This window comes from Hydra vulgaris, chromosome 04 (assembly GCF_038396675.1).
Source record: "Hydra vulgaris chromosome 04, alternate assembly HydraT2T_AEP".
Taxonomy (NCBI): Eukaryota; Metazoa; Cnidaria; class Hydrozoa; order Anthoathecata; family Hydridae; genus Hydra; species Hydra vulgaris.
In genome coordinates, this window is record NC_088923.1 from 8135325 (window position 1) to 8207413 (window position 72089).

Below are 72089 nucleotides of genomic sequence, written 5' to 3' on the forward strand. Positions count from 1 at the left end.
TACAATTAAAAAAAAAAAAGGATAAGAGCTTGGAATGCTTACCGTTTATGAATCAAATATTCATAGTATCTGTTTATGCAAGTTTATATTACAAAGTTATATGCTGCTTAATATTTTTGAAAACCTTTCTATAATATAAACCACAATTATCAAACAAAGCATTCATAGCACTACTTTCAGGTAGCAAAAACTTTGTTAAAATAATCTGAATTCAGAATAACATACCGAGGGGCGCGCTGTGAAACTCATTTCTTTTAAATAAGAGTAATGCTACAAGTTCAATTTAAACTTTTAAAAGCATAGTAAAAAACAGTTGATTATAACTTAATAAAACTTGATTATGACTTATCTTGAACTTTAAAATAAGTCATAATCAAGATTATCCACTTGTTCACGACCGTTATCCTTTTTATGTATCTTGTGTATATTTTTTGTTATCTTGAGTATTGTATCTAGATTTTTTTTTCTTTCCTCTGAATGAAAACCGGTCCTTTTACCGCTGCTCGAGTCTTTCATCTCGTTGTTAGTATGCTTTTACAAAATATGGAAGATAACATCAAATTTATTAAAGTGAGTCTTGTCAACTGAAGCTTAAAATGCACTGGCAAATTCTATACATGACCATTATATTCATCTTTACATGGTTCTATACATGACCATTATATTCATCTTTACATGGTTCTATACATGACCATTATATTCATCTTACAGGCTTCTTACATGACCATTATATTCATCTTTGGAAATTCTTCTTTATCAAAGAATCTGATCAACAATTTGATCCGAAATGAAAGGTTTGCACCACACAGCAAAAATATCGCTACTTAACACTATTAGAGATAAGATCCCCTATTCTTATATTAGATAGAAAGATTCATTATCTCTTTATAAAATCGGATCCTTAAAGATCAAACATTTTCTTTGCCAAACATAAGAAATATCAAAGGAAAGACTTTCTAAAAGGTGTACTGAACTTTATAGCATCTTTAAGAAAAAAAAATTCATTATTTAACCTTTTTTTTTTTTGCGTGTTAAAAGATTTTTACTTGGGCTAGCGTGCACGTTTGTCGCGCAGTATTAAACGTTCGCGTGTGCGTTGATTTAATGATAATATATTTTGGTTCATAAAACCTATATTTTTAAATATAAATAGTTGTTACAATGGTTTAAAGTCTCTAAAATGCGTTAAACGCGTACATGCAGTTTTTTTTGCAAATAATGTATTATTTGAAATCCTTAACCTCAAAAACCCTTATGTAAAAAAAACCCTCAAAAACCCTTAATGTAAAATATTTATTTAACTTTCGATTATCTAATAGTTTTTTTTGTTTTTTTTCGTTTTAAACTTAATCCACTTCACTGTGCATTGATGCAAAAAATCTTTTATTTAAAAAATCGGCTAGTTTCCTGCTTGAAATTTAATCTAGAATTGAGGGAATTCTATTCTGGTCTATATCAGCAAAACTAATATATGGTTAATATAAGTTAAACTAATATAAGTTTTGCCGATAGAAAAAAAAAACAAGAGATGCCAAGACTATTCGCTATTTTTCTGATTTCGCTATTTTTATAATATTACTTTATATTTCATTATATTAATAATAATTTTTATGAAATTAAGTATTCGGCCAAATATTGTAAACTATTCGGCCGAAAACCGAATACGAAATTGAAACGAAAAAAACGCATAAAAAAAGGTTATACCGTAAAACCGTTTAAGTTCGGTCACTTAAGCTTTGAACATTTATTTATCACGCATAAATAAAACATTTTCAATTTATTTTCCTGAAACACACAAAAACTATATTGATACAGAAAATTATATTGATAATTGATATTGAAAAATAAAAACTAGTACTCAATATTTAATTTAAAATAAAAACATCTACTTTGGCCCAACTTTCAATACCATCTCGTAAGTTCGGCCGCTATATAAATACCACTGATCTCAAAATATTACTGGATAGCTGGTTCTATTGTTTTTCCGAAAAAAGTTGAAGCTAAAATTGGTCTCCCAAGATGGCGGCGATTTTAGTTCCTAGCGCGCTAGGAACTAAAATCACCGCTATAGCGGTGAAACCGATATACATTTTAAATGGGCTATATCAAATTACAAAAAAAAATAATTAAATAAGCTTATAAATTTGTTAGAAATAAAAGAAAACAAATGAATTTTATAAATATTAGAGAAAAAAAGAAATTATTTTGTATAATTGTATAATTGTTTAATTGAATTTATTATTAAATGGCATTTACAAATTTAGTTAAGTCTAAGTATAAGTATAAGTATTGGGAACTAAAAACTATAAGTCTTATAGTTTTTAGTTCCCAATGCTGTATGCTAGAAGGTTAATAACATAACAGTATGATAGAGGGCAATCATTTCTACCCTCTATATTCTCTACTACTATATTCTCTATTTTTTGTAGCAAGATGCCATTTTGTACAAATTCTACATGAATTGTTAACTGAGTGCTGTGAGTATACAAAAACTTAGGGGTTCCTTCTAGAATTATATTATACTTGAATTCTATTATTGCATAAACTATTTGAATAAAATATTATTAGGTGTCACTTATACTGGCAAAAAAAAAACCAGGTCTGAATTATAGTTATTTATAACAAACTTTTAAAACAAATAAAAAGTAAATAATAGTTTCTTATAGTTTGAAGGATAATCACTCAATACAATTGAAGAAACAAATGTATATAAAAATACATTTGTTTGAAAAAAATTTATTTATATCTTTATATAGAAATGTTCAAAACATTTCCTCCTCTTTGAAATATCTCCTTAACTTTAGTTAAATATCCTGCTTACCTGTTGTTAAGTATTATGGTTATATATTACAGCTTGCTGACTTTTTTATATTAATGAACTGTAAATAGCTGTTAAATAATTTTATAAATATGTTGTTGATTTTATTTGCATAATAGATTGATTATATGACATTAAATTCAAGAAAATGATTTGCTAAAGAATATCATTAGTCTTAAAGAGATTACTGCTACACAAATGATCTTGTATAATCGAAAAACTGATTTCATTGGATATTTGGCAGCAATTAAATCTGCTCAAGGTATTTCTTGACTGGGTTGAAAAAGAAGGTTCACCATTAAATTATTTATTATCATATAAGCTCAGTCAAAACCATCTAGAGCTCTTTTTTGGTGCTGTGAGATCTGCAGAAATGTTTTACAGCAATATCAATTGCCAACAATTCACATATAAATAACTTTTTATGCAAAGTATCGTTCAATTTTCAAATGAAAACTGCAGCATCAGAGATAAAACTCATGTATATGTTTTAGACGATTCTTTTGGTGATTTTAGTACTAAAATATCTTTTACTGAAATTGAATTAATAAGAAAATATGATTTGTTGGAGAGAGAACCAACAGTGAGTGATCATGATAATGCAGATATTCCAAACGGCAACAATCTATTTGAATATAAAAAAACTTTGATCCCATATATTGCTGAATACGTAGATAAAATGACTTCAAAAAAAAATATCCTCATTAAATGTCAGAATGTACTAGTACTCCCTTTTCATTTAAAACAAAATAGCTTTTTAAAATTTAAAGACATAGGAGGTTTGATTAAACAAACCATAAGTGTTATATGCAAAGAAACAGAAAGGTGTTTCCAAATTAATTGGTTGTTTTAATAGATTGCCTCTTTCCAAATGAAATTGGAACTCAAAATGCATTAGCAAGTGCTGCTTTGAGATCAGTCGATTTCTTAAAAATAATAATTGATCTAGCTCCTCATGTTTGACTCAACTATAAGTGATAACAATATATTATCCTTGTTTTAGCTCATTTGGCGGTTTGGCTGCCAAATTAACTAGAATAAAAAAAAATATATATATATATATATAAACAATATAAGACACAAATAACTATATAAAAAAATTCTAGAAGGAACCCCTGAGTTGTGTGTACTCACAGAGCTCAGCTAATAGTTCATGCAGCATTTGTAAATTTGTGATATCTATTTAAAAAACTAATTTCATAATAGTTTATTTTATTTAGCTGCCTACCATGCAGTTATGTTATTAACCTTCTAGCACACAGCATTGGGTAGTTAAGAACTAAAAGGTGCATAAATTGTATTATAAACAGTATTAAACAAATAATTTATAGTAAAACTAAAATTAAAAGAAAGTAGTTAAATGAAAAATAAACAAAATATGAATAAAATTATTTCAGTTTTTCAAACTTAAAATAATTATTCGAAAGTTGTTTGGAAAATGTTAATTTGTATAACTACTAGTTCCTTATTTGTTCTTTACTAATGTTAAATAAACTAATTCTTAATTAAAAAAAATAAAAATTTTTATCTTATTTAATAACATTTATTTATCTTTAAAAAAGCAAGATATTATACAAACTTATTGTTTAGAATATGTTTTGTTAAACAATAGAGAAATTTATGTAAATATGTAATATTGCCTTTTTTTTTTTAATTATTGTTATGTAAAACCAAAAATTATATTTGAGGCATGTACATTTCATAATATTTATATATGAAAATGACATATAAGTTCGTAACAAAAATTTCTTCATTTGTAATCAACCGAAACCGTCGCCATCTTGGGAGGCCAAAACTGGCTTCAAAAAATTTGCCGCATACACTATCCAGTTATATTTTGAGATCAGTGATAAATACTAATAACTTATCACAAACTTAACGTCACAAATAATGAAAACTAATTTTTAAATGTTGTTTTATTGTAAAATTATGATATGAATTCAGGTAAAAATACCAGTAACTAACTAGGGCGTCACCCTGGGCTCAAAAAAAAAGTCTTTTGGGGGCACCAAAGAAAACAAGAAGGAGCACGTAAAAAAAGGTCTTTTTAAATATAATTAGTAGTATTGTTAATTTTTATTGTAACTAATCAACTATTCTATTACTTTGGCTATTATCACATTTGCTACGCCACTGGTTAATAAAATTAAAAATATATTTTTCAATTAATTTAAATAGGTTTTTTCAATTAACAAAAAAACACTACTTTGCTTTAAATGAGCTTTGTATGTTTATTAACAATTTTTGCACGATCGTTGACCATAGTAGAACAGCAAGATCCACCCAACCATTAACAAATTAATTTGGTGATTCTTAATAATACTAAGATTAAATTTGATCATTTATTTTAATAATTTGCTTATTTTAGATTTTAATAATATGCATTTTTTCAAATTGTTGTTTTGCTAAAGAATTGTTTCAGCAGGTTGCATATAAACATTTTTTTTTTTTTTTTATAGATTCATATTTACGAACTAATTACAAATATTATTTGAGAAAATAAAAGTTTGTAAAATTTGAGTTTTTAAAATTTGAGTTTGCTTTTTTTATATTTTTTCTTAAATAACCGAAGTTACATGGTGACCAAACTTAGGCGTATTTACGGTATATAATAATAATTATTATCTTTTTTTATTATCACAAATAATTAACATATTTGATACTTACAATCTGTAGGTGGTAAGTTATGATAAAAACATTTTCACCGTTTGATAATAGCAAATAGTTTTCCTCATAAATTATACATAATTTATGAGAAATAAATTATACATAAATTATACATACTTCCAAAAATAGCTTTTCACCATGCAAAATTTCTAACTATTTGTCACCGGTAAATAGCAAGATATTTTAGCAAGTTCTGTTAGGATAATGTTTTGCTCTCGCTGACTACCGCCTATAAGGGTTAGCTGTCTAATTTAAGCCTACAGTTTAAATATAAACACCAAGTTTATTTGCAATCAGACTTTTCTTTTTCAAATCTTCATATGTGTGTATATTTTCTGTAAAGATTGGTTAGATTGTTTCATTTACATTTCTTTTTCTTAAGACGATGACTGGTGCTACTAGACACTGATGATGGTTCGGTGTTAAGCAGCCTTTCAGTGTGAAGGATTAGTTATTCACTGAGAAGGATTAACCTTTCGCTAAAAAATATTGTGGCGTGTGTCATACATCTCAATCTTTCCTAAAGCATTTAACTCTTTTTTGTTTTACTCGTTGTGTTTTAACTAATCCCAGGAATTTGGAATTTTAATTAATTTAGGAACGTGTATAAATAAAAAAGACAATCGTTTAATTGTCATTCCCATTAAAGTTAAACCATGCTTTAAGTTCAGGCTGATAATATCATTTTTTATAAGTTTGGAGTTCTTTGTGCTGTATCTACTTAAAGGATCTTCTGAAATATTTAATGTATGTGTGTATTCACACATGCACAAGCACATACAAACGCACACACACATATATATGCATACACATACACACATAAAATACCTATATACACACATACAATAATGTAAATACGCATACACACATACACATACACACACACAGATATATATATATATATATATATATATATATATATATATATATATATATATATATATATATATATATATATATATATATATATATACATACACACATATACATATATGTATACATACACATATATACATACACACATATACATATATGTATACATACACATATATAAATATACACATGAACACACACATATACAAACATACTTACATATATGTAAAATTAAGGAGATACGATTTCATTTGTCGTTTAAAAGAGAAATTATACATTACTATTTTTAAAAAAAATTGATGTAACAGTCAACAAATAATGCGTGATATGACATGATCTATTCACAAATGAAACGAAAATGCGCACGATGTTGTTGACTAACGAACTTCAACGAAGCAGGTTAGAACCCTCAAAACAACTAAGTGTTGCCGAACATTTGGCAGTCGAATATTCAAGGTTTCGAGCAAGGGCCAAGCCAAATATTCGGTATTCGGATTTCGACAAAAATCACCATTCTTTAATAAAAACTGATAAAAGAATGAAACGAGGCATGCATGCCTCATTTTATTCTTTGATCGGTTTTTTCAAACTTTTTAAATAAGTTGAGTCAAAATTCTTATAACTCTAGTAAGCGAGTTTTTTTGATTCTTTTTTGCCAGACTTTCTTGTAATTACAGTACCATTTAAATTAATTTAAATATCCGTCTAATCTCGTTTTTGTCGATTGTTAAATATGGCTGCACTTCGATATTCTTGTAAGAAGTTAGTCCTTCCACTTTCAAGTAGGCTATTGTCAAGCGGAGAATTGGGCTCCGGTGCCGGAAAGGTAAACTATTTTCTTATGAAAAAATAAATATAGTGCAACTACTAAAAATTTTAAACATAAAATTTTGATTCCTGCAATTTACAGCTTTTTAATTTTCTGTCAACTTTCGTGCAATTTAACTCTTTTCCTTATTTGCAGCTCACTCCTAACTTAAGTAGTGGTTGCTTGCAGCCTTGTGGAAGTGAATTAGTTTTCACAAATTGCAAAACACATTGCAAAATAAATTTTGCAAGTAGTTTTCTCTGATAAAATAGGCGGAAGATAAAAAATAAATAAAGATAGATAAAGAAGACGGAATCTAGATTCAGCATTATTTTTTAATTTGAGCATATTGTAAAACAAATTAAAAATTTAGACACTTAAAAAGCTGAAAGCTTATTCAATAGTTGAGAGCAAAAGAATAAACATTGTCATAACATAACTTTCATACATAATTTAATTATATCCTTGAATATTTTGCTGTAGATTTTGCTGCATTAAAGTGTGAGCTTCTTTACTGTTTTAAACAACACTTTAAATGAAATTTAATTTGTAGTAATCAAGTTTGGCTGATAATATAATTAATTCAGTTCTATTTTAGTAATTTTTAATTGATTAAATGAGATTTCTTTACTATTATATATATATAACATAATTTCCAGAAATCCAGAAATACTTATATATCATTTATACATATTTATATATCATTTTATATCATGTATATATCCAGAAATATATTATATATATAAAATAATTTCCAGAAGTCCAGAAATATTTGATTATATCAAACTATAGAAATATTTCTATTATTTTCAAAGTTTAGTTGTTTTATATGTTCAACATTGCAGTTTAAGTGAAAATATGCAATCTCTATTTTTGACAAATACTTTATTATATTATATTGTTATATAAAACAGATAACCTTTTTTTTTGTTACACATTTAACCACCAATATATATATATATATATATATATATATATATATATATATATATATATATATATATATATATATATATATATATATACACATATATATATATATATACATACATACATACATACATACATACATACATACAATTTTTGAAATCAGAAACAATTTAGTATTTTTTTGTTTTGTTTTGTAGGGTGGTGGCCAAGGAGGAAGTATCAGGTATTTTTATTTCTTTAAATAGTTGTAAAAATTGTTAATTTAAAATCTAATGATCGCGAGTAAAGTACAAGTACCCAAGCCCTTTGTTAATGTATTAAAGCTCTTGTCTATGGCTTTTTATGTTATGATATTTTTAGTGTCTTTTCTTAAGCAGCTATTGTTTTCATCAACATAGTAGAAGTCCTTAACTCAAAATATGTCTAATTGCCATTGTAATGAAATTCAACCTGTTGCTATATAACTACTGATATATAGCAATAATGAATATATATTTTTTTTATATAATTATGTATTTTTTAATGATAAAAGAGTTTTAAAGATTTATATATTTTTCCTTTATTATGTATCACTTTCTACGAGTATTTGTATGTTTAGACAAAGTATTAAATGGTTTGAAAAAGAGTCACTTTTAATTACTTTTGACTTTTGTCCAACATTTCCGTGTTGACAGAAAGTTAAAACCATTAATTTAATTACAAATTATTCGTTTTTTAAAAAAACCGCAAAATGCAAATTTATTTGACCAGATTGTTTTTAAAAACATTCTTAATGTTTTTAAAAACATTATGAATGTTTTTAATAATATAAACAATGTTTTTATTTTTTTTAACAAAATATTTTTATTTTTTTTAATAAAATGTTTTTACTCTTATTTTTTTACTCTAAATCATGCATGGAGTATTGCTACATTGACTATCTTACAGCCTGACTTGCAACAAAGTGCCGCTACATCAACTGACAAATAGCCTGACTCGCAACGGAGTGCTGCTACATCCACTATCTTATAGCCTAACTCGCAACAGAGTGCTGCTACATCAACTGACAAATAGCCTGAGTCGCAACAGAGTGTTGCTACATCAACTATCTTATAGCCTAACTCGCAATGGAGTGCTGCTACATCGACTGAGGGTTTGGTTGGGGCAGGCAGTCTATTAAGTAATTTAAAAAAAAAAATTCTGGTCTTGCATTTTACTTTTTACTTTTTGTCAACAAAATACGGAAAAACCTTCTGACAACCAGTTAGGGGTTATATATATATATATATATATATATATATATATATATATATATATATATATATATATATATATATATAGCGTGTATTTATATCGAGGCCTTGCTGAAGCATCTACACATATCTCTGCGGTTTTATTTTGGATTGATAAAACTGTAACTGATTATAATTCTTAATGGTTACCACCAAGCCTACCAGCAAAGTTAACTACAAAGTGTTTTTTTAATTATAAATCAAAACTAAAGGCAGCTATTTTATGAACAATCCTTGCATCAGCTCATGAATACTCTATTGAATCTTATAATACTAAAGTCCAGATGGTGTTGTTAAGTGTTCTTTTTTAAAAGAATATCCTTAGAAATTAAATTTCTATACAGTTATAGAAAAACCATTGCATGATATGATTGAAATTGAAAAAACTTGTTATTGTTAATTAGAAAAAAACAATCAATTTTAACTTTAAAAAGACCAAGGATATTACTACCAAGTAAAAACTCAACTTCTTGTTACTGAATATTAATGCTGCAATTTTTTGTATGGACAGTAAAAGACTTTTTAATTTATAGATTTTTTGTGAAGAAACTTAACATATCAAATCAATCTTTATCTTTAAAAGATTAATTTTCATTAATTAAACTTAGTGAACATGAACACATTGAAAGTAATGTTTTATCATTTCAGGATATAATTTGTTATTGTCACATCAGTTCAAAATATGGCAATATGATTGTAAGATGTACCAATATACATTGTAAAATTAAAAGTCGCTTAAAGTAAATTGGGACATAAAAACGTAAAAAAAAAAAAAAAAGTAAAAAAATGCATGTTGAGAAAAAAAAACTTCATTAACTGTTAAAAAAAAATGTTGAGAGAGAGAGAAGAAAAAGTTATTTAATATACATTAAAAAAAAAAGGTTTAAATTAGATATTTTGTTCAGTTAATCTTGTAAACATTTGTATAGTTTAATGGCATATTATTTTTAAATTATTGTTCAAATTACTTGCTAATTAAATGCTACTAAAGTTAACCAAAACACATACTGAATGAACAATTTTATCTAATGTTGTATGAGATTCTCCATCTTTAGTAAATAAAAAATAAGTAATAGTGTAAGTCATAGAGAACAAGACTCTTTGTCATGTTTTACAATCCCAGGAAGTTTAAAAAATCTAATTTTCTGGGTTGTTTTTTTTTTAGTTAGTTTAGTTATATAATTTATAACACCTATTATATATTATAATTACAATTTTATAAAGTTTTATGTGCAATAAAGCGCTACCCTAAAAATTTATTTTAAAATCCTACTAGTATTTTTTTTTTATTATATCGGCTTTGTTTACTTTTTTATCCTCTCATAATGACGATGTTTCTTGAGTCATGTGACCCACAGGAATACTGTATATATGATAACATTATAAATACTGTGGCTTAACCAACTAACATTATAAATATTGTGGCTTAACCACCAAGTCTCTGGTTTTGGTTTCATTTTGTATTTTTACAACTGTACCTTTGAATTTTCCTGTATCCAATGCTGTTGTGTCACTTAAAATTTTTTTAATATTCAAAATGTTATTGGATTTTCCATTTTGGCAATTAATAATTGTTGAATTAATTTTATTCTCATTTTGAAATATTGCAACTTGTTATTCAGTCCTCTTGAATTTGTTTTTATCAAAATGTAGGCAGAGATATTCTTTCTGTGCTATTGAGATGTTTTTTTTTTTTTTTTCTTTCTAGTTGATCTTCTTATTCTTGTTTTACCTTGATATTTCAATGCCTTTTTTATTTACTTTTTTACATGATTTTACTGACTTATTTGTATTCAAAGACTCAGTTATTACAAGAATAGATAATATAGCCTCTCTTTTTTTTCCCCCATGGGTGTCTTTTAAATCATAGATAAAATATATATTTATTAGACATATTTTTTTACTTGTTAGTTATTAGACTTTGCTTCTTTGAATCGAACCATCGTACACTAAATTGTTAATGTTAGATATTAATTTTGTTCTGGAAATTTATTGTATTGCAATAATTAAAAATTTATTTTGTGCATCTATCAGCACTATTGCAGCTGATTATGCATACATCAGCACTATTGCATCGTGTTGTTATGGAGTGTATCCATTACAAATTTTTTGGGTTCATTTTTAAATATCTGAAAATAAGTTGCAAAAAAAGTAATGAGTTTAGAAATAAAAATGTGTCTTGAATTCTATTTTTTTAAAGTTCTCAAAATCTTGATTTAAATATAAAGTTTATAAAAAATTTTCAAATGACTGAATTTAATTTTTTAGATATACATAATTTTATAATTTTAAATGCTGAGAAAAATCATTTTTTTATGCTTTCAAGAGATGTTAGGAAAATCATTTCAAAAATAAGAATTCACATGATATGATATGTGGTAGTGGTGTAGTGGTAGAGCGCTCGCTTCATAAGTGAGATGTTTCGAGTTCGATCCCCACCACATCCCTGGTAGTACCGCGCCTAACTTGTTTGTCAAGGTTCGTGTTTCTGAGATATAGAGTTGAGAGAGGGTTATAACCACAATTAAGTAGCCTCCTCGTCTGTAGTGGTCTTTACGGCCTTGAGGAGGTGAATCAACAACAAACAAATATGAACATTTTAAATGTGTATTTAGAGATGCTGGTGGTTCTTTTGGTAAAATGGAGGCTGCACATGAAGAACAGTATTTTAGAAAAATGGTGAGTTTTTTTTCTTGTTTTTACATGTCAAAATCAAACATGTTTTTAAACAGTCTTCTTCGTTTAAAATTCAATTCCAGCACACACTTTAAAAATATTAAATTAGCTTAAACTTAAATTGAAACTTTTTATAAAAGTCTCTTTAACTTAGGTTTTCAATGAAATGATATAAATGAAAATTTATTTTTGTTTAATACAGCTTCTTCTGTTTGTGTTTTAAAAAAATTTCCTAAAGATTTTTATTTGTTTATACAAAACTTAAGGCTTCTATAAATACTCTTTTTAAACTTTTTTAGGATATTGCTTATTCAGTTTGCTTTAAATTCTTATAAAATCCTTAATTTGGACATGATTATAGATCAAAAGAGCTAGAACTGTTAAAGTCTATAAGTTTCCTAAAAAACATGTTTTTTTCACTCAAAATTATGTTCTCCACTTATTAAGTAAACAAAAAAATTTTATGCTGATAGTAGTAGCTCTTTCTTTTCTTTTTCCATGGGGAATGTTCTATTGTCTAAATGTTTTTGCAATATTTAAAATACTTCCGGCACCGAGCAAAGTCTTCACTTAAAAATCTAAGGATTTGAGATCTAAGAACTTCTCATCTAAGAAGCATCTAAGAACTTGAAATTTCACATGTCTATAGGTTAAAGCTTAAGTTAGGATTCCATACTATACCATAATTATAACATATGGCATACCATAATTATAATATATGACTATATCATAATTATACTATATAACATAAAATCTTGGTAGGCATATCACATTAAAATTTTTAAAAGGTTATTTGCAGTCCATGGTAAGATTTTTGGTAATTTCCCTTAAAACAATTTATCTTGTAGATATTTTACAGAAATATCTCAATTGTTTAAACCAATAACCAACAACAACATTTTCTTAATTGTACCTTAATTACAATTAGCCCAAAAAAGCGCTGACTGGATGGTCATTTTTAGGCTGACATGTGCGATTAAAAAAATTCATTTGTTTGCTATTTAAATTAAAATTTAAAAAAATGCTTTTATTCAAATTAAAAACGGCAAAACAAGCATTTCATTTAAAATTTTAGCTAAAATAATAACAAATATTTTAGATAAAATAATAAACAAAACACAAAAAAAACGTTTTATTTAAATATTAAACAAAATAATTTTAAAAAAGACCATGTGAAACGAATGTTCTATTTAAATTCCAGATAAAATAATTAAAATAAAAATGCCAAAAAAATTTAAAATGTTTTATATATTTAGTAAACAAATTAGAATAAAAGCGGAAAGACAAATGTTTTATTTTAATTCTAAATAAAGTAACTAAAATTAAATCATCAAAACAAACATTTTAAGTTTCAAGTTAAAATAACTAAAATAAAGACAGCAAAAAAAAAAAAACAATCTATTTAAATTCTAATAAAATAATAGCATTAAAAACGGGAAAACAAACGTTTTACTTAAATTATATTTATACTTATCTAAATAAAATAATTCATTCATAAAAGTGTTTTCATGATTTTTTCACAAAAGTAGTTTCATAGACAAAAGTTTCATAGACAAAAAAGATTTGTTCCAATTTTAAAAAAATGCCCTATTTATTTATTTTTTGGTAAGGGATTATCCATAAATAAAGCTAATTTTAACAAATAGACAAATCAGAAGTTTTCTTTCGCTGAGTCTTTGTTTAAAGCAAAAACTAAAATAACCCATAAAAATCACTGATTTTTTGGGTTATTTTAGTTATAACTTTTGCGCACGCAAGAGTAATAACTAAAATAACCCAAATGATCTACAACTTCTATCTTTTAAATAAGTTTAGCATTATGTAATTTATGGACAATCCCTAAATTGTATGCACTTGCCAAAATTTTTGCGGGTTTGTGGGCAAGCGAAAAAGCTCTGGCTAAACAGAAAAGACTGATATATATATATATATATATATATATATATATATATATATATATATATATATATATATATATATATATATATATATTAGGGTGTTTCAAATAAAGGTCATGTCTGAAAATGAAAAGAACCCTAGCTTATCATCTGCCTAGACCATGATTTAGTACTTAAAAAATTTTTTTTTTAATTTTTGAAAATCCTAAGGGGGTAAAAGGGGCAATATTTGAAGTGTTTAGTAACATTTCAAGAACAGTTAGTAGGAAATAATAAAATTATAAATTTATAATTTTTTTGTTTTTTTATTTGTTTGTAGACTTAATCTAAATAAAATGGGTTTAATTCTTGGAAAAAAGTGTATATTTATAAAAATTGTTTCAAAAAACCCTAAAATCCATAAATATTTAGCAAAGCTTGTAAAAATACAAAAGATGTCCAGTATAAGAGCACAATTCTCAAGCAAAGATTTATTATTAATAATTGTTTACATATATTTCACCAATAATGTGGTAGACTAAAAGGAAGGGGACAGGTAGAACTAAGTGCACTGAGCCGAATGTTAAAAAGCAACATGTATCTGAGAGGCTTAAGTGAAATAAGAAATCTGAATGTGTATCATTCAAAAGCATACAACAGAAAGATTTTTTATATGCAGAAAAGAAAGTATAAATGGTTACAAAGCAAAAAATATGAGCAGCAGGGTTTAAAAATTGGATGGTGGTGGGATTCGAACCACGGCCATTCTGTGTTTGAAGTACATGCCTTATCCAAATAAACTAAATGCGCGTATACTGATAAACAAATATAATTATATAATTAAAAAAGTGATAGTAATAACTTAAATAGAAAGGAAAGCCTATGAGGTAAATACAAACATATGCTCACATGAACAAACAGATGTATAAGTGTATATAAACATATACCCATGCATTACATAGACATATTCATATAGAGACAATATATACTTGTTTGTTACATTTTATGAACAGATAGCAATTTATATTTTGGCTTTTCTCTTTAAAAATTACAAAAAAAAATCAGTCTTTTAGTTTCAACTCACAACTGTTTTTTTGTTTGTTTTTTTGCTTTGCCTTATCCAATATTGTTGCTGAAAATAACAACCACCCTAAAGATACAAAAAAATACAAAAAAAAGATACACAAATTGTTTAAATAAATAATTTTTTCTGTTTAAATTTATTTTAATTTTTTTTTTTGTTAGTTTTGCTTTTTTTGTTTTTGAAATTTAGTTTTTTCCGCTAAGTATTGTAATGCTTAATATAATAAAACTTGCAAACTTCTTCTCAAACTAGAAAAAAAGTTCAAATCAATAGTAATAATTTTTTTAAATTAGATTACAGCAATCCCAGTTAATTTATCCTTTCTATTCTTCCTTAAAAAAAATTGATCATAAGAAACTAGACTTTATTTGTATTTGTACTAGTGGCTTTTTCCTAATCTAATTTTTTCCTGTCTTTTAAGTATTTGTAAAGAGAAAGGTGTCCTTCCCTTTTCTTCTGAATATGTTGTTGTTGTTTTTTTGTTTTTTTTTAATTTTATTTTTGTTACTTTACCTCCCCAAGGCCGATAAGGCCACTACAGATGAGCAGGCTACTTGTGGTTATAACCCTCTATCAACCTTATAATTCCGAAACACGACCCTTTGGAACCTCTCGCTTTTAAAGCAAGCGCTCTACCACAATACCATTACCGCTTATAAAGCGAGTGCTCTACCACGACACCGTCAATAGCTGATTCTTCAATATTCGTCAATAGCTGATTTTATAGTTTAGTTGTATTCTTTCTTTTTATTTTTGATTTAGAAGGAAAGAAAGCGCTTGTATTTATATTCACATTAATATTCACATATTTGTTTAAGTGCTAAAATAAGTTATACATTTATATAAAAAGTAAGTTGTATGTTCATTGTGAATTATTAAGTTTGATTAATTGGTTATCTATTAAATTATCGTTTATGATGTAAAAAGTAATATCTTAACCACGCAATACTAATTGAAGTGAATTAAATGTAATTACTCAAGACCTTAGGTAGATTCGGGTAATATGAGAATACCATAAAATTTCTAAGATGTGAACAGTATTTTTATAATCGACTTGATGTGGTGATAATAAAAAGCAGTATAATTAGCGTAGTAATTATGCAGTAATTAGTGGCACATAAACGCTATTCGATTTTTTGCTTTGTTAAAGTATTATCATTACACGTATAAGAATCTGTGGCGCGAAATTTTGATGTTGAAAAAAAGAAATTTTTCATAAAGAAAAATATATTAGCTAGAAATCTGTTTCATTTTTGTTCGGAAAAGCAATGCATAGAAATTCAAATTTATTTAAAAATACTATTTTCGTGTAATATGAGGATGCTTAAATTACCGAGTGTTTTTCATTGAAATCTGCTAGTTTAAAATCCTAAAATTGCAGTGGTTTTATTTGCTTTTTGAATAAATGCAAAACATAGTAAAAAAATTTAATATTTATATAAATATTCAAATTTATATAAATTTTAATATTTACAATATTAAATATCTTGTTGTAATTTAAATTCAAAAAATTTGTGTTTTTATTGTTTAAAGGTTCAAGTTAATACAATTGAAAAAATAACAAATAATTTTTTTGGTGCATAAAATAACAGTATTATAATAAAAAGTGGCTTTAAAATGTTTCTTTCAAGTACTCATTATCCAAATATCTAAATGAGTTATGAATAGTAGGTACCAGCAACTTCGGTATAATGTTTCTTTAAGCTGGAATAGATAGATTACAAGAAAATAAGAGTTCAATAAAAAAAAATCTAAGGTTAACTTAATAGTTATCTAATTAGAAAAATCAGCATAAACAAACCGCTTTAAAGACTTGAAGAATTATAAAGAAATGTGCCATTTAAAATAAGTAAACAAAACTAAAACTTTCCAGCAGTTTATTTATTTTTTCTGCAGTTAAAGTTTTCTAGCTAAAAAGATTTTTTTTTTTTTTTTTTTTCTTTCTAACTTGAAAACAAAATTATCTAGAAAAAAAATCTGACAACCAACATGGTCATCTTGGAGGTAGTCATTTTGTTCTAACCAGTCACAAAATTTGATTGCAAGCGATTATTTTGATTTTTTTCGATCAATAGAGGTTTTATTGGTTTACAATAAGCCACTTTACCTCATGACTGTAGTTGGACAAAACGTAGCGTTGAACGAGAAACGTAGCGTTGAACGAGAGCTTTTTTGTTGCGTGTTATGCAGTAGTATAAAAAGTTTACTTTTCTCATTACGTTCAACTGCTGCTGCTATTTCAGACTTAAATTTGTCTAAATTAGTTAATTCAGCAATCCGTTTCTCAAGTAAAAAATGTCAAATTTGATTTACCTGTAACTTTACTATCTAAAAAATATTAAAACATTTATATGAAATGTGTAAAAAAAAGACAAAATACACGTCATCCTATAACGGACGTAGGGTTGTATCATGCATCTGTTTTACAATCCAGTTTGAGTTAAAATTTGCTCTAATGTCTGAACAGTTGAAGCTGAGCAGAGATGACCTATTAGGGTGTTTCATTTCCGACAAATTTTTGAAAATGATTACGTTACATGCATAACGGGGTAAATAATGTGCCAAAAAAAAGTCTGAAAAATTTTCAAAATTTTAAAATGTCATCTAGAGGTCGCCATCTTGAAAAAACAGCGTTTTTTACACTTTTTTTAACTGTAAACTTGAAAAAACTTAAAAAATAATTAAATTTATGTTACGTTACTGGGTGTATATATTAAAGGTTATTATTTGAACATTTGGTGAAATTTTCAGAAAAATTGGTAAATGTCTAGAGGTCGCCGAATTATAAAGTTTTATTTTTTCAACATATTTTTTTGCTGAATAATTGCTTAAATGCTTTCACCTTAAATAAAATGCATAATTTATGTTTTGAGCATAATTGACCACTAAAAGTTGTTGCGTGATTAAATAGTTTGCAAAATAAACATCTAGACGTATGTATATAAATTTCATAAATTTATTTTAAAAAATTCGTTCTTATTTCAATTAGCAAAATTGAAATATTAAAACAATTTTAAAACTAGTTGAAAAAGCGAATATTTTATTGTAACGATGAACCTAAGAAAAAATAATCAAGATTGGTTAATTGGTTACCCTGAATCCAATAAATTATCAAGTTTCAGTCGTCTACCAACAAAAAAACATGTTTTGGGTAGATACTCTCATTAACATTTTTATTCAAAAGGCGACACTTCTGCAAGAGATATTTTTAAACTTGTTCTTGGTGAGCTTAAGGAAGTTTGGGAAAAAGCTGGAGTACCAGTTCGTTCAGATAACTCTTGTCTTTCATTGCTTACCAAATTGTTTGTGGAAATGGTGAAAATTAAAAAAATTGATCACGCAAGTCGAGATGTTAAAGCTGGAAAAGAAAAAATTGTCACATTTTGTAATGAGCTTGAGAAACTTTGCGACATTTCAGCAGTAAATGCATATGAACAGTTATTAGTATCACGTAGACCAAAATGGAAAGAAGATTGGGCATTTTATGAAGATCAAAAGAGTAGCAGAAAGTATCATATGACAGGTAGCATCGATCTAGGTGTTTCAAAATTTTTAGAACGTCGAGAAGATAGACTAAGCATAGATTTTCGGAGAAGTTCAACCGAAGATCAAAAATCGAGTGCCTTTGATGTCAGTGAAATAGTTGAAAGTGCTGACGAAGAAGATCAAAAAGATACAGAGTTTACTCCTTTACCACTAAAGAAAAGAAAGGTGCCTTTAACAAATTCACTAGAGATATCATCAAAGAAGCTCTCAGAAGTAACGGCATCTGTGGCTGATCGATGTTGTTTATCAGTTCGCCAACAACTTCTATTTCAATCCACTATCATCTGCAAAAGCGGAGGCAAACTTAATGAAATTGTCAGTATCAACTGTGCATCGTCAAAGACAAAATGCGCGAAAGAATATTGTTCTGTCAATTAAAGCTGACTGGGAGATAAACAAACCTAAAAAGGCCATTTTGCACTGGGATTCGAAGCTTTTTCATTTAGACAGCTCATAATGAAGAACGTGTAGCAGTTCTTATTAGCAGATCTCTTAACGGGTACTTATTTATTTATTTATATAAATCCTATGTATATTTTTTATTTTTGTATTCAAAGAAACTAACTTAAGTTTTATTTGCAGGCCGAAACTTATTGGTGTACCTTTGATTAAAGATTCGACAGGTAAAACTCAATGTGACGAGGTCATGAAACTTGCGCAAGATTGGAACATTTTGGAAAACATTGTTGGTATATGCTTTGATACAACAGCAAGCAACACAGGTAATAAAAAAGGAGCAGCAACTTTAATTGAAATTGAGTTAAAGAGACCTCTTCTATGGCTCGCATGTCGCCATCATCATAATGAGCTACACATTAAGCATGCATTTACCGCATTAAGAGGAGGTAGCAAAAGTCCAGATGAACCTATTTTTCAACGTTTCCGAGCCGAATTTTCTAGAATTGATATTGATTACTCAAACCTGAATTTTTTTAAATGGCCTACTGATATTAAATCAGAAATATTTAATCAAACAAGTTTAGTTCTGAAATGGGCTTACCAATGCCTCGAAGAGAAAATATTTCCGCGAGAAGATTATCTTGAGTTAATTGAATTAACTATTATCTACCTTGGGGGGAAACTATCAATGGAAAGAATATTCAAAATTCACAAACCAGGTGCAATTCACAATGCCAGATTTATGTCACATTCCATATATATTTTAAAAATGGAACTCTTATCTAATAAATTTATTATGTCCAATAATGAGCAAATTATGATCCACCGCATGGCTAAGTTTATTAGTCTTTTTTATTCGATGCAATTTCTCCGCTCGAGGATTTCCGTATTTGCTCCAGTTGATGACTTCAAATTTTTTTTCGCAATGAACTGGTATCAAGAAGAAGATTCAGATATCGCAACCGCTGTGATTTCGTCGATTAACCGTCACCTTTGGTATTTAACAGAAGAGCTTGTTATTCTATCTTTATTTAATGAAAAATTGTCAGAATTTACCAGAACAATAATGGCAAAGAAACTTTTTTCTACCCCAAGACCAAAAACATTTTTAATTGGGAAACCAAAATTTCCGACATTAAGTTCTTCAACCGTTATTTATTTTTTAATTGGACCACGGTCGTGGCTTCTTTTTGATTTATTAGGACTAATAAACAACCAGGAATGGCTACAGATGAATCCACAAGAGTGGAAATTCTTCCAAGATTATCGAACTGCAGAGATTTTGTTAAACAATTAGAGGTAACAAATGATTGCGCCGAAAGAGGAGTAAAACTTATTGGTGATTTCCGCGAGTATGCACAAAATGAAGAACAACGACAATTTATTTTGCAAGTTGTCGAACAACACAGAAAGCAAACTCCATCCGATTCGAAATCAAAACTAATTAATACTTTATATTATTTTGTATGTTACTAATATCTTCTTTATTAATTATTATTCTTAGAAAAGCTGAAGCCTAAAAATAGCCCAGTTAAATTTTTTTTAAGATTTAAAAAAATAACAAGTTTTTTAGCTTTATATTTTAATACGGCGACCTCTAGACATTTACCAATTTTTCTGAAAATTTCACCAAATGTTCATATAATAACCTTTAATATATACACTCAGTAACGTAACATAAATTTAATTATTTTTTAAGTTTTTCAAGTTTACAGTTAAAAAAAGTGTAAAAAACGCTGTTTTTTCAAGATGGCGACCTCTAGATGACATTTTAAAATTTTGAAAATTTTTCAGACTTTTTTTTGGCACATTATTTACCCCGTTATGCATGTAACGTAATCATTTTCGAAAATTTGTCGGAAATGAAACACCCTAATGACCTATGTTGAAATAGCTCTCAAGTTTTGGACATAAGTACCCTCACTCAATATGTAAGGTGACCATTGTCCTAGATTGTTATAGGTCTGCATAGTGCTAATTTAGGTTTTGTACTGCACTCTTTTCCGTAAAATAAAATTTTAAAATTATGCCATAGATAAAAACAAAATATTCTTTTTTTATCCTGCATGAAATTTATCATTATGTGTTGGCTAAAAATTCACATGGAACTATAAATGAGGGCGTCCTTTAGCTTGGTAAAACTGAACTGTACAACGGAAAGACACCTTACTAAGGATTGGAAGTGCTAAAACTTTTTCTAAAACAACTTCTTATCAAGTTTCTTGTCCAGACGTTTCTAATCAAAATACTTATTAGGCTGTTGACAAGCTTTTTCCAATATATTTGTTGATAAGTTAGTTGAAATAGAATTCCTAAAGGTCATCTTCATAACAAAGCAAATAATAAAAAGCAATTGCATAAATAATAGGAATATAAAGAATAGGAATATAAAACATAAAGAATAGGAAAAAATAGGTTTAAAAGAATAAAATTTTGAAAATGCGAACACAAAAGATACTAGAATTGGATAAATTCAAAAAAATAAGATTACGATCACGATAAACCTTAGCAGATAATATCATTGCAATGGGTTGTATATATGTTTACTATGAGGTCAGAAATGATAATCTAAGACGGCGTAAGATAAATTTCCCAAAATATTAAGGTTTACCTTTAGCTCAGGCGACAAAATATCCCTAAATAGTTTCCGAAAAATGTTGCTTTTAGCGCATGGTAAATGTCAATATTTTTTATTTCAATTTTATTCATGTGCTCATAAAAATCCAAATTTTTTTATGAAATTTTTTTCATAATAGTTGTTTAATTTAAAAGATATTTTACTTAAAGTAATTATTTTTAGTAAAATATTTGTATTGTTTAAGGTATTTTAAAAGAATCTTAAATGTTTGCCAATTCTCGATCCACTACGCAATGTGATTTTCACATATACTAACAGGAACTAATTTGAAAAAAAACTTTTATTTTTAAACTGACTCATTCAAGTTATCAGAAAGCAAAATGTTAAGATCAAGGAAACCGTTAACAGAAGGCTTGGAAAGTTATAGGTTGGGAGTCAGAAAAACGTGATAGGAGAGAGAAAAACGATAGGAGAGAGTTCCAAAGCATCAAAGTGCGGGAAAAAGTTGAATAAAAGTTTTTAGAGGATGAAAGGCACATTAAAAAAATGCAAATTTGCTAATGAGTCAAGCAAGAATGAGTTTTGGTTGGAGGAACTAAAGATGATAGCTTGTTGGACCGATCAACGACCATATTATTTATTATTTGTAGAAAAAAGAAAGAGATACAACCTTACGATGATGGTAGAGTAACTCAAGCTCTGCAGATAAACCAGGTCCAACTAGATTTACTATTCAGTTTTTAGACTTTGTCTAGAACTATTTATAGAACTAGTCCAAATATGATAACAATTTTCCATACAGGGACAAATAGGAGGTGGCGAGCACGATAAAAAGAAGCAACCTTAGCAGATGATAACATTGCAATGAACTGGATATATGTTTTCCATGAGGCTAGTAGTGATTGATATTCTAAGATGATGTAAAATAGAGGACTCAGCGAGAGTGTTATCATTTATAAATATAGGAATATCAATAACATTGCAATAGTTGTTTGCAGTGAACAACTGAGTTTTGTTGCGGTTAAAATTCATAAGCCACTTCAAGGCCCAAGCTACTACAAAAGAGATATCGCTTCAAGATCGGAAATTTTCACAGATACACCATATGAAGCAAGCTTATGGAGAAGACTAGCATTTTAAACTTCATTGAAAACTTTTGAAATATCAAGAGCAATCGCCCTTGGCTTCCTCCTATTTAATATATGATAGAATTTTTCAGTTACAGTAGTTACCAAGTCAGCCGTAAAATGTGAAGATTGAAATCTGTATTGATTGTCAGAGAGTAAGTTATTAGATGGGATGTTAGAAATTTATTGATCAAAGACTCAAAGACCTCGCTAATAGTAGAGAGAAGACTGATCGGATAATAGTTGGAAGGTCTGAGTTTTCTTCAGAAAATTTAAACCACAGATACTATTTTCCAGTTAGCAGAAAAGCAAGATTCAGTCAAGCACTTATTAAATAGTTTGGAGAGAATTGAAGAGAGAACAACACTTTTGTAAGCTTATGACAGGAATGTTGTCTTGACCACAAGCTGTAGAAGAGTTAATTAAGAAATGACTTAAGCAACGGAAGCCATAGTGATTTGGATGTCTAACATTAGTTAACCTGTTTAAATGATTGACAGAAAGAGTATGTCCATTTTTTTTTTAATTGGTATGATATTGCAATTGATCAAAAAAGTCTATTTGTTTGTGTTGATTGGTCAGTTAAAAGCTTTTGATTGCTCAATTACTGTCTCATGAGACTTTAAGTTTAAGCTAACAGCCATTATGCCCAAAAACAACTAACATTTTCTTACCTTGGTGATAATATAAATTATATTTTTTTATTATCATTTAGAATAAGCGCTAGCAGATATAGCATCGTATCAGTTGTTCTTTTCTAACTAGACCAAAATTATTTGACTTACCTGACATGTTTCACTATTGAAATAAACTATTATAAGGTATGGCTAACTCTAATTATATCATAACACGTTTTCGAAGTAATGAGAACGTGTTGTGACATTTATTCTAAATGATAATAAAGAAACATAATACGTATAATTAAATAGCGTAATGTCCAAAGAAAAAAATTGTGTTATTCGACACAAGTGCTAAAAACACTAGGCATAAAAGTGGTGCATGTGTTCAGCTGGAGAAAAATTTTGGCAGACAGCTACTATGGCTAGCTTCTTTTTTTTTTTTGATTTCGTAAAGGTCATATTTAATTTTATGCTCTACTTTGTATTACAAAACTGATAAAACTAAGCATGTGCGATTTCCCAAAAATTTTCAAAAAAATTTAATGTATTCCAAAGTTTCCAAATATATATTTTTAACATTTAAATGGTGTAAAATATAAAATCAGATTTTAAAAAAATTTATTATCAAAATAATAAATTGAAAAATTAAAAAGAAAATTGGTAAGGAATAAGAAATTAAAACTTCCATGGTCAACAATTTTATAATTATACAAATGTAATCTTGTATACTTGAACAATCATTAAAAATTTTTTTTTAAATTAACACAGTGCTGCCTATAATGACACTGTGCTAGTTTACGGAAATCAATTAATTTTATAGTTATAGTATTTCAGCTACTCTGAGGTGCAGAACGTCCTTGCCTCTTTATTTAAGTATATTTTTTACGTTTTTTTCTTTTTTCTTTAAGTAGATTTATTTAAGTATCTTTTATCTCCTAACTTAAGCACAAAAATATTCAAAATCTTAACAAAAAATCCTGTGTTTAGTAATAGGGTAGAGGATTAGCATTTGTGGTAAATTATTCAATATTGCTATTAAGAGAGATTTGTTTTTTTTTAGGAAGCTGAACTGCTAGCAAAAATAAAGAGGGAACACCAGGAGCAATCTCTTTACCATGACGAGGAGATTGAATTTCATAAAAATGCTATCAAAAGGCATACTGAAGCCATTGAACGACACGCCTTACTTAAGACACAACACGACGCTTCAGTGCGTGATCATGAAGGATCAGAAAAAAATTTAATAAATATGGAAAGAACCAAGAAAAAATAATTAAAAAAAAGTTGGTTTCAGCCAATCATTTTCAAGATTACCTAATAAAAACAATCTTTATTATTTGTGATTATAATTGCTTTTAAAATCTTTAAATTCAAAATTTGTAATTCTTTTTGTTTCTTTTTCACTCACTTTTTTTTCGTCTATTGAGTGCTATAGATTAAACAGTCAATTTCAACTCAACTTAATATGTTTTATAAATTTTTTATTATAAATTTGTCTTGTGCTCACTGGGTAAGCACTTGTTGTGCTTACTTGGTAAATTTAAAAAAACTGTTATAGAAATCTTTCCTGACATTTCATATGCTTTTGTATAAAGTTAATGAAATAGTGAGGATGCATAATCCATATATGAATATAATTTAAGTGCTATGACATTGAAATTATGAATAAATGGAAATTTGATAATTTATTAATTTCAATAATCAAATATTGAGGTCTAATGAAATTTTTTTTTTTGCAATGAAACCTTTTGGGGCATTGTATTAAAATTGTTACTTAAAGGTAAACAATAAACTCACGGTGATAAAAGTTTGTGACTAATGCTTCAATAATTAAACAATTTAACAAAAGGCTTGCTGAAGTTATCCACAACTAGATCTATGGTCTAGTGTCGGTAATGGAATAACGCTAATAAAAAGGTAATAACTACAGTTAGTTGTTGCTTAAAGCAAAGTTTTGTTTAAAACAAAATAAAAGTAATATTGTTCTAATCAGTGACGGATCCAGGAATTTCATCCATCCATCTTGATCCCCTTGATCCGTCACTGGTGCTAATTGATATTTAAGCATCAAAAGCTTCTGATTTAACGTGAGAGAAAATATCCATTTGCAATATATTCATGTTTAATTCCATTAATATTAAAGTTAAATGAAATTAAGTTAAAAACAAAAAATATGTGTAACATTCAATGTTTATTATGATACATTATGATATTGCTCTCGATGATAGAAATCTTAAAAGATAAAAAAAAACCTAGTGTGATACCTAACCATAGCTTAAAAATAAGCTGTTAAAAAGGAATGCACTTCTCAGTTTGTATATTAGTTTTTCAGTTCAAGTTATTTTTAATTTAGGTTTTTTAAACCGATCTTTTTAGTTGGTCTACTTTAAAATCAAATATATTCTGAATTAAGTTGTCACATCAAGGATATTTACAAATAATAATTTGAATTAAACACTTGTCAAATTTAATAATAGTAAAATGATAATAATTATAATTCAAGTAGGAGTAAATAAAAATAATAGTGATAATATGAATTAAAAGTAATAGCAAAGATTATAAAAGTATAGGCTATATTATAATAACAATAATAGCAACAACAATAATTATATAACAAAAACCGTAATATAAAAATAATAATAACAATATTAACAGCTGTAAGAATAATGATATTTATTATGATAAAAAATAGTAATTATAACAAAAATAGTGATTAAGAGAATCCTAATGAAAATATTTCAGATTAAGAAAAAGTAAAATAATAAATTTAACAAAAGGTATTAAAATTAGTATTACAACACAACAGAAAAAAGAGGGTTATAAATAATAAGTTATAAGATTTATAAACAGAAAAATATTGTTTATAAATCTTATACAGAAAGGTATAAGATTTATAAACAATATTTTTCTTTAAAAAATGGTTAAAGAGAGCAGTAAATTTTGAGAATGATTTAAGAGATTTTAGTTGGGCAGGGAGATTGTTCCATGATTGTATGCTTTTATGTTGTATGGATTCATAGCCTTAATGAACAGTTCGTTATTTTGGTACAGATAACTAAAAGTTATAAGCAGATTGTAGATAATAGTTACAATTTTTTCCTATAATTAAAAAAGTTGATAAACGTAAGAGGTAGGTTGTTGTGATTTTGGTTCGAAACAAATAAGCAATTTGATAACTGAACAAGATCACACATATTAAGTTGTTTGACCATGTATGTTTTTAAAACTTCAACATTAGTTTTGAAGTTATTATAGGCGAAAGTTTTTTTTCGTTAGTTTATAAATTATTTATGATATTTATTTCGTAAAACACGCAATATTATCAAGCTTTTCATATGCATATTGTAAAAGTGAAAGGTTATCAAATAGTTTGTATAGTTTTTGCAAAGCAACCACGCACTCATAGACATAATCGAAACTATACTCGAAGCTTTAGACAATAAAACGTTTACTTGTGAGGTTTTTATTGACTTACAGAAGACATTTGATACTGTGGATCATGGAATTCTGTTATCAAAGTTACGTCATTATGGTATCAGAGGAGTTGCTCTCTCATGGTTTAAGTCATACCTCATGACCCGTTCTCAATTTTTTACAATTTCCGTTATCTCTTCTAATACCAAATCAATATTTGTAGGTGTTCCCCAAGGTTCCATTCTTGGCCCTCTCCTTTTTCTTATCTCCATTAATGACATAAACATATGCACTAAGTTCTCAAAAATATATCATTTTGCTGATGATACTAATGTCTTAATTACTGAAAAATCACTTTAAAAAATAAATCAACACCTTAATTACGACTTGGTCTGCTTGGTTCAATGGTTAAGATAAAATAAAATATCCCTAAATGCTAAAAAAACTGAAATAATTCTATTTAAACCACACTCTGTACAAATTCATAAAAAATTAAAATTCAGAATCAGTGGCCAATAGTTAAGTCTTGTTAGTCAAATAAAGTATTTAGGAATAATATTAGATGAATACCTTTCCTTCACACACCAACTGAAGCAGACTGCGCTTAAACTCATCCTTGCAAATGGAATATTGGCAAAGATCAGGCATTTTGTTAGCTATAAGACACATATATTTATGTATATTTAACTCGTATATGCTTTATGATTGTCAGATATGGGGGCAAAATCAATCAAAGTATACAAAGATCATAGAAAACCTTCAAAATAAATCACTTAAAATAGTTCATTTGCAATCTAATAAATTCGACTCTAAAATCCTCTACAATCGTTCAAAAATTATGAAGCTATAAGCCCTAATATTCCTACTGAATTGTACACTTGCATGGGACAGTTTGCATAATAACTTACCAATAAGCTTCGATAATTATAAATTTGTTAATAAAAGCCATTGCCATAATCTTAGATCAGCATCATGTAACAATCTTGTAATACCTTTAAAGCAAACGCTTATGTATGGCATTAACTCTAATAAATATCAATCCATTAAATCATGGAATTATCTTTCCTTTGAAATCAAGACAACGTATCAAAAAAAGTGGAAGTAGAGCTCTCTTCATCAACAAAGCCATGAAATTTATCCAAGATAAAAGTAATAAGTAAAACTTCTGCTATATCATCTCAATAATTGTTTTTCATATCGTTTTGACCTTTATACCTGTAAAATTCAAGTTTCTTTTGCCTTTTTTCTTAAGTAACATGCTATTGCTGGTGTTCTTGTTACTGCATTGTTATCGTTCTATTTAAGAATTTGTTATTTATTATTTTTAGTAATTTTATTATTATTATTATTATTATTGCTATTATTATTATTGTTATTATTATTATTATTATTATTATTATTATTATTATTATTATTATTATTATTATTATTGTTATATTACCTGATATTATTATTCATTACTAGTAATATGTTACATATTTTGTCAAATTTATATTGAATATTTGTAAGTCGTCACGTTTTTGTCAGTTAAATAACTGTTTGCGACTGATCCTAACTTTGTATTTACTTTATAAAGTTAAATAAATGATTGATTGATTGATTTGTGGTAAATCGAAAAAGTTTTTTTTAAACTTTCATTTAGTTTTTTAATAAAAATTGACGCGAATGGTTATTTGTAAACAAACATCACGTGACCTTGAAAACGTTTCGCTTGAGCGAGGAGTTTTTCTTTGTGAACACGAGCTAAAATTCATCCCACCAATCCAAAAAGCTCGGTTAGGCGAAATGTTTTTTTTTCCATATGATAAGCCCTTAATACTGTAAATTTAGCGGGTTTCAATTTTATATAGTTTTATATCTTGAGTGACAAAATATAATCTGATGGAATTTTCGGCTGCCCTCAAAATTATCTTTTCCTGCCTTTTCTCCATCGGATATAAACATTGCAAGTTACGTGGTTAGGGAAATTAACTTACTTATCAAGGAATATCTTAAGAACCCCACATCTAAACGTCATTAAAGTTGGCTCGCATCACGTTCAGGTACATAATGTTTTAATAAAATAATAATTTAAGGTATAGCTTACCTGGATCCGATTAAAAGCTCATTTTAAAATGATATTTTTTTAATACGAAATTAGGCTTTTCTTTGTTAATTTTAGGAACTATGCCTCAAAATTACAAAAGAAAGGAAAACAGTCGAGGTTATTAAACAAGATACACAAAAGAAGACATAGAAACAGCTGTAATTAAAGTAAAAAAACATGGATTTACAATAAGGAAGGCTTCAAAAATGTTCAATATTCCATTAGGAACATTACATAAAAAAGTAAAACTTGGGGATCATGTTCCGAAAAAGCATGGCGAACAGACCAGACTTGATAGTAAAACCGAAAATTTATTTGTTGAAAAAAACAAGAATATTCAAAGCAGTCGACCAGTTTAATGTTTTCTGGCAATGCTGTTGGAGAGTTTTTGCCACCCATGGTTGTTTATAAAGCAAAGACTTTACCAGGGTTGGACTCAAGGTGGACCACCTAGAACTGTTTATGACATCACTCCTAATAGGTGGTTTGATAGTAGAATATTTACTAGATGGTTTATGGAAATACACTTACCTGTCGCTATTTCAAAAGCCGGAACAACATTGTTGATTGGGGATAATCTTGGTTCACATTTTTCTCCTGAAGTTATTGAAGCCACGATTCAATATAACATCAAGTTTATAACAATGCCACCAAATGCAACTCATCTCTGTCCACCACTAGATATTGCTGTATTTAGAGGATTAAAGGAGTCGTGGAGGAGTATTCTTTTGAAGTGAAGAGTAGAAAGTTGTATCAAAGAAGCAATTCCAAAGGAACACATACCTACGCTTTTAAATAAATTGAATAACACTTTGCGGCCAGAAGCTTTGATTAGCGGATTTCGAGCAACTTGGATCTACCCTATGAACAAAACAGAGGTTTTAAAATGCCTTCCAGGAAAATATAAAGATCCTGGTGGTAAAGATACCGTAATGATTCTTAACGAAACCGTTTTAGATATTTTAAAAAATAATCTAGGGTTAGACGCAAATCTACCTGCAAAACGCAAACTACGTGGTCCAAAGGTGGAACCGGGTAAAAGAGTTCATTGTTTAGAAAAGTCAATGCCATCAATTTCAACAGAGCTTAACAATAACACAGATAGTAATTGGTACTGTGCTTTATGTAACAAAAAGCGGGTAGAGTTAAGCAATGATGTAAGGATTCAGTGCGACAATTGCAGTAAGCCATATCACCTCCAATGTTGTGGCCTCATTTATGATAAAGATTATTTTTATAAGCTCAATATTAAAAATATTAACTCTGTATGCAGCAGTGTGAATTATTTGAGAAATTGAAGGATAGTCACAGGTGATGTCCTGTTTTATGTAGGATAGCTTTGTAAATGTTGTGATACATGTAGATATATAAAAAAAACAAGGTTTTAAAAGTAGTATGTTAATTTTTTGACATGAACTAAATTTAAAAAAAAATTGTTCTATATAAAATAAACTTTCTGTTATCTGTTTGATCTTTAACAGTCCCCCATTGTATTATTGTAATATAGCCTTAATCTAGGATATGAAAACGATATGTAGTGTTCTAAGTCACCTCAATTTGGCTGTTCATTTTCACCCCGTTTCGGAAATAAGTATATACTCGTGTAAAACCAGAAAACTAAGGTATTTACTTCATAGTGTTGATCAGGCTTACAACTTTAACAGAAAACTGAAAAGTATAATGTTCTGTTGCAAAAAAAATGGTAGTGATTAGACAAACAGTTTTCTTCCATGATGCAAAAATGTTCAAAAAGCGTTCATAGTCACCCCCATTCACGGTATAGCTTCAAGGTGATAGTAAAATTCATTTATCCTACCAGGAATTTGATTGACTCATTTAGTCAAAGGTTATGCCTCTATTAGTAAAATGTGTGTTTAAGATATAACACTCTTTGTATAAATATTAAAAATTAAAAAGTTATAAAACTCAAAAAAGATGAAAAGATTTTTGGATTACTTATAAGAAATGAGTTATTCCTGAAAATTTCAACTTATTTTATTTATTCAATCTTGAGTTATCGTGTTTTAAAATCATAAAAAAATTTGTTAAATCATGAATATGAGAAAATCAAGTTTATATCTAAAAAAGGTTAAAAACTTCTTTTAGATATGTTAAAAACCGCCAGAAACATAAGACTCACAATTTTCATTCTCATTCTTTTTATCTATATAGCCTATTTTGTTTGCTTGTAATTTTTTTCTTTGTTTTTTAATTATTGGACTAGATCACTTTTCTATTCTTGCAACACGTTGACGATCTCGTGCAATAGATTTTTCAGCAGTTACCTTATCATGTAAGGCAAAATGCCTTAGAACTGCATTTATTCCACAACTTCCATCGTTATAAAGCAAAACAGCTGAGTTTATTGAAATTTCAATTGTTCTTCCTTCAATAAAAACGTTTTTGGGATAGCGAATCTAGACAACTGAGTTAAACGATTCATAAGTGTTTTTAGTTTGTCCATGAACACACTTGTTCATGGACAAACTAAAAACGCTTATGAATCGTTTAACTCAGTTGTGTGGACTCGCTATCCCAAAAATGTTTTTATTGAAGGAAGGACAATTGAAATTTAATTTGAAAAAATAAAGATTGGTTTTAAAAGGTAACTAATTGGCATTGGCAAACTTATGCTGTTTTTGAATGCTTTTGTTTTATTAATCTTATTTAACTGCCATTTGCATCAAGTAGTGGTATCACGTGGACACATTCCATGACGCTGAAATTCATCAGTAAACGCAGTGCAGTAAAACAACAATAAGCTGGTTGCTTTTTCATGGCATAGACATAGTCTAAGTTGTTTCTTATAGTTTTTCCATAATAGGTTTGCATACAGTTGATTATTTTTTCAGTCAACTTTCCCTAACCTGATATAGGATTCTTTTTACCTTTATGTGACTTTACCAGATTTCTAAAACGAGTACCTAAGCGCTTTTGGCCCAATACATTCTAACTTAAGAAGTATTATGCTAAAATCTTTAAAGAAATTTGCTGCTATGACTTCTTTAAAAGTTGATGAATCTCCATATCCTAAATACTCATTGTAAATTAAATTGTTCTTTTTTATAGAACGTTCAAAGATCTTTTTTATTTTTATTTTTTTATATTTTTTAGGTGCCCCAAGAAGTCCTAATGGTCTTGTCACAGAGCACCGTGGAAGTGCATTTAACCAGGAAGTTCACGCCTCCTTCCTTACCGTGACGCGAAAAATCTTGACAACGCCAGCTCCCTCCATAGCTCCGGATGACTTAACGTGATTAATATTACATAGATGTTATGCTTTCCATCTTTCATAACTTGGTGCCCTTTTTGTTTTTCCCACATTACCTTTACAATGTAAATGATAACCTTTACAATATTTTGAAAAAGCTTGTACATCTACTACTTTATCTTCAATAATATTAGTAACAACTCCATTGAGAGATGAGTGGCCTCTTTTCTGCCACGCACCGTTTAATTTTATACGTTGCTTTGTTGGGCCATCTGTAGAACCTTAAAGATCGTCTACAGTTTTTTTATGTTTTATGTTTTTTGACGTTGCATCATTATATGCCTTATATATCTCATTAGTATTCAAGTTATCAAAAATGTTTTTTGGCTAAACCATAGAAGTTTATGCATTGCGTAAATGTACTTGCTTGTTTCCCTTTGCCATTGTTTAATATTTATGTCTAAAAGAGTAAGAATTAACAAAATATACATACAAGTTATTACAACACCAAAAATATTCATAAAAATCTATTAATTAATGAACTTTATGCCGCGTCACTTAGCTCAAAATATAAAATATTCATTTAAGCAATGACTTTTAGTTAGTTAAGAAAACCATTAAAACAGTACGGAAATAAGGTAAGTTGAGGAGGTAAAAAAAAGATATTTGACACTACACTTGAAGTTACAAATGATGATAATCTTTAAAAACAAAAATGCGAAAAAAGGTGAACAGTTCTATAAGAGATTTTTTTTTTTTTTTTTTTTTTGGTATTTTTGAGCGCTGTTAAATTGTTTCTTATTTGGTAGTGTTATTTTTTGCATTACATGTTGTTTTACATTTGTGTATGATTTTAATCCAGAAACCGCCTTACGCGTTTGAATATTTTTAAACATAAATCAGAAGAAAGACTTTAACCTTATACAGGTTACGAGCTGGATACCTATAATTAAAATTACCTTTAGTATTTTTTGTCGTTTTGTTAATTAAACTTTTAATTATTTTTATTTGTAATAGTATCGGTAAAATATTTAAATACATGTAAAATATACATACAATATATAAATATTTTTTTACAAACTTTTTCTTCAACCAAGAGTTGTTGAGTAACAACTTAAATTCTGTTTTATTAAAAGTTAGGTGACCTCAGTATTAACTAAAATGACTGTAAGCCAAAATAACAAAAATGTTATACATATACAAGTACATATAGACAAAGAGCTTGTAGTTTAAATGTAATTCTGATAACATTATTTACGTAACGGAGTTTCAAAAAGCAGACTGCTCTAAAATTTGTATTTAGCACATCAATAAATAATTATTTGTTAAAATAAAAAAAGGACCAGCATCAGTTGCCATAATATAAAAGAGATAATAATGTGACATAATGGCTAGGAAAGAACAATTTGCCAAAGATGTGATTGGTCGTAGAAAAATTTTGCTAGGAAAATCATGCACCGTTTATAATAAATCATACTTAATTTGGCTTATTCTTGTCAGAGTGTGCATTCCTTATAATGAGGTTATGAATCCACACTTTGTTTTTCACAGCTTGCAGTTAACCAAAACCTTTACTTAGAACATTGCATCAAGAAGCAATTAGTGCCTTTTATTAAAGAATATCATAATGACGATAAATACTTATTTTGGCCTAACCTCACATTATGACAAAATAGTGACGTCATTCATTAAAAAGAATTCTATGAATCATGTGGCCAAAGTTAATAACTTGCCAAACATACCAGGATATCATTAAGTTGGGGATTTTTCGAGTATTTTTAAAGGACGGTCTATGCAAAGAACTGACAGGCAAGAAATTTGAAACAACCTTGTATTTGGGTAAATTGCTGCCTCAAGAAAGTCAACAAGAACCTCTTAAAGACCTAAGTTAACTCGTTATCAAATTGGAAAAATCTGTTTCATTCGTAGCTTAAAAATCAGAGAACAATTGCTGTTTATTAATTTCACTGATTTTTAACGAACATCCGCTAGTGACCTTATCACGTGTCTGGTAATGCAAAACTGCAAGAAAAAAGGTTCAGACTATAAAAAAAACCATAAAAGTTCTTTCGAGATAAATTAAGCTCGAGGCCGTAATATTGAAAACGGCAAAAAAATCATGCAAAAAAACTATACATATTATTGTGCAAAAAAAACAACAAAAAACAAAGTTTAATTATTTATAAACTTTGGCATATATATAATTCTGACATATATAAAATTCGCCGAATGGTCACACACGAGCAGTGAACGCCTGAGGGAAGAAATGAAATACATTAGAATAAAGGAGAATTATTTTTCAAACAAAGCATATTTTGACAGTTGTCAAGACAAAAATAAAGATTAATAGAGGAATATTTAAAATAAGACAGACAATGCATCTAAACAGTACTAACAATAATAATAATAATAAAAAATAAATTGTTATATAAATACTAATATGAAATAAGATAAACAAAAAAAATATATCACCAAACAAAAAATACATTAAAAAATAAAAAGTATGCATAACAATGAAAGGCCTCAGAATGGAAAAAAAAAAAAAAAAAAAAAAAAAAAAAAAAAAAAATTAATGCCAATGTGTAAACATAATTTGTGTAGTGATTAAGTAATAAACATCTCCTCAGAGTCGCGTCTATTATTACTGGCGTTTCGATGAGGATCAGCACTTATAACTAGTTTATCCCGTCAGACAAACATCATCGCCACTTATGCTTTACCCCGCGACTTACGCCTATTCCATACTGCAGTAAAAAAGGATTCACTACAAATAGCCAAAACCCAACCATACCCAAATTTGTAAAGCACTAATATTTTTTTAATGATATGAAAAGTGTTAATCTGCTGCACAATATAAGTAAAAATAATTAAATAAATCACTTACCATACCAACGGTAGAAAAAAACTACGCACAATAAATTAAAATTCAAATAAAAACGCCAGAAACAAAACTAAAAACAACTAAAATGTGTAAACAGAAAATGCTAATAAATTTTCCCTAAGACCATTCAAACCACATAGGTACTTCCAGCACAAATAAACCAAAAACAATCAAATGGCAATATACCCTATTAAAAACCCTTTTAAAATAAAATAAAACATAATAGAGTATTCAAAAAACTCTAACGTTGTCATAGATACTTCATTCGAATTTTGTTAACCAATCTAAAGTGTAAGAAACAACCCGCGCAACTTAAAATCATAACTAAAAATCAAGTATATTAGAAAGTAGAAAAAAACATATGTATATCGCCTGCAAAAATGTAATGATTTAAACATGTAGTGAAGGTTATAAGAAATTCTCTGAATGATAATAAAAGACGAAAATTGTGTCTGTGAAAATTAAAATGAAGCCGAGTAATGAACGTACGATAATATAGCAGAAAAGCTCCTTGATAACAGCAACAACATGAAAATCAGCGGATAAATTATACACCGAAGAATATTGTAATAAGATCAACTAAATACTAAAATAAGACCAGATAAATTTAAGCCAAATGAGTGGTTGAAAAATTATTTTGAGTGATAAAGCAATGATATTAGTTGTCATATAAAAACGATGTAAGAGGCGAGAAAAATATTGTTTAAGAAGTCAAGTCTTTTCTACGGTCCGAATTAAAGGTAACTTTGAGACCATATCTAAATCGAAGTTTCCGAAAAAGTAAAGCTTTCTCTACGGTCCGAATTAAACGTAATTTTGAGACCATAACAAAAAACAAAATCACGTCCCATCAACAAAGCATGTCGAAAGCCGCTAGTCAAAAAGATACGCTCTTATATATATTTATATGAATTCTAAAATGAAAAAACAATCACACATGATAACCACATATACATAACATACAAATCGGCATTTAACATTCCAACCACATACTATATATTAAAAGAAATTATAACCTAAATAAGAATGAGTTCAAACAAAGATAGTTTATCATATAAAAGAACAAAAAGCATGCAAAAGATGTAAAAAGCCTATATGTGCATAAGGGTGTATAGGTGTAATGTGTAAGTCCGTGCTGTTTATGTCGTTCAGTAGAGTCTTGTGTTGTTAGTAACCAGCGTAAAAGATTTATCTCTTAACTACACCAAGCCAGCCCAGTCATACCCCAGAAAACCATGATGGATTAAACACCTATGCATGGATTTATAACTGACTTATGACTAGAAAACTAGCCCATGCCTCATCTAGAGACAAACAACTTCTTTCGTGGTGACAGTAATTGTGATTTGGAAAATAGTCGTGCTCGATGACCGTAACACTAACCCTTACGGGCTAGGCCCAATATTATTTATAAACTTTGGCATATATATAATTCTGACATATATAAAATTCGCCGAATGGTCACACACGAGCAGTGAACGCCTGAGGGAAGAAATGAAATACATTAGAATAAAGGAGAATTATTTTTCAAACAAAGCATATTTTGACAGTTGTCAAGACAAAAATAAAGATTAATAGAGGAATATTTAAAATAAGACAGACAATGCATCTAAACAGTACTAACAATAATAATAATAAAAAAATAAATTGTTATATAAATACTAATATGAACTAAGATAAACAAAAAAAATATATCACCAAACAAAAAATACATTAAAAAATAAAAAGGATGCATACAACAATGAAAGGCCTCAGAATGGAAAAAAAAAAATAAAAAAAAAAAAAAAAAAAAAAAAACATTAATGCCAATGTGTAAACATAATTTGTGTAGTGATTAAGTAATAAACATCTCCTCAGAGTCGCGTCTATTATTACTGGCGTTTCGATGAGGATCAGCACTTATAACTAGTTTATACCGTCAGACAAACATCATCGCCACTTATGCTTTACCCCGCGACTTACGCCTATTCCATACTGCAGTAAAAAAGGATTCACTACAAATAGCCAAAACCCAACCATACCCAAATTTGTAAAGCACTAATATTTTTTTAATGATATGAAAAGTGTTAATCTGCTGCACAATATAAGTAAAAATAATTAAATAAATCACTTACCATACCAACGGTAGAAAAAAACTACGCACAATAAATTAAAATTCAAATAAAAACGCCAGAAACAAAACTAAAAACAACTAAAATGTGTAAACAGAAAATGCTAATAAATTTTCCCTAAGACCATTCAAACCACATAGGTACTTCCAGCACAAATAAACCAAAAACAATCAAATGGCAATATACCCTATTAAAAACCCTTTTAAAATAAAATAAAACATAATAGAGTATTCAAAAAACTCTAACGTTGTCATAGATACTTCATTCGAATTTTGTTGTATATATATGTTTAATCCATCATGGTTTTCTGGGGTATGACTGGGCTGGCTTGGTGTAGTTAAGAGATAAATCTTTTACGCTGGTTACTAACAACACAAGACTCTACTGAACGACATAAACAGCACGGACTTACACATTACACCTATACACCCTTATGCACATATAGGCTTTTTACATCTTTTGCATGCTTTTTGTTCTTTTATATGATAAACTATCTTTGTTTGAACTCATTCTTATTTAGGTTATAATTTCTTTTAATATATAGTATGTAGGTACGTGTAAATCGCGATTTACGGAACCGATTTTTATGCTAAAATTTTGGTTCTCGTTTTTTTAACTCTTTTTTAGGCAGCGTGAGGCAGACGTAGTTTTGTGGAGTTTTTTTCTAGAAACATATATACACATAGATACTTTTTGGAAAGAAGAAAAGCTAATCTTGATTTTTTAAAGACTTTTATTACGGTTACTTAAGTTTTTTATGTGATATTTTGCTCTTGAATATTAGGTTGATGTTCTCTTATGAATTTGTGGTCGAAGAAATGTAGAGTCCGCTTTTTTTATTATTAAAATAGTTTATTTCATGCATTTTCTATGCACATGCCAAATTTCAGCGAAAAATAATTATAAGCAATTAGTTTAATTAGTGTTATACCAAGTGTACCACTTTTTTCAGGTAGCCTTAGGCAAACGGTTTTTTGAGGTGGTTTTCTTTAGAAACATACATAAACCTTGACAACTTTTGAAAAGAAGAAAGGTTTGGCTTAATTTTTATATAACTATTATGTATCGCTACCTTACTTTTATATGGAGTATTTTGCTGAGAATTTTGCATGAAAATTTGGTTAATGTTGTCACGTGGATTTGTAGTCGAAGAATTATAGAGTCCGCTTTTTTTATTGTTAAAATAGTTTGCTTCATGCATTTTCTATGAACATGCCAAATTTCAACGAAAAATAATTATAAGCAATTAGTCTAACTGGTGTTGGACTTTAGGTACCTTATTTCGGTTTTTCTGTTGTTGTTGTTTTTTTGGTAAGCGAAATCCGGGTGGGGCCGAAATCCAGATAAGGGGGCGATTCAAATAAAAATCTTATTTTGAATTATTTTGATTTATATTATTAGATTTAATTTAATATGGACAATATTAACAAAAATGTTCTTGCTGCACTAACAGATAGTAAGTTCAATTTTTTTATTCATAATAATAGTATTAATGACTATTTTCAAATCCATAAATAATGATTAATGTAAAACCTTAATTAATTTTTATTTAACATATATTATATGTTAAATAAAAATTAATTAAGGCTTGATATAAAATATCAATTATCAAATATCAAATAAAATATCAATTATCAAATATAAAATATCAAATATCAAATATCATTATATGATATAAAAAAAGATTAATGTTTCAGTAGCAAAAGTTTTAATATTTTAAAAACACTAACATTTAATATTTTAAAAACACTAAGAAGTTTTTTGTTAAGATTAAACTAATGAAGTATGTAATATACTTATTTATATGTGGTTTATTATAAAACATATCATTGTTATTGTCTTTTATAATGTATGGACTATATACTTTTTTATGATAAAATTTATCTGTGATAAAGTTTATCTGTGATGAGGTTTATCTGTGACTTCTTTATGATAAAGTTTATCAGATAAAGTTTATCTGTGTATTAGTGTTTAAATCATTATACAAGCATGTCTAATATTTATTTCTTGTTTAGATTCTACCCATCTTTTTGCAGATTTTTTAAGATTTCGTAAGTATAAGTCACATAAATTTTGGATTTATTCATTACAAAAATATTTACATAATCACAAAGAGAAAATAGTAAACAATAAGTAAATGTTAATAAACATTTATAATATCTTCCTATATATAGAAACACTTAAAAAACATAAGGTAATGTTTTTTACTTATTGTATACTATCTTTATCTGTGTTTGTTGTTTGTTAATAAGTTTGTTGTTTGTTAATAAGTTTATAACCATGTTGCTTATAAATATATTATCTTTATATTTTTTATAGTTATATTTTCATTGTTTATTTTTATTTTGTTAGTATAGTTGTTGCACCTTAATTTTAATTAATTTCAAATGATATTGTGTACAATTTTTAATTTAATTTTAGTCGAATCTACACAGCCTACCACTGGTAAGATTGTATAATTTTGTATATGTTAATGACCAATTTCAAAGTCATTATTTGCAATATCTATTTTTTATTACAAATTTTGAATTTTAGTTACATCTTCGTCTTCACCAAATGGTAAGTTTAACCGATTATTACATTTTAATATGTGTGTACATATTTTCGAGGACTACAATATAAATTTTTTATTAAATTATTTTCAACCTTTACATTCTTTACAAGTTCCTTCTATATCTGCTATAAGTGGTATGTTTACAAATTTTTACTTTTAAATATGTTTATATATATATCTTGGCAATTAAAGTATTTATTTTTAATTACAACTTTGATAACCTTTAGTTACATCTTCAGCAGCTACAACGACTAGTAAGTTAATAAACTATTATTTGCAAACATGTACACACCTTTCTTATCAATTGCAAATTTTTATAAAAACTTTTTTTATCTTTAGTTACATGTGCACAGTCTTCTGCTAGTAAATTTATGATTTAGAAATGTTTCTGAATGATTATTGAATTTATGTTTCTACTTATTTACAATATTTAATGCATAAGTATTGTGTTATCCCTCAAAGTGCAGTAGAATGAAGTTATTACTATTATTAACATTTTTTAAGCTATCATTGATTAATACGTTGTTCATATTATTTATTCAGCCTATCACTTTCACAATTAATTTTTTTATATTAAATTTTACATAATGCTATTAAGAACTAATCTATTTACAAATCATTGTCATTTAGAGCTAACGTATTAACAGTATCTATTATATAGGTCCCAGCATCCTGGACCTACTAGCAATAAGTCTTTCAAACGATGGGTCAACTTAGGAGGAAAGGACAATGAATCCTTTAAATGGCCCTATCATCCTCCTAACAAGGGTGCTGGGAACCACAGCAGAAGGGGATATGGTAGAGGTCGTGGCAGCAGAGGAAGCAGACAGAGAAGATGGAATGGTGGTAGCCTTGTGGTCCATGGTGATTATTACAATTATTAGACACCACCATTCCTTTTCTTTATAAAATACATATTTCATATCAGCAAGATTGTTTTCCATTTTTTACCAAATTTTACAAGTATTAGCATTTCGATTATTTTTTTTCAAATTTTTACACAAAAAAATTTAAAAACAAATTGTAATAGGCCTAATAAAATACTTTTTAACATTTCAAAAGTTGTAGTATAAAAACTTGTAAATTTTAAACTATAGATAGATGTAGACTTTTCAATAGAATTAGGTTTTTTTAGGACTTCGTAGGCCACGTTAAATGCAATGTTAAATTTAGTATGTAATATTTCAAATCTTGATAAATTTGAAGGGTATTTTGCATACTTATTTACTATTCTTGCTTTAGTTTATTTAAACTGTTTGTTTGACTTTATTAATAGTTATTTGATTTTAAATTAGTTTACCTTATGTTTATACAGTTATACAGTTATGTTTATACAGTTATACAGTTCTTAAAAATTATATTTGCATTATTGAGGTTGAAATACTAGTTTCTTGTAACCGTTACTTGTTTATAGAAGGTATATATGAGATTTTTAAATTATTTGAGATTTTTTAGGTTTATATAATTTCATTATTTTTTTACATTGTTTATAATGTTATTAATTTTTAATAAATTGTTATATATTATTTGTTTATTATATATTTATTTGTTTGTTTAGGCAAATTTAGCTGAAACTATAATACAGCAATACAGCTTGCAAAAAGAGTACTGCAAGTACTCTTTTTGCAAGCTACAAAACTTGCTGTATAATATTTTTGATAGACGGCTCTGGCTTACCTTCACGTGGTGTCTATTGTTAAAAATGATTTATTTAGTTTTTATATTGGAATTTTAAATAATATCATTTACTAAAAGCCAAGACATAAATTTATTATATTTTGTACATTAAAAATTTATATTTTGTACTTTAAAAATATTATTTTTAAAATTAGTTTTATCTTTGGTTTATTTTTAGGGTGGATACTCCAACTTTCATCTTGTAATGTGGTAAAGATTATAATGTGGTAAAGATTTGTAAAGTTATGTCTCTCTTTATAAATAAACACAATTTAAAAACATTTATAAAATTTTTATTGACATTTTTTCAAGTTTGAATAAGAAGGGAGATGTGGGGATGGGGGGAGGGTGTTGGGCGTGGCACACGCCCCTTCCCTAACTAACATATTAAAATAATTTAAATACTTATTTCTCTTTTTCCACCAAACTCAATTTATAGCCTTTTTTCAAATAATTAAAAAACTTTTTTTTTAGGTTGAAGGCTGGGCAGGAAGGGGCGTCGGCCATGGCACATGTCTCGCCCCTAATGTCAATTTATACACCACTTGCATATGCTGTAAAGTAAGAAAATATAATTTAAACTTTTTTAACACAAATTATATTCAGTGTTTTTTAGGTTAAAGTATTTATAAGAATGTTACATTTCACTTGGCGGGTGTTAAAACGTAACAAAGACATCCACCCTTTAATCTAAAATAGACCTCTAATATTTGAAAATGGAATGGAAGCAAATTAGAACAACTTTTTGTGTTTAAAGATAACATATTTTATCAGGAAAACACTCTTTCGTGTGAAAAACTTGTATTTTTTTAAAGGTATGATGGTGTTCCGGTACCCCCTCTGGCCCTCTAGACACCCTTTTTATCTAGAGAGTTATATGAAATTGTAGCCTACTCTTACATCTATCTTTTGATACCAAGATATAGGCTTTTGGATAAGATTTGACAAAGTTATAACAATTTAAGTGAAAAAAAAAAAAATTTTGGAACCAGTTTCTTCAATAAATCCATATATCGAAAATTTGCTACTAAAAACGTCATAACTTTTGTTTAAATTGCTCGTTTTTAACAATTTTTTCACCTTTAAAATACTGTACTGAAGGGCTTTCTAATGATATATAACATTCTAGGATATGCTCAATCTAAAAAAATCAGTCCACGTACCTAATAGTATGTGGTTGGAATGTTAAATGCCGATTTGTATGTTATGTATATGTGGTTATCATGTGTGATTGTTTTTTCATTTTAGAATTCATATAAATATATATAAGAGCGTATCTTTTTGACTAGCGGCTTTCGACATGTTTTGTTGATGGGACGTGATTTTGTTTTTTGTTATGGTCTCAAAATTACGTTTAATTCGGACCGTAGAGAAAGCTTTACTTTTTCGGAAACTTCGATTTAGATATGGTCTCAAAGTTACCTTTAATTCGGACCGTAGAAAAGACTTGACTTCTTAAACAATATTTTTCCCGCCTCTTACATCGTTTTTATATGACAACTAATATCATTGCTTTATCACTCAAAATAATTTTTCAACCACTCATTTGGCTTAAATTTATCTGGTCTTATTTTAGTATTTAGTTGATCTTATTACAATATTCTTCGGTGTATAATTTATCCGCTGATTTTCATGTTGTTGCTGTTATCAAGGAGCTTTTCTGCTATATTATCGTACGTTCATTACTCGGCTTCATTTTAATTTTCACAGACACAATTTTCGTCTTTTATTATCATTCAGAGAATTTCTTATAACCTTCACTACATGTTTAAATCATTACATTTTTGCAGGCGATATACATATGTTTTTTTCTACTTTCTAATATACTTGATTTTTAGTTATGATTTTAAGTTGCGCGGGTTGTTTCATTTTCTTACACTTTAGATTGGTTAACAAAATTCGAATGAAGTATCTATGACAACGTTAGAGTTTTTTGAATACTCTATTATGTTTTATTTTATTTTAAAAGGGTTTTTAATAGGGTATATTGCCATTTGATTGTTTTTGGTTTATTTGTGCTGGAAGTACCTATGTGGTTTGAATGGTCTTAGGGAAAATTTATTAGCATTTTCTGTTTACACATTTTAGTTGTTTTTAGTTTTGTTTCTGGCGTTTTTATTTGAATTTTAATTTATTGTGCGTAGTTTTTTTCTACCGTTGGTATGGTAAGTGATTTATTTAATTATTTTTACTTATATTGTGCAGCAGATTAACACTTTTCATATCATTAAAAAAATATTAGTGCTTTACAAATTTGGGTATGGTTGGGTTTTGGCTATTTGTAGTGAATCCTTTTTTACTGCAGTATGGAATAGGCGTAAGTCGCGGGGTAAAGCATAAGTGGCGATGATGTTTGTCTGACGGGATAAACTAGTTATAAGTGCTGATCCTCATCTAAACGCCAGTAATAATAGACGCGACTCTGAGGAGATGTTTATTACTTAATCACTACACAAATTATGTTTACACATTGGCATTAATGTTTTTTTTTTTTTTTTTTTTTTTTTTTTTTTTTTTTTTTCCATTCTGAGGCCTTTCATTGTTGTATGCATCCTTTTTATTTTTTAATGTATTTTTTGTTTGGTGATATATTTTTTTTGTTTATCTTATTTCATATTAGTATTTATATAACAATTTATTTTTTATTATTATTATTATTGTTAGTACTGTTTAGATGCATTGTCTGTCTTATTTTAAATATTCCTCTATTAATCTTTATTTTTGTCTTGACAACTGTCAAAATATGCTTTGTTTGAAAAATAATTCTCCTTTATTCTAATGTATTTCATTTCTTCCCTCAGGCGTTCACTGCTCGTGTGTGACCATTCGGCGAATTTTATATATGTCAGAATTATATATATGCCAAAGTTTATAAATAGTATAATTATAGATAGTAAAACTTATGCAAAATTAAATTTCTAAACTATACCAGGATATTATTTTTAAATGGAAATTTACAAAGACTATAACAAAAAAACTCAAGAAACTCCCAAAAAAATTGCGTTAGTGAGACCTATGTCGATGTGAATTAAAATCACAAAGTTTTACGATAAACATAAAAATCTATTAAAAGGAGTCCATAGAAAAGCACTTATATTGTTATGGAATGCCCAAAATGGCATTCCATAATAATATAAGTGCTTTTCTATGATCTTCTTTTAATAGATTTTATGTTTTCCTATGATCTCCTTTTAATAGATTTTTATGTTTTCTATGATCTCCTTTTAATAGGCAAGAAAAAAAAACATGCTTTTAGAGATGTGCACGACTTTAATCATGGACCTCATTTTGGCCTTAATAACACAAGAATTAAGCTCAAAGATGTACTTTATTAGCTAGGTAACAGGATTAAATATTTCAATTGAATATATTTTTTATCAAATTTTCTCATATAATAATTGTCTTCTTTGCATTAAAAATGATTTTCAACATGGTTCATTTTCTAACTTAATGTAATTGTAATTATAATAGTAAATTTTTCCAGTACAAAATGCTTATCATATTGTTTGCATAATATTATCTAGGTATGGTATAGTGATATTACAAAATGGGTGAAAGAATGCGATAAGTGCCAGCGCATGGAGAAGATTAAAACTTGTGCTCTGGCACTAAAACCAAAAAGGTCATTTAATTGTGGGAGTTTTTAGGTATAGACCTCATTGGTCCCCTTCCGCTTACAACACAAGGTAATAAATACATTTTAACTGTTGTAACCTTTGGAGTAAGCATGTCGAAGTATTTTTAATACTAAAAAAATCTGCTTTTTTTGTTTCTAAGTGTCTTGTTAATTTGTTTTATCAATTTGGTTCTCCAAAAAAAGTACTATCAGACCAAGGTAGAGAATTTTTAAATAGCTTGAATGAATTTTTATTTTTTAATTTCAATATTAGGCATTTAATAACATCTGCTTATCATCCACAAACAAATGGGCAGGATGAGAGAACAAATCAGATTATTAGGCAAAATCTTTCAAAAGTAGCTAAAGAATCCCAAGATAATTGGGATTCTTTATTAGAACCAGTTTTATTTGGTCTCCATTTATGTGTACAATTTTCAACTAAGTTCACTCCATTTTTAATGTTTGGCAGGGAGGCAAGACTTTTTTCATCATTAGCTCTCAATGGTAATGATCCTGATTTTAATGATAATAATATTGACATAATAATATTGACATAATAATATTGCAAAAAGTAATGCAACCGAATCACAGATTCAAGAAATAATGGATTCCGTATTGCAGTTCATGTCATGGTGAATAATAATAATTTGTATTGCACCGAAAAAAAAATGCAAAAGTGCCATGATAAAAAACATAAAAAAAAAGGTTTCAAGTCATTTAACTTTAAAATGGTCGCAAAGGTAACCGTATGGAGCATAATTGGCTCAGACCTGCTATAATTACCGACTTTAAGCCAAGTTTTTAGTTGTTTTAATTCAGGTGGTTTTTCAGAAAATTACAGTTTTATACAGATAATTAATGTTAGAAAACCACATTAGGTGCTTTTAAGTAATGTGTCCTCTGATGTTGTTTCCCATTTGAAGTGTGTTCAGTTCTACAAATTCATTTTTTATTGGTTCACATAAAGATGATATACAATTGATAGTGCACAGAGTTGCACGTTCATCCTTGAATTGTCAAACAAGCGGTCCTTTAACTGTCGAAGTAATGAATTGTCAAACGCAACCAAATGGAAATGATTGACAGCTTTGTGTAATGGTATTGATCCAAGTTTAGTTATATGGGAACATAATGATATAAGGCAACATTATCTAAAATGTATTAAGAATGGTGTATCAGAAATGTTTCCTTTCATTACTGTGTTAGACGGTCATAAAAGGTCTGCCTTTTCTATTGATTGCAATCATTTTTGTAAGTGCAGAAAAAATGATAATAATTGATTGTCATTCAAGTTTTTCTGGATATGGATTTATAATTCCTTGTAACTTGTATTTACAAAGAGATAGAAATAAATATATTTTAAGGAACGATAATTTAATTCGACAACCATTTTCTCAAACTAATTTTGGAAAATTTTTTATTTCATTTCGCAGACCATTTTTATGGAATAGTATAGTTCTAAATACTTCTAAAGATTTTTCTCAAGAATGTAATTTTGATTCTTTTAAACAAAATCTTAAACAACTCATTTTTTCTACTGATAATATACTAATCTACTTTTAAATTTTAAAATTTTTTGAAAATCCCTTATCTATATTAGTATATGTATATATTTACTGTATATTCTTTTTTATTTATTTTTTTGTTTGTTTTTTTATCCACAAGCAATTAGCGGTTTCTCTGTGACAAGACCTGATGGTCTTCTTTGAGTAATCCGCGTTCTTTATATTTATTTTTAATATTTATTTTCTTAACGATATCTTGACTTGTTAATTTTTATTATTGTAACAAAGTTTTATTTATTTAAATTGTAATAAATATTGTAATAAAGAACAAAAAAAAAAAAAAAAATTCCTGTTACATCATTAGTGTTTATGTTTCTTGTTGTTCCTGCGGTTTTTTTAGTTTTTATGTCATAATACACATAAAAATGTTTTTTTGTTTTCTATCGTCGGTTTGTTTATGTATCTTATGTTTTAGTTAATAATTTAGTTTATTTTAGTTATTTAATATATTTAAAATTTTAGTTAATAAGTTAGTTATTCATTTTATGTTTGTATATGTCTTATAGTCGTTTAAAGTTATATAACTGGTTAATTTAGGTTAATTATTGCTTCTTCTTTATTTCGTTATTGGCATGATGATTTGTTTTGCTTACTTTGTAGTTTATTTTTTATTCTTATCAGTTATCTATTATATCAATTAGGATTATCGATATATAGTTAATAGCTACTGTTATTAAACTCTTTACTTACAAGCGTTTGTTTTTGTAACAGTTAATTATAAGTACTTTTACTATGACAAGAGTAATACTTAAAAATATAGTTATTTTATTTTAAATTTTAATGAGATATTTGATCAATTTATTATAGAATATTGTAATAGTTTAGACTATTCTGGCTTGTAAATGGCATGACTGTTTTAGCATTTTTAACATTCATACATTTCAAAGATTCAAATTTTTCTGGCACAAATTTAGAGTTCATTTTGTAAATAAATTCATTAACATATATTGATCAATGCAGTTGTTAAGTACTTTTCACAAAAGCAGGTATTTATTATTTAATTTTTTTTTCACTGCATTTTTATTATACGATTTATGTTATACTATCCCAGCGGGCACACGACGTTGGAATAACGTTGAAATAACGTTGATTGACGTTGATCGACATTGATCAACGTTATTTCAACGTTATTCCAACGTCGTGTGCCCGCTGGGATATTTCTATATTATATAGGTTTGTAATTCCATGTGGAAAATCGAGTTTCTTCCAAAAATGTCCAAGTTTCAACCAAGTTAAATTTTTTTAAAGGACACAGAAACCATGTTATTTTATTTTATTATTTATATTGTGTAAGAGTTTTTTGATCTTATTTTCAAAATAAAGTTTTAGTTTAGCATGAAGTGTGTCGTTTCTTTAATGTCTTTTTAACTTAAAACATCACATAAGTAAGAAATAGTAAATTATTGTGCTATATACATAATACCGCTAAAATCGTCGAATAACAACCGTCCAAGTTATTATTCAGCAGTTGTGCAATAGTGGTGTAGTGGTAGAACACTCGCCTCATAATCGAGAAGATCCAAGTTTGATCACCACCACGCCCCTAGTAGAACCACGCTCAACTTGTTTCTCCGCAAAACAGCCTTGTCCGTCATGGTTTATGTTTCGGTGTTATAGAATTCAGAGAGGGTTGTAACCTCAACTAAAGTTGCCTCCTCGACTGTAGTGGCTTTTTCGGCCTTGGGAAGGTAAATTAACACACACAAAAAAGCTGGACACTAATTAATAAATCCTCTTCTTTTCTTCTTGCTGTGAAAATATCAGAATACTTTTCTTACTATTTATGTGCGTGCGATCAAGTAACAATTACTTTTCATCAAAAAATTTAATTGCTAGTGAGAATTTTTCTTTAACTAAATATTAAATTTAAAATAAATACAGTTGTTAGCTAGATAATTTCACGTGAAACATTTTGTTAAAATGCGCAGTTAAATTATTTAGTAATTACTGTAAATTTGCTCGTAAGATGACTATTTTATTTGATATAATTAAAGTATGTCTTTTATTTTAGTATACTTATCCAGTAAGTGACCTAAGAAAAGAAAAAAGCTTTTCTAAAAAATATGCTTCTTGCCATACTATACTAAAATTTCGACTAGAATATACTTCGCGAAATAAATACTATTAAAAGTAGTAGACTATCAATATAAAAATGCCGTGAAATAACAATTCGCTTGACTTAAAGTTCGTTAAACGAATGTTTTTTTAAAACTTGTTTGTTTGGGTTAACAAAAAATGCCTCGACTGTTCAGTTTGTCTACTTATTTAACGGTCTACTTATTTAACGTGACTTGATACTTTAAATAAGTATCAGTGAACTAACGCATGCGCAGAATATCATTTTGTCTACTTGATTAAAGATTTTACTTATTTAACGTGACACCGGCCTCTTTTGTTTCGCAAACAAAAAGAAAACGACATCAAGACTGTACTTAAACGCTTAATCTTTATATGTTGACGCAAATTAGTACGTTTATAATAATTTTAAAATATAGTATTTTGACGGTTCGTCAATAACATTCGCCAATAATGTTAATGGCGGTTCGTCAAGACGTGTTGTTTTTTTAGAAAGAGAAAAAAGTATAACTATAATAATATTTAAAATATGGTTATCAATAAAGTGGTTGAAAAAAAGATTATATTTATAATAAAAATATGGTGCCAAGATCACTCAGTCAGATATTCTTGTATTTAAAATCCGAGATTTAAAGGTAATTGTTTAAAAAATATTGGAGAAATTTGTTCTCACTCAAAAGATTTAATGGCTCAAAATATGATCTTAGTTCCAGAAAACTTAATTCGAAATCTTCGTGAACGTCTATTTGTTGAAGTTCTTGACATATTTGATACCGAGTAATTCGATGAAGAAAGATAACTTTAGACAATGAAAATCCTGTTGATAAAAATCTCCGCAATAGATATAAAATAGCATTATGTATAAAAGATATCTATTTGTTCTCCATATCATTATGCGAAAAACAATTACACAAAGAAATAGGGAAAGCAATCGTTTCAACAAAAAACGATGCAACTCTGCCAAGTAATAAATTTCTTTAAACTAAATTCTTCTTTAAATTTCTTTACTGCCAAGTAGAAAATACTTCTTTAAATCAATCTTAATGAAGAGCTTAAAATAAAAAACAAAGCTTTGAAATTGAATTGGATTATCTTCCTATCGAATCAAGCTCCAAAAATAAATTTCGATTATCATGCACAGAATGAAAAGAATTTTTCAGAGGCAGAACCTACAAAAAAACGCCATTGAACAATGTTGTGGTAAACCATGCTCAAACTTTGAAACAAGAAATCAAATTTAAAATTTAAATTTCAATTATCGTGAACAAAGTGAAAATAAAGTTTCATATGCAGAAGCTACAAAAAACGTCATTCAACAATCTTGCGGTAAACTATTGTCAAACGTTGAAACAAAAAAACAACCACTATTTCAAAAAAACCTTTGCAAATGCCTTGGCTCAAAACCAATCAACCTCATGTACAATCAACTTCCAATATAAATAAATTTAACACAATAAACGATGTCGATGATCTAAATAATGTCATCTTATTAGGTAGAAATAAAAGACCCTTCGGTCAAGAAACAAATTTTTCTTTGAAAAAAAAAACAGAAATTGTCCAGCCTGTTTTCGGCACTTAAATTCCAGGAAAAAAACAATAGCTGGCCAAAGAATAGCTCGTCAATTTGAACTTTTTGTTGGAGGCGTTAGGCGTTAGTTTTTGTCGGAGGCGTTAGCAATCATTTGATGAAGAGGATTTAAAACTCTATATAAAAACGGAAATAGGCGTCACAGCCCTATCAGTTAGTTTAAACAAAGAAAATCAGTACAACAGACCTCACAAAGTTTCAATAAACAGCTCTGCTAAAACAAAATATTTAACCCTGCTCTATGGGATAACAATATAATATTTAAGCTGTTTCGAAAAAAGCGCTTATATTTAAACATTGCTCAAAATCTGGAAAGCAATTGAAACCAGGAAGCTTTCTATAAATAAAAATGAATTCAGACAGCGCATTAATGGAAAACATACTTCCGATAACATCTAAATTCTTTACTTTTAAATGCCATAGACTTAAGTCAAACATTGAATATACTGAATCATTGATAACTTCTCATGGTATAACTTTTATATGCGAACATAAGTTATCAAAACTAGAATATCCCATTATCAAAAATATTTGTAAAAACACTCACTCTTCATACTTCCACCAGGCAAATAAACACGAGCATGGTCGACCATTTGGTGGAAATGCGTTTTTTGTTCGGAAAAATTTGTTTCATAATGTCATTATTCTCAACGAAGATGATCATAATCTTGTAATAAACCTTATTAAAAGTAATACTAACATTATCATTATAGGTATTTATCTCTTTTCATCACGAAATAATCAAACATCTTTGGATGAATACACGAATCAATTATATATATATTTAAAAACTATATTAATAGTTATGAAAGTGTTGGTTAATATCAATTGTAATTGGACTCAGTGGGAAATGTCACCGAGAAAATGTTAACAAAATTATTGACAATAATAGCATTCGTAACTATGCCTGGAATAATTAAAGTTTTATACAATTATATAATGAGTGTTTAAATAACAATTTTAAAAGTTTTCACTTTATGAATAGCAATTACGACGAATAACTTATTGAAATCTATTCTTTTATTACAAAAAGTGCATCTGAGGCTCTTAGCCAACGTTTATTCTTGAAAAAACAACTTTTATATTCAAAATCTTGGTGGACTCCCGAGTTAAGCAGGAACATAAAAGTTCTTACATTTTATTTTAAGAAATGGCGTAAGATGGGTTTCGAAAAAGATTTGAGCTCGCTCACTCTTAATCGTATCGAATGGCACGTAAAAATTTCCGCAACGCTGTCAAAAAAGCTCAAAATTATAAACTTTTTAAGCAATGCACCAAAATCGAGAAGCTAAAAATACAAACCCAAAAAACTTCTGAAATACCTTCAGATATATAAAGTCTGATTCAAGCTCAAAACTATTTACTATAAATAATAAAAAGGACAAGGGATCAATCACTAAAGACACAGTGTCACGAAATGACTTTTAATATGAACCTCGTTACCCTAGAAAATTTTTTGGGGGTATGATAGTGGGGATATATAGGAATGTATTAGAAGTGATTTTGAAATCTTTTGTCATCGTCCGTGGAAAAAAAATTAATTTGAAGTTTGAACATTTTTCAAAGTTTTTTTGTGAAGTCAAAGCAAGTAAAAAGCTTATTTTAAGGCAAGAATTTGTTATTTTTTGTCATAAAGGCTGCTAATAAAGATATTGTTTACATTTTTACATGAGTTATATGCATTGTTTATTTATTTGAAAAATTTCGGGAAAGCCCTGAATGCTAAAGCATTTGTTTAGAAAATTTTAGGAAGAGCAAAAGTACAATCAACATTTCTAAAATGCCTAATCAAGCATAATATCATGATGAAAACAGGAAAACTGTATGTTTTCTTTGTTTAAATAAATCCTTTAGACAACTCACTGCGGCTATGATTGAAAGCTGCCCCAAAGTCTTTGGCCGACCAATCAACTTTGAAGACCAAAGAGTTCCAGTTAGAGTTTGTGAAAAATGTCGCACTATTCTTAGAAGAAAAGATGCAGGTCAAGGTGTCCAACTTCCCTCTTGCCTGATTATCAAACAATTAAATTCGGCCAACAACAAGAGAATCATTTTGTGATTGCTTGATCTGTTGTGCTGAAAAAGCAAGGTTCAAAAGCCCAGAATCAGTCAAGCCAACTAACCCAATCGATCCCCCAAAAGAACTGCCAGCTGTTGAAAAACGCTGTTCTGTATGCTTTTTACTGATTGGAAGAGGTATTCCCCATGTTTGCACCAAAGGAATGCTTAGACAAACATAATTGAAATTGCAACTAAATATGAAAAAGCTGCTCAGAGGGTGGCTGCTACAGTGATTGCCAACAAGACACCATCTCCTCATGGCACAGTTCGCCTTAGCCAAGGATTGGGAAAAAATCTTCCAGTGACTCTAGGTATAAATACTCTGACTTAAAATCGATCTTTTAGCATTTTTTAAATGAATGTTGATGAAAGAGATCATTTTAATTTTTAGATCTTCAAGGCAAAGAGAACTTTTCCCACCAACATCTACTTTGACTACTCAACAGCTCTTACAAGTTCAAAATCAGACTGGCTTATCTAACAGAGGAATAAACAAGCTTGTTTCAATTCTCAACTAAGTTACTCCACATCGCCTAGTTGAGAAAAACTTTAGGGAAAAGTTTGAACCACTTGAAAAGCATCTTTCTGAATTGTTTGTCATCTGCAACATTATAAACACAACCAAAACTGATTGCCAGGAGTCCAAATGACTGCTTGTGCACTGCAAAGATCTCATTGCTCCAAAATCACCGAAAAACACTGAGAAACACTGTCATCCAAATTTGAGGTCCACAGTCAAATGAACTTATAAAGATTGGAATAGATGGAGGACGAGATTTTTTGAAAGTTTCTCTAGGAATAATTGCCTTAGAAGCACAGAATGTCTACCAACCATCCAAAAAGCCTCTTTTCAAAGATTCAGGTGTGAAACGCCAATTGTTGGTAGCTGTTTTAGAAAATATATCGGAAAAGTATGGTAATGTGAAACAAGTTCTTGACAAATTGTGCCTTGAAAGGATGTCTTTTGTGTTGTCATGTGACATGAAACTTGCTAACATCATCTGTGGTTTACAGTCTCACTCCAGTGCACATCTTTGTACTTAGTGTGACATTGAGTCCAAGAATCTTTATCAGAGTGGTGAGCTCCAAACTTTTGGATCTATTCAGAATGACTACACAGGCTTCCAAGCTGCAGGTGACAAAAAAAACAGCGCGGGACTTTCTAAATGTTGTGCATCAGCCTGCTATCAGATTGCCAGAAGATACACTCATCTTAGACTTCATTCCGCCAATCGAACTTCACCTTCTACTTGGCAAGAATCTCTGTTCGCTATGACAAAATGCAACAGCGTGGCCAAAGATAATGAACATTCAACAACAGACATTTCATTGGAGACAGTTTGCTGGAAATGATTTTAGAAAGCTTTTGAGAAAAGTTGACAAGCTTCAACAACTTGCAGAGGCAAATTCTTGTTTCTTGGCATTGCCATTCATTGATACATTCCGAAAGTTTGATGCAGTTGTTCATGCCTGTTTTGGAAATACACTTCTACAGAACTACTGAGAACTAATCGAGGAATTTTGGGACTCTTACCTCAAGCTTCCAAACACAAACATTACTCCCAAAGTATATGCAGCCTTCTTATATGTTCACCAGTTTATTAACCGACATAACCGCTTTTTGGGTCTGTATTCAGAACAAGCAACAGAGTCTCTGCATCACAACTTCAACAATCATTGGCAACGTTTCAAAAGGCCTATCAACCACCCAGACAACCCAAAGAATCTTCTTAGCTGTTTGATCGATTACAACAGCAAACATTCATTTTGATCTCATTACTTGAAAGAGATAGAATTATATTTTCTTATGTTTGCTATATGCCAGAATCTATATATAAATCTAGATCTTTGTTGAATTAAGATAGTAATTTAGATCATCCAGAAAAAATATTGAAGTTTTAGATGAAAGTTAGACTTTCATAGCTAAAAATCAATTTATTGCTTTATTTCCTAAAGAAATTGTAATGTTTATGTTTTTGTTTGTCAATATTTGGTTGCAAATAGAGTGTTTTGATGCACAGAATGAATAAATAAATGTCAAATTTTTAATTAAGACTTCAATGAAGCCTAAAGTCATTATTCAGAGCAGTAATAATAAAAAACTTTGATTGGATATTTCTTTCACGGACGATGACAAAAGATTTTAAAATCACTTCTAATACAATTCTCTATATCCCCACTATCATACCCCAAAAGAATTTTTTAGGGTCACGAGATTCATATTAGAAGTCATTTCGTGACACTGTGAAGAATTTGCAGATAGTTTCGAAAAACGTTTAAACACCGAAGCAATGACGCATACCGCTTCAAATTTTCAAGTTCCACCTTATACCAAATTTGATGTGGCAATAATATCAGATAAAAATATTAAACGGCTATCTCTTGCCTAAAATTAAACAAGACCAAAGATGCGTTTGGAATCTCTGCAGAACATTTAAAACATGCACATTGCAAAGCCCTAACAGAGTGGCTAAGGAAATTCTTAACTTTACTATTAATCACGGTCAGACTCCAAAATCGATGCCTACATCACTTATTATACCTCTTACTAAATCTTATAAAAAATTATTAACTGATCCGAATAAATACCTTGGTATTAGCATCATTTCAATCTTTACAAAACTAATAGATTATCTTATTTTAATAATCTGTCCAGAGATAAAAGAAACTGATCCTCTTCAATTCACTTTTACAAAAAACAGCTCAACCTTACATGCCGAATTTGTATATCGTCATTGTACCATGAAGCAGTGCTTCTGTCACTTATCTAGGATGCAAATCATAGCCATTTTATCTAACACAAGGAGTAAGACAAGGATCAATTCTGTCTCCTCACCTGTATAATATATATACTCAAAGCCTACTTGAAACCATATAAAATGAAAGTATCCTAGGGACATCAATTTATGGAAACTTAACGGGTGTTGTAGTATACGCTGATTACATCATACTTCCTAGTTCTACCCTATCCGGAACTAAAAAGTTTATAGCTGCTTGTAATATATACACTAAAGCAAATTGTATAAAGTTGAATGCTGACAAGACCGAGTTCTTGTGCACTGGAAAAAAACAAATTGCAAACTGCACGATAACAGTCGACCATCAACAAATAAAACTGGATGATAAACTTAATTATTTAGGTTTTATATGGGATACTAATAGCTCTTCTTTTGCCTTACTTAATTGTTCAAATATTGATAATAGAATAGGAAAATTCTGGGCAATAATCCAAACTCTAATTCAGTCTGGAATCCGCTTTGCTCATCCAAGCTCTATTATCCACCTATATAAAACATTGGCGGTTCCTGTACTTACGTATCGTCTTGAACTTTGCGATGATAAAGATGTATTAATGCAAAAGCTTGATATAGTAGGAAGATGCACTTAAGTCACTCTTCAATACTTTCAAACACACCAAAAATTATACTCATTCTTTGTTTTACATCCAAGATATATCAACAATCGTGCAGCAAAACAAGTTAAACTTATTTATTCGCATATTGAACAATAAAACAACCTTGGGTATTGTAAATTTGCAGTTCAAAAACCAAACCGCTAGGCACCCTTTTTTAGACGATGTTATAGGTTTATGCAATCGAAATGAACTAAATCTAGATAACTTAATGCAAAACAAAAAAAGTAAAAATAATTGTGTTAAAAAATATAATTCCTAAAAAAGATTTTCAAAGATTAAGCTATGCGATTGAGTTTTGGAACTCATTGGAGCAAAGGAAAAGCTTCAAAGATATTCTTGAAGTAAATATTCCAAGATAAACTTATTTCTTTTCAAAAACGTAACTTCATAATAATTTACTATGTATTATACATAGTGGGTGATTAATAAATATAAATAATAATAATATTCAAGTGTAAACATGAAAAATGGCGACAACAAAACGGTAAATAACAACTTTTTTATAAACCTCAAATTAAATGAATAGAGAATTACAAGTATGAATGGAATTATGATATACAGCTAAACTTTAAGCCTTAGTAATTTAGAAAACATTTTTTTAAAAATTATTTTAATTGTCTTTTTAATGAAATGTCGTGTTATGATTTAAAGCAAGAAAAGAAGCTTAAACTAATATTCTTTTAGAATAAAGTGGCTCTATTTAATTAACGAGTTTTAATAAACCTTTTGTTGAATAGTTACAATTACTAATGGTTAAAACTAAGTAGCATTAAAATAATTATTTTTTCCTTAAAATAATCATTTTTTTAATGTTTTAATGAAAATCATTTTAGTAAATTTTGTTGTTTTTTGTCCAGTAAAACTTGTTGTTTTTATATGCTTGCGGCATGATGAACTTCCGTCTGTTTTATACTTCCATGGTTGAACATAACGAGAATTACGTAATTCGTATGAAAAAAAATAATAAAAAACAATTCTATGAAAAAAACGTAATGGTATTTGCCGTTACAACAATGTTCACATACCAACCATGACACTTATTTAGGCCGACATAGCTCCACATAAGCCAACGTAACCATCCATGTTGCTTCCTTGGGCCCGTGTAATTCTTATAGTTTAATGCCAATAGTGTGCCAAGTAGCGCCAACTATTATATATATAATACTATTATATGCCAACGTTGAGTTGATGAACAATTGCAACGTTGGTTTGGTAAGAAGCAACTTTAGCGCCTAAAACCTTAAACCCACGGTGCGCCAATGTAAAATCAACCTGGTATAAAATGCGCTATACCAACGCTTCGCCAACTGTAGCGTTCGTTTTGGCTAAGATTGCGCCTAAAACTAAATACCAAAAGTAAGCCAATGCATTGCCAACAACGTTGAGTATATACGATGCTAACGTAGGCTTAATGGGCAGTCGATCATATGCCAATATGACACCAACCGTAACATAACGTTACGCCAACCTAGCACCTACAACTATAAACCAACGGTGCACCGATGTAAAGTCAACCTGTTTTAAAATGAGTTATTCCAACGCTAAGTCAACTGCAATTCTTAGTTTGGCCAACGTCGTGTCTACAATTTAAAACCAAAAGCAGGCTAACGTATTGCCAACAACGCTATATACAAGTATGTACGACGCCAACGTAAGCACGATGGGAAGTTGATTATATGCCAATACAACGCCAATTTACGGCTTACCAAAACGTTTTGTTGGTCCAACAATCGCAACTACGTTGGACCTACGTCACTAAGTTGTGCTGCTCGGGTAGGATTTACAAACAGGTACACATAAACATGTTGGAGTTTTTTCGATCCAACTTTTCATTATAAAAAAAACAATTTTTTACTTAAAATAAGAAATACGTTCCTTGTTTTAAGAAATAAGTTTCTTAACTATGGAAAATGGATTTGCAATTTTGCTGTGTTGAAAATACAAATTCAAATTGAGTTTGATAAAAAATTATTTTTGAACCTCAGTGAGTTGAATTAAATCTAGTATTTGATTGAGTCAAAAACGGCGACAAACTAGAAACTGCTTTGGACGGCAAAAGGTTTACGTACATCAGTGGCCATGGGTATTACTTATATAAGCAACTTGAACCTATTATAATATAATACTGTTGCAGTTCTCATACAACGTTATAAATAGAACAAAACTGAAAACAGAGAATTGGTGGAAAATCAAGGTTTAATGGCAAAAAGGAGGCAAAATTAATAGTTGACTCGATTCATCGAAATCCAACTCAGTCACAATAAGATTTAGCTACAAAGTTTAAATGCAATCTTTCATTCAAAGAGTATAGAAAAAGGAAAATCTGAAAACTTATCAAAAGAAAAAAATTAACAAATAAATGAAAAAAATGAAAGCAATTAGATGAACTGAAATTTTTCTTAAACTAGTAGCAAAAAAGATTTTGTGTATTTTAAAAAACCATTAAACACTGTAAAAATACTATTATCTGTCAAAAATTTCTAAAGCATCTGACAGATTTAAGTCCATTCGAATCAAAAATTCGCTTTCTGTTCTCTCTCTCTTTTCACTATCTTGAATTTTAAAATTGTAAATAACCATTGAAGATTTTAATCATAAATCACAGATTGTCAAGACGGTAATTATTATCCAGAAAACTGATTTAAGATGATAAAATATCAGAAGATACCCAGACTATATTTGTTTTAATAAAAAACCTTTTACAGAAAAGAGCCAATAATTCATTTTTTTTAATTGCATGGTGTTCTAACGTATAATTGTAGATTTGCATGGCGTTTTAACGTAAAATCGAATATTTGAGGAATGCGCTTTCAAAAGGTGCTATGTCTTTTTTGGAAAAAAATAAGTTATTCCCCTTGTTTAAATAAGTATATGTTTATATATAACTTAAGCTTAGTTGGTATTTTCAAGAGGTTCTAAGTCATATAATAAAAGGTTTTTAAAAACAAACAGATCTCTTTGATTTCTATAAAATCAGCTTCACATTAATTACCACCATTTGAAAATTCACTCCGATTAATTTCAAATTTATAAACAGATGAATAAACCACAACCACAATTTTCTACTAACTAAATTGAAATTGTATGGGAAGAAATAAGGATAGTTGTTGATGATAAATTAATACAATTAAAAATCAGAAAACCATTTACAAAAATAAAAAAAATAAAAAATGAAAAAATATTAATAACCATTACTCGCGAATGGTAATGCTTAAAAAAATAAACTACAAAAAGAAATTAAATCTTATAGAGATTTTATGTTGTTTTTTTTTAATAATAAATCTATATAATATACCAGATTGTGCATGCGTAAAGTTCTTATTTTAACTACTTAATGGTGCTATACAACTTGTTTGTTACACTATATAAAGCGCAACAAAATTGAAATTTTTTTAAAAGTAAACCTTTTATGCATTTACGTAGATGCAAAAAAATATCTTTACTAATAATTAAAACATAGTTTATAAACTAACTAATCAAATTTTTTTATCTTTAATGATAAGTAGATATTCTTTTAAAGTGGTTTCCATTTTCCTTCTATCACAGTTTAAGGTTTCGATATTAGTTTCTGCTTTATTCACTTTTTGTTCAAGAACATTAACCTTCCTATTTGCTTCTTCTTTTCTGAGCATCATTGCTTCCAAATTTTTTTCAAGATCTACGCATGTTTTTTCAGATTTAAATGCTGAATCAATTGCTTCGACGCAGCCTTAAAAGCATTGTTTAAAAAAAAATTAAAGCCAAATTTATTTATCTAAAAAAAGACTTTACTTTGATGGCTATTAAATTTAAGAAGCCGAAAATCATCACATTCACCAGCAGCATAACTTTAATAGCAAAAAAAAACAAAAAAAAAACCTTTTGCTCTCCGTTCTTCTTCTATACGATTGTATTCAAGTTCTGTCTGTAACTTTTCAACTCTTTTTTTTTTTTCGTGAACTTTTCCCTCGACAATTTCTAATTTTTCTTCTAGACTACTTTTATGATCTCTTGCTTTCTGATATTTCTAAAAACCCAAAGAAAAACTATATGATATTTCTAAGGTTGCAAAAACCCAAGGAAAAACTATATATTTCTAAGAGTTCAAAAACCCAAACAAAAACTATATAATATACATAAGAGTCATAAAAAATAGAAAATTTAGTTTTAAAACAACGTAAAAAAATAAAACGTAGGGTTTATAATTTGGGCTAAAAACTTGTGACAAAGTTTAAAAAAAAAAGTATACATAGTATACCTACCGTTAAATTAACTCCATAAATATCTTTATAAATTTTTAGCCTTTTCTCCAGTTCAGCGACCATTCCTACATCAGGAGTAACAGACACAAGAGAGTTATGAAATTTTTTTGATTCTTCAAGAAAAACAAGCTTTTCTTCCATTCGTTTTGAAAACTCCTTTAATTTTTCTAAACACTTTCTTAATGTTTCTTCTTTTTCAGAAATCTGATCTCGCAAACTCATCTTTTTTTGATAATTCATTTGAATAGTTTTCTTGAGTTCTAACTCTTGTTTTTCTAAACCATCAGATTTTTCATTTAATTCTTTGATATTTGCCTGCATCGTTTTCATATGTTCTTTAATTCCTTTAACTCCACTGGCCAGACCAGCGTCTAATCTTGCTGAAGTTGACATGGTAACAGGTGATAACTACTCTTGAAATTGTAACAGTGTATTTAATTGAACGATTTTAAATCCTTAAAATTTTAAAATGAAAAAAGTTAAACGAGAACGAGGGGGGGGGGGGGGGTGAAGTGAAAACTGCCGTACAATAGAAGGCAAAATGATTTTTTTGTACACAAAAAGCCATAATAACCACCTTTAAAGCCATAATGGGTTTAATGTCGGTTATTAAGATAGCAGAATGAGCTTGCTTTTTAATTTTTAAAACATGAAAAACGGTAAAAAATAAATTTAAATATAATATAAAATCATGACAGAACTATTAACTGGTTAATCTTTAATATCCATACCATTTAGAAATTTTATTTATTATTTAATTCTAACTACATATATGTAATATAATAATATAAAAAAATATTGCAATTTTATATCATATAGTATAGGCATACTTATACCTAATACAATAAAAACCAAATTTTAAGCAAATGCCTTATACTAAAAAAAGCATAGTAGATAAAACTTTAAAATCATCTTTTCATTTTGATATTGGTCCATCTAATTGTTTTCCAAATTTTTACCATTTAAGCGTATATTTTGGTATGACTTATTAATGAATTTATAAGCAACAATTTATAATGTTAAGGTATACAACCACAAGTTCGAAACTTTTTTATAAAAATTCTGAAAGTTTATTCACAACATATTAAAAAAACATTCCACATTAACTAAACGAGATTTTTAAAATGTCACTGCAAAACTTAAAACAAATAACATTATAAATAAAACATATATATATATATATATTTGCACTTAAAATCTAATTGTTAATTCACTTCAAAAGCAATAAGAATTAAATAACTCGCAATAAAAATTAAGTAACGTATTAACGAGCAGTAAATAATATTCATCCGCTTTTTTATATCTTGTACAAATTATGTTTTGAATGTAAGAAAAATGGGGATTATATAGCGTGTATGCGCTACATATTCTAATATATATATATATTCGTATAGAACAGAAAATAACTAAATGATTATCGCGTATATAATAAACTTACTTTATTTTGAAATAAAATTTTTTTTTTTAACCTTAACTCTAATTTGCAGACTTGAAATGACCTGGTTAAAACTTTAATTTGCTGACTTGAAATGGTTTAATTGAAAAATAATATTTGGTGTAACCACTCTGTTGATAAATTCTAAATCTAACAAGACTTTTATAAAAAAATTGTAACATGTTGTAAAATTTTAAAGCGTAAGTATTATCGTTTTAACTATAAATCAGAAAGTTGTTTTCGTCACTTTTCTTTTATTTATATGTGAACTCAAGAAAATTTGACAGGTAGAAGTCAGCGTTTGTTAATTTAAATTTATTCTTTAAGACAATATACAGTTAAACCTCATTTTATAAAAATCAACATTTTTCATTAAACGTCACCGAAAAACATTGTTACTATGGGATACCTTTTTATTTTAATAAAATCTTATTCAATTATTTATAAATTTAATCCCTCGAGGATAAAGAACTTATGTATAAGGACAATTAAGGATTTTGAAACAATATTTAAAAGGAATTTTAACCTTGCTCTAAGGAATTTTTCAAAAAACCTATTTTTATCTTTTATAAAACCAGTAAATTACTATTCAAAAAATTAAAAACATAAGGCACAATAAATTTTACATTATTTTGCATGACTTTTACTTTCGTAACTTCGTTCTTAAAATTTATCTATTAGAGTATTTTATATCATAAACATATGATGATTTTTTATTCTAAATAAAAAAAAAGTTTCAATAAATAACGCAAACTCTCTTGGTCTTGTGGCCTTTTGCAGTTAAAAATAAAAAATATTTTTATGATAAAAATTTTATAAGAACCCTAAACACTATTAAAAACGCTTCTTTTTAATCCTCTATAAATTTTGGGAAAAAATTTTACTACAAAAGTTTTATTGTATTAAGCTTTGAAAGTATAGTATTAGCAAAAATCATGTACAAAGCAAAAATGACCTTGTTGCAAGGGGTCTTTAACTGCACGGTAACAGTTAACTTTAGGTTTCCCCGGTAACAAAATAAAAAAAAACTGAGAGCGTTACTAGATCCGGCATATGAGGACAGCAAACTATATATATATATATATATATATATACAATTCTTAAATTATATTAATAGTTTCTATTTATTATTATTTTTTTTTGTTTCCTGCACTTTTTATATGATCCATAAATACTTTCTAAAAACTTTTCATGCCGCTGATTACGCAGTTTATTTCACGCGTAATCTTCCGATATTAGGAGCATTGGTCTCTAGCAGTAGTGTAATTTAAAAGAGAGACATCTTTTTTGAAAATTTTGAATGTTGGAGTTACGGAATCCAGCTTTTACAAGAGTTTTAAAAATACTTAGGAAAACTAAAATAATAACTTTAGTAAAATAAAATTTTAACAAAATTCTCAATATACTTATTATTCTCAATATATTATCTCAACGTGTTACTCTTGGTTCAGAAAACCATAAGCTTGTTATAAATATAGTTTTCAGAGATTAAAGGGGAAGGGGCAAATAAAAAAAAAAAAAACCTACCCTAGTCAAAAAGTCCTATAAGATCCAATAAGAATTTAGAACAAAAAATAATTCAGATTTGAACCTCATTAAATTAAAACACATTAGTTAAAAAGTGTTATCAAAGTTTTTTGTTTGTTCAAAAATCATATAGGTCCAATAGAGACAATGTAAAAGGTCCAATAGGACTTTTATATTTTTTATTTTAATACTTTTTTTGGCTTGGGCATTCTTGTCAAACTTTTACAACAAACTACTGGTCTCTGTTCTTTTTTTTAAATACTATTCAGCAAAATTTTTTCTAAGCGGCAGTAAACTTTCGTGCGGTCGCATAATGATCCACTACATCTGCTAAGTTAACAAGGACTGGTAAAGGAGTACTTCTTATTGGATAAAGCAAACATTCTCGTTCATTGTTAGTGACATAGTTTATCTAAAGTTATACAAAGCAGAAAAAATTATTTTAGCGAAATAAAATTTCACAAACACATTACAAACCATTGCTCCCTTTTATTATGCTTAAAAATATATTTTAAAATTTAGAAATAACTGATTTCATTAAAATTGATGAAAATTTATATTAAAAGAGTTTTAAACTTAAAAAAATATTACTTCATGTTTGTTTCCGCATAAACCAAATTAAAACTCAAAGCGGACAAAATAAATTACTTGGTGTGACTTTAGATCAACACCTAACATTTAAAAATCAAACAGATTTAGTTCCGAATGTAACTCAAGTTGGGATAATTAACTTGCATAGCTTCCAGGTTACAAAAAAAATTGCAATAGATGGCGTTAAGATGGGGCCCATAATACCTTACATGGTACCTATAAATACCTATTTAGTTTCAAATAATGATATTGCATATGGAACATAAAATTTTTAGTTAAAACCATTAAAACTTGTCACAGAACCTATAGTTCCTTCCGTGAAACAAGTTTTGAATGCTTATAACTAAAAATTTTGAATTCTACTAACATCATCTTTACTCAAAGTTAAATAGGTATTTATAGGTATTTATAGGCAGTATGTAAGCTACAGTTGCCCCTTTCTAAACGTTTTAGTTTTTTTTTTTTGAATTTTCAATTTAGTTTATAAATGTTATTCGTTTTGAAAAACAAGACTTTTCAATCCAGCCCCATTGCCTCTAACGCCAAAGATGTCTAGACAAATCGAGGATAAAAAAAATAAACAAACTTTAATAACTATATAAAAACAAAAATAAACAAATATTGTTTTAAGTACAATTTTTTTAATTAAATTTCATTTTTTTATTCTTAGAATACAATTACCGTAATTTTTCGGAAAGTCATCATAATTTACATAGAAACATATAGGTTTTATTCATGCATTTCATTCCTGCAAGTTACATAGACCGTTAAAAAAAAAAGATTTACTTACTTGACTGTATTTAGTTTACAGTTTCTTGGTTTGAGCAATTTTCGAAATTTCCCGAAATGCTAATTAGAACTTGCTTAATTAGAACATATATTAGAAATAGAATGGCTTAAATCACTTTATCAAACTCAGTTCTTAGATTATTGGTCTAAATCAAGTTTTTTGAAACGGAAAATCAAGCTGCCTAAAAAAGTAACAATTTCAAACTTTTTAAAAATGCATTAAAAACTGTATAGAACATGATCTTAAATTAATAAAAAATTTATCCTATTTTTCAAAACCAATTTCCAACTTTCTCATGAACAGTTTTTTGAAACTAAGAACATCAATACCAAGAAAAAGAATTCACTCTATTTGCATAATATCTGTCTATATATTATATTACACAACTATCTGTCTATTTATTATATTACACAACTATCTGTCTATTTATTATATTACACAACTATCTGTCTATTTATTATATTACACAACTATCTGTCTATTTATTATATTACACAACTATCTGTCTATTTATTAATTTATATAGCTATCTGTCTATTTATTATATTACACAACTATTATATTTATTTATTATTATAAATATTTATTAATTTACACATTGATAGCATTTACACAAAATATTTGCAGTTAAATGTTTTTTAACAACTCCTTACAACTGTGAGAAAAAATTGACTCTATTTGCAGTTAAATGTTTTTTAACAACTCCTTACAACTGTGAGAAAGTTTTCTGTTGTAAAGCATCCAAAAAAAATGTCCCTGAGAATAATATTTAATAATCCTAAACGAACTATAGTTAACTTAACTATCGCTAGTTCGCATGGTAATTACAAATTCACGGATTTGTGAGTGATTTACTACATGCTGAGAAGCCACACTCAGGGAGACCACAAGACATTGTTCAGCGTGTTTGCGAAAGCATTCAGTGGAATTGAAGAAGAGCATTCTTTGTCAATTTGAAGGCAGTCCCAACAGCTTTGAACATTTTGAACTTCGCTCCAGAGGATTTAAAGGATTCTGATATTTGTTCCATATAAGATGCAGGTAGTGAAGAGACTGGTGCCACTATTGCTATCCATTACCAAAAATTGGCGAGGCAAGAACCTGAGTTCATTAAGAACCTTATAATGGGCGAAACATTGATGTTAATAAACATTGATGTTAATAAACATTGATGTTAATAAATAAAATATGCAGACTTGGGGTACAGAAAATCCAAGAATAGTCCACCAATATTGCCTAAACCCTGTAAAAGTAATGGTTCGGTGTGGTGTACATGTAGAAATAGTTCTTGGACCATGTTCTTTAAAGATGATGCAGAAAACAAACTAACTGTCAATGGCAAATAGTATTAAGAAATTCTAGAGAAATTTGTATGCCCTGCAGTTGAGGACACACCAGAGGTATGATGGCAGCAAGATGGTGCTATTGCTCATAAATATTGCCTGACAACGAATAGTAACAGTTAGGTCGAATAGCAGGCTTACCACAGTAAACAAACTTTCAGGTTAGATTTATAACTAACACAAAAAAGAAACTTTTATCTATGTATTAAATCTTGATTTCCCACTAAAATCTGAGACATAAACGAAACTTTAAAAAATACAGGTTTAAATAACAGTTAAGACTACAAATTCTATGTTTAATAGACTTCTTTAAAAATGCTATCAACTAAAGGCTTGCCCTAAATGAGTGCAATAACGGGTGAGTGCAAAACCAGATATAATAACCATAAACCATCATTCAATAATGTTAAATACAAAAAGTCCATTGCCTTATCTCACTACGGAATTATCCGGGATTGCCTTATCTGACAAAGGGATACTTTTATGAGATACCAAACTTAATGAAACCCATATTTTTACATGGTTTATTCTGAAATCTTTACCCCTCTAATCAAAAATTTAACAAACCCACTAGGCTTATATGTTATAAATTATAAAATATCATTGTAGATATTCTTCATAAAATTACGTTTGAAGAGTTTTTGAGAGATTTTTCTTAACTGTACCAGAAATATGGAAATAACTAATAAACTTGGGAACAATTACTCTCGTAATTTAGTGCTAATTAAAGACCAAAAATAATATACAGCCTTACAAGTTAATAGAAGAAATAATATCGCAAAACTTAAATAACTTTGATTAGTTTTTATAGAAAGTTTTTCTAAATCATATTGATGAATACCTATGAATGAGGGAAACATGATTCAGGCAAATTTTTTTAAAAAAGAATAATATCAAACTTATTATTTATCCATAATAGATTTCACTCATGTTTTTCAAATGATAACAGATTTAGATTAACTTCAAAAATTCAAGTTGAGATGAATTTAGATCATTATTTTAAATTATTTAATAAAAAACTTTAATCTAAAACATCTTTTTAAAATACTTGCTAAGTTTTCCAAAAAAAATTTTCAACCTTATTTTTGTATTCTTATGTTTAAAGGATAGCTAGATTATCTAGTTTTTTTACAATTTATTATTATAACTTACCAGTTTAGGACTTTTTTTTTTTATAAATTCTCCTTCTTTAATTGTAACCCCCTCTGCAACATCAATGATGTCAACCTAAAAAAAATTAATATTATTTGACATAAATAAAAACTAAAAAACAAAATTAGAAAATCTTTTTTTAAAATAAAAAGATTGCCTGCTCTAATCAAAACCTTGAGTCAGTGTAGCGGCACTCCTTGCATGTTCTACCTGTTTCAGTTGTTGTATGTACACTCCTCACATGTACAAACAAATATAATAACAAAAATAAAAACAGTATAAAACATTAAAAAAATAAAAAAACATATTCTGCATTTAAAATAAAAAAGATTCATATATATATATATATATATATATATATATATATATATATATATATATATATATATATATATATATATACATATATATATATATATATATATATATATATATACATACACACATATATATATATATATATATATATATATATATATATATATATATATATGTATATTGTTTTTGTTCACTGAAAGTGCTACATGCAGTTGTTTAAATATTGAGAATTGGCAGAACTTTATGTTATTCTTTGCATTACTTATGGATTAACACATGTGTATAATTAAACTTTTGCTTGTTAGGAAAAAAAAAGTTTAATAGTATTATACAGTTAACCTGTATCTTACATTAATTATCCAACTCGACGTTTCAGCTTTATCAGTGCAGATAGCAACATCTTTTATTATTAGCTTACCATGTTCCCTGACCAAAAGAATGTTCTGTCTTTGCCCCTCATTGTGAGAACTGTGAACAAAGTTTTCAATCAAACTAATATTTCTTTCTGGGCAGTCATTGGTCACACTAAGCTTGAAAATAACTGAATAAAATGCTTGTATGAATTTAACCCTAAGAAATCACTTAAAGAGTACCATTCTTAACCAGAATCGATTAAACTTGTAAGTATAATAAACAGCCAACTTTCTTTTGTAATTAAGTCCTCTAATCTAATATTGCTGAGAAAATAACAGCATAAGAAGCTTTTACTGAAATCTCTGATAACTCAGGAACCAGAAATTGTAAGAGCTTCTCAATGATTAAAAACTTAGTATTTGCTTTCAGCTGGATTTAAGAAAGGCAAGGTTTAGAAAAGCACATGAGTAAATTAGATTTTTCTAAATGTTATTAATTAGAAAGAACAAATATTTAATAATAAGTTTTGTTATACTTTTTTTACAAATTTAAAAAGCAACTTTTTATATTATATATTTTTTTAGGGTTGGGTTATCTTTCATTTTTAACTGCAAAGATTATGTATTGCAAACACATCTATTTTTTATTGTTACTTTATTTTGTTCTACCTTGGTGTTCTACTAACTATCATTAATTTACTATTAAAATATGGTTTTAATTTAGTAATCTTTAATGATTTAAAATTTACTATGTTAATCATTAGCTAATAGTTTAAAAAAAAAATTAATTTGTCACATTACAAAGTTTGCTTGTACTGTTAATTATTGTGTTTTTACTAATTTGTGTAATGGTTTATTGTCTTTGCAATAAGTGTCTTTTCTTTCAGGTTTTGACTATTTTAACACTATAAAAGATAATATAACATTATCTAATAATGATTGTGTTATTCTATTTTTATAAATATTTGCAAAATCTTGCCCAATAATAAAATGATTTAAATGTTGTTAAACGAGCTAAACGTTAATAAAATGATTTAAGTTAAAAAATAATTAAAGTATGTGTTAAGGTTTTTGTGCATTATTATAGGAACTTCCTTGACATATTTACAATCTTTTAGATACCGCAGTCAAAAAGGACCCGAATTACAGGTCCTATCAGCTTTTTAAAGAGAGTTTATTTTTACCTGGCCTTACATAATGTCTATTTGTGATTTAAACTTTGGGGTAGGGTTCTTCAAAATCTTTATTAATCTGTATATGTCTGCTTAATCAGTTTTAAGATTTAATTGTGTTTATTTTATATTTAATGATGATTTGACATAATCATATAAATCAGTTATGTAATTTATTAATAAGTACCTCTAATTTTTTATTCTTATTTTAGAAAACTAAAATAAAGATGTCAGGTAATAAGTTAATCTGTTAAACTGTTAATATTATAGTCTGCTAAACTAATTTTAACAGATTATAATTAAAATAATTATAGTCTGTTAGCTTTTTTTTAAAGTTTATTAACAATTTTTTCTTCAAATATAAACAAATCATATAAAATATATTTTATATGATTTGTTTATATTTGAAGAAAAAATTGTTAATTGAAAAAATTATGGATTTAATAACAAAGTTTTTATCTGTATTTGTTTATTTGTATTATAAAAACAGCAATAACAATGGGAGCAACAACAACAGGTAAACTGATTTTTTGTTTTTATATTTGATGCCTTTACACTTCTATTATCATATCATTTGTTTTTTTTCTTTTTAATTTATCTTACAATGCTTTTTTTGCATATTGCAGAATGAACAAAGGTTCTATAAGATTCTATAATTTATCCATTTAATTAACCAAAGTGAAAATTACAAATTTTTATAATTTTACAAAATTAGGTTAGGTGTCGCTCATATAGTTAAAAACTAGTCATTGGAGTGGCATTTAAATAAAATAAACAAACAAAAAATTCAACAGCAATATTCACAAATATAATCAAACGTAAAATAAAATTAATTTAAAGCGTAAAATAAATTAATTTAAAAAAAAAAAAAGATTAAGCTATAATAAATTAAATAAAAAGACAAAAAAATATGAAAACACTCAATTAATAAAAACAATAAAAATATTTAGCAACAACAGAACAAATAATAACAAACTTTATGAAAACGTAAAGGCAAGCACAAAAACTATAAAACAAAAATAAAAATTACATAGCGAAAAGGCAAACACAAAAATTTCTAAAAAATAAAATAAATTATATTTGATATTCTTGGCAGAAACAGGAAAGCGTAGAAAATTTGTAGCAAATTATTTTTGTTTTAATTTTTTTATTATTTTTCCAACTCCTTTTATTTTAACTTGTTATTTCGCTTTTAACCATTTTTATTTTATTAGATTTGTTTGTTTTACTTTTTTAATCATTTTCTTGTTTAATTTTTTCTCAAATCATTTGGTTCATTTAATATTTTAAATATTTTTGTTATTTTACTTTACTTTTAACTTATCTTTGTTATTCTTTAAAATAATTTCTTTAATTTTTCTTCTTCTCTTTTTTACCTTTTTTTTTCCGAATAAGACACATAAGGCGTGGGTCCAAATTTGGGGCAAAAGAGTTTCTTAATATACTAATTGTAGGTGTAGTTAAAATATATTTTTATGTTAAAATATATTTTTCTTTTTATATTTTGTTTTGTTATTTTGTATATGTAGTAATTGTAAATAATAAAAAGTTGTTATATTGAATGATGTTTTGTTTTAAAAAAATCTTTTTGTTCTTTTTTATAAATACGAATTTGTAATGTTTTGTTTGTAAATAAATTTTATTGAATATATTTTATTCCTTTTTCATAACAATTAATGCTTTTTCTAATTGACAAAAAGTTTTATATTCTTTTCCTTGATAATTGATGTTTTGCTTATTGCAAATTATCTATTCGTATATGAGTAAATATACTTTTGTTTTGCATTTTATTACTTTAGTAAAAGCTCCTTTTGATTTAAAGTCTTACTTTTAATTAAAGTAACTTTTCTCAAATGTTGATTAAACCTAAGTAGGAGGGATTCTTAATGGGAGGGTCTAAATTTTATTATAACTATAAATTTCAAAAAACATGGGAGAAGTGTCAGGCAATTTTCCTGACACTTCTCCCATGTGCTTGACAAAAATTGCCATTTGTGTTAGAGATATAGTGTTTAGGTAGTAAAATAACTAACATATCAAAGAAAAATTTTCCTGAAATTTGATGTTACTTTCGAACTTTTTTATAAGAAAAAAATAAATAGGGTGAGGTATCTAATAAGCTATAAGTGTGCAGAAAAGAGCAAAAAAAAATATTATGCGTACCTTCTCTCTGTGTTTATTATAAAAAGTTTTAAAACACAACCCTTTAGTCATTAATTTAAAGCCTAAATTTTTAAATGAATAATTTATTTAACATTTACTAAAAAACATTGAATGAGACATATAAAGAATAAGTATAAAAAAGTGCAGCAGACCTGCAACATGACCTGTATTTTACAGGTTCAGACAGCTAATTTATATTATTACTACATACCTAGTAAAAACTTTTTCTAAAGCATTAGTAACAAGTTATTAAGCCTTCAAATAGAGTTTGCAGAGACCACTCCCTACAACAAGATCTTGCTTGGGGAATCATTTAAACCTTTCTACAGTACTATTTTCTAAAACTGAAACTTATGGATAAAATTCTTTTATCCATTTCTGCTGAAATATTTTTATCAACTTATTAGCAGGTGCTTTTCCTTCAAAAATTCTTTAAAAGTCAAACTATTGTTCATCGCTGCAATATGTTGCTTACACAATAACCAAATAAATGGTTTACCATGTAATCTTGCCAGAATAGTTACTGAGTCTTCCATCAGTAAAATTTGTAACACCTTCTTCTGACAGATTGTCTGCTTAACTTTAGCTGTCTAACATCTCCTCCAAGATAATTTACTACACTGCTAATAAAAAGGGTTTGATCTTGAATGCTGACACAAGCCATTACAATGGTGGAAGTCTTTGCTGCAATGAGGCCCACCCTGTTTATCTTCTTTAGTACTCTAAAGCATGTTGGTCTAAACTGATGCCTGCTTTTTGAACTTTATTCATACAAATTAATATTAATAATTTGGGTAAAAATTTCTGACTCAACAAATAAATATGCAGTACCTAAAATAAATATGCAGTATCTAAAATAAATATGCAGTACCTAAAATAAATATGTACTAACTAAAATAAATATGTAGTACCTAAAATAAATATCCAAGATCAAAATTAACAAAAAGATTCCCAGGTCAGTTACTTCAAAAACTGCATTGCACATTTACTTCAAAAAATGCATTATTATACCTAAAATGCTAGTGCACTCTTGGTAAAAAACTTTTATAGTATCCCTTATTTTTTAATTCCAAAATAAAATAAATATTTTCATGTGTAAAACAAATTATACTATCAATCTTTCTCTGAAATCTTGCTTCATGTTCTGTATCAGTTTTTACAGATTTGATCATAATTCTGTTAGTATTAATAAAAAATTGTTAAAAACACTCAGTGTAACATAAATTTGAAAACAAAAGTTCTGAAAAAAAATAGTTCTTTATAAAAACAAGTAAGTATGTTATTTCAATTGGTTAAATCTTTAATTCATCATATTGTAAAAGTCATTTTTGTGGCTGTCAGATATTTCCTTTTTGATATGAAAACTCTAACTGTTGCACAAACTTTCATATTTACTATTGAGAGTTTTAAACTATTCCGCTATGCTTTCCTTAGAAATCAAATAATTACTGAAACCTGCCAACTTCCGAATA

General features: G+C 27.9%; 3 protein-coding genes and 2 long non-coding RNA genes across 12 annotated transcripts in view; 3 read left to right on the forward strand and 2 right to left on the reverse strand.

Moving 5' to 3' along the window:
* The first annotated feature begins 6978 nt into the window (after positions 1–6978).
* LOC100203250 (ATPase inhibitor A, mitochondrial) lies at positions 6979–24650 on the forward strand. Its single transcript, XM_065795352.1, has 4 exons — positions 6979–7184; positions 8294–8319; positions 11983–12046; positions 24335–24650. The coding sequence occupies exons 1-4, from the start codon at positions 7092–7094 to the stop codon at positions 24545–24547; spliced, it is 396 nt and encodes a 131-aa protein (XP_065651424.1). The 5' UTR covers positions 6979–7091; the 3' UTR covers positions 24548–24650.
* Positions 24651–37527: 12877 nt separating this feature from the next.
* Positions 37528–42533, forward strand: LOC136079541 (uncharacterized). 7 transcript variants are annotated; one of them, XR_010638010.1, is made up of 6 exons: positions 37528–38249; positions 39399–39422; positions 39513–39536; positions 39759–39785; positions 41387–41435; positions 41683–42532. It is a non-coding gene; the product is annotated as an uncharacterized LOC136079541 (long non-coding RNA). The 7 variants fall into 7 exon arrangements; XR_010638009.1 differs by lacking the exon at positions 37528–38249 and adding an exon at positions 38900–39028 and having other exon boundaries at positions 39513–39785; positions 41683–42533; XR_010638012.1 differs by lacking the exon at positions 37528–38249 and adding an exon at positions 38924–39028 and having other exon boundaries at positions 39513–40395; positions 41683–42531.
* A 4641-nt stretch (positions 42534–47174) lies between these two features.
* Positions 47175–47732, forward strand: LOC136078974 (uncharacterized). The gene is made up of 2 exons (XR_010637831.1): positions 47175–47378; positions 47566–47732. It is a non-coding gene; the product is annotated as an uncharacterized LOC136078974 (long non-coding RNA).
* A 10907-nt stretch (positions 47733–58639) lies between these two features.
* LOC101239124 (uncharacterized) lies at positions 58640–61353 on the reverse strand. Its single transcript, XM_065795355.1, has 4 exons — positions 61243–61353; positions 59774–60228; positions 59391–59538; positions 58640–59241 (listed from the first exon to the last, which is right to left on the reverse strand). The coding sequence occupies exons 2-4, from the start codon at positions 60164–60166 to the stop codon at positions 59009–59011; spliced, it is 774 nt and encodes a 257-aa protein (XP_065651427.1). The 5' UTR covers positions 60167–60228; positions 61243–61353; the 3' UTR covers positions 58640–59008.
* Positions 61354–62559: 1206 nt separating this feature from the next.
* Positions 62560–72089, reverse strand: part of LOC101239415 (uncharacterized) — a 54170-nt gene continuing 44640 nt past the window's right edge. For both annotated transcript variants that reach the window (XM_065795354.1, XM_065795353.1), the window contains exons 9-10: positions 66612–66686; positions 62560–63147 (exon numbers count right to left, since the gene is read on the reverse strand). In XM_065795354.1, the coding sequence (XP_065651426.1) occupies positions 63016–63147; positions 66612–66686 (207 nt within the window). In that variant the 3' untranslated portion in view covers positions 62560–63015. The remainder of the gene's footprint in view (positions 63148–66611; positions 66687–72089) is intronic.

Excerpts from the sequence above, each read along its gene's own strand:
- LOC100203250 (XM_065795352.1), top strand. The coding sequence starts at position 7,092 with ATGGCTGCACTTCGATATTCTTGTAAGAAGTTAGTCCTTCCACTTTCA. Across the intron at positions 7,185-8,293 it reads TGGGCTCCGGTGCCGGAAAG|GGTGGTGGCCAAGGAGGAAG; the intron begins GTAAACTATTTT and ends TTTGTTTTGTAG. Across the intron at positions 8,320-11,982 it reads GGCCAAGGAGGAAGTATCAG|AGATGCTGGTGGTTCTTTTG; the intron begins GTATTTTTATTT and ends ATGTGTATTTAG.
- LOC101239124 (XM_065795355.1), bottom strand. The coding sequence starts at position 60,166 with ATGTCAACTTCAGCAAGATTAGACGCTGGTCTGGCCAGTGGAGTTAAA. Across the intron at positions 59,539-59,773 it reads TTTATGGAGTTAATTTAACG|AAATATCAGAAAGCAAGAGA; the intron begins GTAGGTATACTA and ends TTGGGTTTTTAG. Across the intron at positions 59,242-59,390 it reads AGAAGAACGGAGAGCAAAAG|GCTGCGTCGAAGCAATTGAT; the intron begins GTTTTTTTTTTG and ends AATGCTTTTAAG.